A 71,169-nucleotide genomic window follows, 5' to 3' on the forward strand; every position below is an offset into this window, starting at 1 on the left:
TTCCTGTTAATGCTAAAGAGGGTTTAAACTATAACCACTTTGAAAAACAATATGGCAAAATCTAGTAAATTTCAACACATGGATACCCTCTAACCTAGCAATTAACTCCTTGAAATAAACTCTAACTCTTGATAAGTAAAAAAATGTTCATTACAACACTGTGTGTAGTGAAAGATTGAAGACAATAGAATAATGCATAAATAAATCATGCCAGTTTGTCTTAATTCTGTCCACCAGAGCCATCCCCCCAAAACAGCCACTCTGGACACCCCCTGGGCTTGGGGCGTGCATGGCTTCATGGTTAATCTCAGGACAAAAAGTAGCAAAATGACTGCTCTGGCCTTGGAAACACGTTCCGGGCCTTTGAGTCAAGGGAGTTCCAGGATCCTGTGTACCCAGACGTGGTTAGAAGAGCAAGCGAATGGTCCTGGGTGATCCTTGGCACTCTAACCCATAGAGGAGGGCATGAAGCTAAGGGAGGTGTTATGTGTTAACATCGACAAATCTCACCTATAATACTGAACATACAATGTAGAACTATATGTACCAAATGAAAACTTCATACGAAGCTTAAAAATAAACAAAACAGGGACCTCCCTGGTGGTCCAGTGGTTAAGAATCTGCCTTGCAATCCAGGAGGATGCAGGTTTGATCCCTGGTGTGAGGAGATCCCACATGCCACAGAGCAACTAAGCCCGTGAGCCACAACTAGAGAGCCCGCCTCCTGCAATGATGCAACAAAGATACTGAGTGCTGCAACTAAGATCCGACACAAACAAATAAATATTTTTTAGAATAAGCAAAACAATACTATCAACTGCTCAAGGATACAAGAAGAGGAGCAAAAGAATAAAAATTTGAATGGGAAGGACATCTACTTCTGGCAGTTTGGTGAATTCAGTTCAGTTCAGTCGCTCAGTTGTGTCCCACCCTTTGCGACCCCATGAACCGCAGCATGCCAGGCCTCCCTGTCATCACCAACTCCTGGAGTTTATTCAAACTCATGTCCATTGAGTCGGTGATGCCGTCCAACCATCTCATCCTCTGTCGTCCCCTTCTCCTCCCACCTTCAATCTTTCCCAGTATCAGGGTCTTTTCCAATGAGTCAGTTCTTCATATCAAGTGGCCAAAGTATTGGAGTTTCAGCTTCAGCATCAGTCCTTTAGGATTGACTGGTTGGATCTCCTTGCAGTCCAACGAACTCTCAAGAGTCTTCTCCAACACCACAGTTCAAAAGCATCAATTCTTTAGCGCTCAGCTTTCTTCGTAGTCCAACTCTCACATCCATACCTGACTACTGGAAAAACCATAGCTTTGACTAGATGAACCTTTGTTGGCAAAATAATGTCTCTGCTTTTTAATATGCTATCTAGATTGGTCATAACTTTCCTTCCAAGGAGTAAGCATTTTTTAATTTCATGGCTGCAATCACCATCTGCAGTGATTTTGGAGCCCAAAAACAGAAAGTCTGTCACCGTTTCCATTGTTTACCCATCTATTTCCCATGAAGTGATGGGATCAGATGCCATGATCTTAGTTTTCTGAATGCTGAGTTTTAAGACAGCTTTTTCACTCTCCTCTTTCACTTTTATCAAGAGGCTCTTTAGTTCTTCTTTACTTCCGACCTTAAGGTTGGTATCATCTGCGTATCTGAGGTTATTGATATTTCTCCCAGCAATCTTGATTCCAGCTTGTGCTTCACCCAGCCCAGCGTTTCTCATGATGTACTCTGCATAGAAGTTAAATAAGCAGGGTGACAATATATAGCCTTGACGTACTCCTTTCCCTATTTGGAACCAGTCTGTTGTTCCATGTCCAGTTCTAACTGTTGCTTCCTGACCTGCATACAGATTTCTCAAGAGGCAGGGCAGGTGGTCTGGTATTCCCATCTCTTTAAGCATTTTCCACAGTTTGTTGTGATCCACACAGTCAAAGGCTTTGGCATAGTCAATAAAGCAGAAATAGATGTTTTTCTGGAACTCTCTTGCTTTTTGATGATCTAGTGGATGTTGGCAATTTGATTTTTGGTTCCTCTGCCTTTTCTAAATCCAGCTTGAACATCTGGAAGTTCACGGTTCACGTATTGTTGAGGCCTGGCTTAGATAATTTTGAGCATTACTTTAATAGCATGTGAGATGAGTGCAATTGTGTGGTAGTTTGAGCATTCTTTGGCATTGCCTTTCTTTGGGATTGGAATGAAAACTTACCTTTTCCAGTCCTGTGACCACTGCTGAGTTTTCCAACTTTGCTGGCATATTGAGTGCAGCACTTTCACAACATCATCTTTTAGGATTTGAAATAGCTCAACTGGAATTCCATCACCTCCACTAGCTTTGTTTGTAGTGATGCTTCCTAAGGCCCGCTTGACTTCACATTCCAGGATGTCTGGCTCTAGGTGAGTGATCATACCATCATGATTATCTGGGTCATGAAGATCTTTTTTGTATAGTTCTTCTGTGTATTCTTGCCACCTCTTCTTAATATCTTGTTTCTATTAGGTCTGTACCATTTCTGTCCTTTATTGTACCCATCTTTGCATGAAATGTTCCCTTGATATCTCTAATTTTCTTGAAGAGATCTCTAGTCTTCCCCATTCTATTGTTTTCCTCTATTTCTTTGCATTGATCACTGAGGAAGTTTGGTGAATTAGGTACTCTGAAAGGTCTTCCCTCTCGAGAAGAACTAGATGTTGAAAAAAAAAACAACCCCAATAACTTTATATCTTATTACTGGTTTCCCAGGAAGTGAAATCTCTAAGGAGATGAAACAAAACACAATTGTGATCTATGAGGGGTGCATATTTAGGGAAGATGACGCATAAGAGTAAATGCCTACTTAGCACCATAGTTAGGAGCACAGATGAGGCCAGTAGCACCTGAGGATCTGAATCTGAGATTCCAGCTAGAACAGGGACCCAGAAGTATAGTAAAGTGATTACAGATCAGCAGCTCTCCCTAGCTCCCAGATATAATTATCTCACAATAAACAGCTTAAAAAAAATCATCACCAACAGACCTGCATTAAACATATGAATGCCCAAGTATGTACTTCTTTTTTTTGGCCATACTACATAGCTTGCAGGATCTTAGTTCCCCAACCAGGCATCAAACCTGGGTCCACAGCAGTGAAAGCACTGAGCCCTAACTACTGGACCACCAGGGAATTCCCTATGTATGTACTTTAGGAAAAAGAAAAATGATGGAAGAAGACAAACCTGAGACACAAGGAGGATTGTTGAGGGAAAAAATGATAAATGTAGATAAATGTAAACAAATATTGTATAATATAAAGAGTTTGACGGCAAATTCATGGGCTAAAAGAAAAAGAGGATAGAAATGAAACTTGATTGCTAGGAAGAAGGGTGAAGTCATTGGAATTAGAGTGTTCCAAGGTTCTTGCATTGTTTGGAAAGAGAGTTGGAATATTAAACTCAGGCTCTGTTAAATGTGCAAGGTAAAATTTTAAAAATAACTACTCTAAGAATAGAAATAGAGTCAATGACTTCAAAGAAATGAGTTAATTTTCAGGCCAGTAGACGGAAAATGTGGAGTAAGGAAACAGAAATTCAGGGCATGGCCAAGATGGTGGAGGAGGAAGACCCTGAGCTCACTTCCTTCCATGGGCACACCCAAATTGTAACTCTGTACAGAGCAACTGTCTATGAGAACAACCTGAAAACTAGCAGAAAAGATTTTCCACACCTAAGGATGTTAAGAAGGAGCAACAGGAAGGGTGGACACAACGTACAGTCAAGACCCTCCGCCCCACTTCTGGTTAGGCAACCCACAAACAGGAGGCCGATCACAACTGCAGAGGTTTTCCCAAGAAGCAAGTGGTTCAAGCCCCAGGTTGGGCTCCCTAGCCCAGTGTTCTCACCAGGAAGATGAGTCCCTAGAACATCTGACTTTGAAGGCTAGTGGGTCTTGTGTACAGGAGAGCTTATAGGAAATAGAAACTACCCTCTAAAAGTGTTAGTTGCTCAGTCTGACTCTTTGCAACCCTATGGACTGAGGCCCGCCAGGCTCCTCTGTCCATGGGATTTCCCAGGCAAGAATACTGTAGTGGATTGCCATTTCCTTCTCCAGGGGATCTTCCCAATCCAGGGATTGAACCTGGGTCTCCCATATTGTCTCAGCCACCAGGGAAGCACTCTTAAAGGGTTCACACAAAATCTCACATGCCTGAGACCCAGGACAGAGGCAGGAATTTGAAAGGAACCTGGATTGGACCCACTTGCTGATCTTGGAGAGCCTCCTGGAGAGACAGGAGGCAGCTAGGGCCCCCCTTGAGTACGTGGACACTGGCAGCAGTCATTTTGGGCAGCTTGTTGTACCACCAGGACACTGGTGCTGGCAAGCACCATTTTAGAATCCTCCCTCTAGTTTATTATCACCAGGATGCAACTCCGCCCGCTGGTGGACCAGCAACCTTCACACTAGGGCCTGGAAGCCAGCTGGGCCAGGGTCAACTACCAGTGTGCCCACAGTAATCCGTCCCACAGAAGTGCCCATTTAGAGCACATAGCTTGAATGACCAAGGGGAAATGTGTTACTGGGCCCCGTAGGATGCTTTCTACATAAGGCCATTTCTCCAAAATCAGGAAATGTAACTGAACTACTAAATACACAGAAATAAATATAGAGAATCAGGCAAAAAATTAGGCAACAGAGGAATATATTCCAAAGGAAAGAACAAGATAAAGCCCCAGAGAAGAACTAGGCAAAGGGATGATAAGCAATCTACCCAATAAAGAGTTCAAGATAATGATCATAAAGATGTTCAATAAATTCAGGGGAAGAATGGATGAACACAGTGAGAATTTTAACAAGAGTTTAAAGATATAGAAAAGAACTAAACAGAGCTGAAGAATACAATAACTGAAATGAAAACTACAATGGAAGGAATCAACTGTAGATTAGATGATGCAGAAGAATAGATCAATGAACTAAAGCACAGTAGTGGGAATCACTGAAGCCAAATGGAAAAAAGAAATCTTTGATGAGGATAATTTAAAGGAACTCGGAGACAACATCAAGTATGTGAATATTTGCATCGCAAGGGTCCCAGATGGAAAAGAGAAAGAGACAAGAACTTATCTGAAGAAATAATAGCTGAAAGTTTTCTAACCTGGAAAAGAGAACAGACGTCCAGGTCCAGGGAGCACAGAGTCACAAACAAGTTGAACCCAAAGAAATTCACACCAAGACACATTGTCATTAAAATGGAAGAAATTAAAGACAAAGGGAGAATTTTAAAAGCAGCGAGGGAACTCCCATAGGCTATCAGTTGACTTTTCAGCAGAAACTTTGCAGGGCAGAGGGAATGGAATGGTGAAATATTTAAAATGGTGAAAGCAAGAATATTATACCCAGAAAATCTTTCATTCAGATATGAAAGAGAGTTAAAGAGTTTTATAGACAAAGCAAAAGCTAAGAGTTCAACACCATGTGTAAAATTGGCTTTATAAGAAATGTTACAGGGACTTCTCTAAGTAAAAAAGAAAAGACCACAACTAGAAATATGAAAGTTACAAAAGGAAAAATTTCATTGGTAAAGGCAATCATACAGTAAAAGGTAGTAGATCAACTATTTTTAAAGCTGGTAGGAAAGTTAAAAGACAAAAATAGTAAAACTGTCTATATTCACAACAAGCAGTTAAGGGATATACAAGACAAAAAGATGTAAAATATGATGCCCAAAACAGTAAAGGGGTGAGTAGAGATGCAGAAAACAGAAATTCAGTCTACTCTTAAAAAGATAAGAACAGAGAACAAGCAAAAAACAAACACAAACAGAGCAAAAGTGGGGTAAATAAAAATCAAATGGTAAAATTGTAGAGACAAGTCAAATACGTTAGTAATAATAGTTAATTAACAGCACACAGTTCGAAGTGGGATAGTTCAAAACACTTTTCTCCATTATTGACTGACATTTCCAATCAGAAAAAAATTGGTAAAGTAATGGAAGATATAAGCAACACAACTAACTAGCTTGATTTATTGACCCAAAGTGACTCCAACACCCAAAACTTATTTTACCAAGCATGCATAAAACATTTGCAAACACTGACCACATACTAGGCCATAAAGCAAGTCTTATTGTCAAAAATCAGTCATACGCACCATATTCTCTGACCAAAATGCAATTAAGTTAATGATTGATAATGATAAACAATTCCCACATGCTTGGAAATTTTAAAACACATTTCTGGAAACAACCCAGATGTTCATCAACAGTTGAATAGACAAATAAGTTGTATTATATTCATACAATGGGATGCTGTACTGTGCTCAGTCACTCAGCCATGTCTGACTGTTTACAACCTCATGGACTGTAGCCTGCCAGGCCCCTCTGTCCATGGGAATTCACCAGGCAAGAATCCTGGAGTGGGTTGCCATGCCCTCCTCCATGGGATCTTTCCAACCCAAGGATCGAACCCAGGTCTCCCACATTTCAGGTGGATTCTTTACTATCTGAGCCACCATGGAAGCCCATGAATACTGGAGTGGATAGCCTACCCCTTCTCCAGGGGATCTTCCCAACCCAGGAATCCAACTGGGGTCTCCTGCACTGCAGGCAGATTCTTTACCAGCTGAGCTACCAGGGAAGCCCACAGTGGGATGCTGCTGCTGCTGCTAAGTCGCTTCAGCCATGTCCAACTCTGTGTGACCCCACAGACGGCAGCCCACCAGGCTCCCCTGTCCCTGGGATTCTCCAGGCAAGAACACTGGAGTGGGTTGCCATTTCCTTCTCCAATGCATGAGAGTGAAAAGGGAAAGTGAAGTCGCTCTGTTGTGCCCAACTCTTTGTGACCCCATGGACTGCAGCCTACCAGGCTCCTCCGTCCATGGGATTTTCCAGGCAAGAGTACTGGAGTGGGGTGCCATTGCCTTCTCCGAGTGGGATGCTACACCCCCAAATAAATCACACACAAATCACTATTTAACAGGCAATGACATGAACAAACCTCACAGAATGTTGAATGAAAGAGGTCAGAAAGAGTAAATACTCTGTAGTTCCATTTGCATGAAGTCCAAAAGCAAAATCAATTCTGGTAGAAGTTAGAATAGTTTTACCTCTAGGATGTTGGGGGTGATTACTGACTGAGATGTTGAAAATTCTATCTTGTTTTAGCTTAAGGAAAAAAAAACACAATAGAATAAACCCAGTGAAAGTAGGACAAAGGAAATAATGAATATAAGACCAAAACTTACTAAAATAGAAAAAAAAAAAAGACACAATTGAGAGGATTAACGAAACCCAACGTTGGTTTTTCTGAAAATATCGATAAAATAGTCAAACCTCTTAGGCTGATTTATGTTTTAAAAGGAAAGGCAAAAATAAATAAATATTAAGAATGGAAAGGATATGATAAACACACATGCAGGAGTGATTTAAAAGATAAAAAAAAAGCAATCTGAACAACCATTTCTTTAATGTTATCGTTTATTCCTCATTTCCATTTCTTAAATCAGTTTTGAAGTTATATTTTAAAGACACATCTATTATATCTACATTTTAAATTTTTTTGCAGAAAGTTGTTTATTATGGTTTAAAAAAATCTTTCTATAGTTAATTCCCTCTATTCATTATTTATTTGGGCCTTCTTTAATCAGCCTTGTGAGAAATGTATCTATTTTATAAGACACTTTTTAAACTGATCTGTATTGTTTCTTTCCATTCTTGATATTGATTTTTCTCTCATCTTTAGTGTTTTCTGCTATTTGAGAAGGGTGTTATCATGTTGTTGTTTTCTTTCTGATTTCTTAAGTTGGATGCTCAACTCATTAATATGAAATCTTTATTAATGTGAACTCCTTAATTAATTTATTTAAGAATAAGCATGCCCCTTAGGATTGCTTTAGTTGTATTCAAATTTCAAAATGTAATGCTTTGGGACTTCCCTGGTGGCTCAGTGGTAAAGAATCTGCCTGCCAATCCTGGAGACACGGGTTCAATTCCTGGTCAGGGAGGATCCCACATGCCACCGAGCAACTAAGTTTGTGCCCCACAACTACTGAGCCTGTGCTCTAGAGCCCAGGGACCACAAGTACCGGGTCCACGTGCCCAAGATCCTGTGCTCTGCACCTAGAGAAGCCACTGCAATGAGAAAAGCCTTCACACTGCAACGAGAGCCCCTGCTCACCATAGCTAGAGGAAAGCCCGCACAGCAGTGAAGACCCAGAACAGTTCAAAATAAAGACAAATTAATTAATTTAATTATTAAATTAAAAAAATGTAATGCTTTCATTGTCAGCCAATTCCTAATTTTGTATTTTTTCTTTATCCTGTTAAGTATTTGGAGGTAAGATCTTTCTTTTCAAACTTAGTGTTATCTTTTTGTAAAGGTTTTCTCATTTCATTTTATTGTAATCATAGAAGATGACCTAAACAATATCAGTTCTTCACTCTGTGGGCAGACTTGCTTCATGACCTAGTGTGTAATCAATTGTTATAAAATTTCCCTTATTGTATGAGAAGAATGTCAGTTTTCTGACTGTTTGAACAAGCTTCTTAATTATGTTATTCACATTTTCTGCATATCTATTAATCTTAGGGCTGCTCGATTTAGTCCTTCGGATGAATTGTGAATCCATTCATCTTCAAAACTGTCTCAACTTTTGCTTTATGTCAGGAGTCATCAAACTACGGTAAATGGACCACACTTGGCCCACTCCTTGTTTTAGTAAATGAAGTTTAGTTGGAACGTGGCCATGTTCTTTTTCTTATGTGTTATCTATAATTGTGTTATCATTACAACGGCTAAGATGAGCGGTTGAGATAGAGACTATATTACCTGCAAAGTCTAAAAGTTTTCACTATCCGTCCTTTTATGTTGCTGCTGTTGTTCAGTAGCCAAGTTGTGTCTGACACTTTGTGATCACATGTACTGCAGCATGCCAGGCCTCCCTGTCCCTCATCATCTCTCAGTTTGTGCAAGTTCATGTCCATTGAATTAGTGATGCCATCCAACCATCTCATCCTCTGTTGCCCTCTTCTCCTTTTATAGGAAAAATATAATATGAGGACTATGCTATTAGATTCAAACAAGTTCAGAATTATATCTCCCTGATAACAATTTCTTTGTTAACCATTATATAATGATTCTCTCATCCTCAAAAATCATGCCTTTTGACTTAAAGTGCATTTCATCTGATACTTCTAAAGCTACACCAGCTTCTTTTGGCTTAGTAGTCACCCAATGTGCCTGTTAGGAATGCATTTAGCTGTAAATAACAAATCCCAACTACGGTGGCTGAAACAATTTATCCAATAAAAATAGTGTTAGCCGTTCAGCTGCTCAGTTACATCCAACTCTTTGCGACCCCACAGACTGTAGCCCACCAGGCTCCTCCATCCATAGGATTTTCCAGGCAACAATACTGGAGCAGGTTGCCATTTCCTTCTCCAGGGGATCTTCCCAAGCCAGGGATCAAACCAGCGTCTCCCACGTTGCAGGCAGACTCTTCACCACCTGAGCCACCAGGGAAACCACCTATAAAAATACAAGGTACCCAGTTAAATGTAAATTTCAGATAATAATTTCAATATCTGCATGGGATGTACTTATACTAAAAATAATCATTCATGCTTATTCAAAATTCAGATTTGACCGGATTCCTGAATTTTATGTGGCAACCCTATTTATAATCTGACCTTGGAAGCAAAACTGGCTACGTAATTTGTGGGGCCCCTTATTTTAAAAATTGTTAGGAATTTCAAATCAGCAAGAGCAGATCATTAAACCAAGCATGGAGCTCTTCTGAGAAGGTTACCCTATGTGAGAGTACAGGCTGTATTCACAGAAAGCCAGCCCTGCTTGGAAGTGACATACCATCACTTTCACCACATTCTACTGAACAGAAACTAGTCATTAAGTCCAACCCACACATTATGGGAGAGAATTACACAAGGGTCCCAAGAGGCAGATATCACAAGGGTCATCTTGGAAACTGACAAACTTTGCTTCTCCTATTTGTCATTTCCTGCCTGGAGGTGGACTGACTGGACTGTCCGTATTCCCTTTGTCCTCTCTACTGGTTAGAATATGTTCTATTTCTGGTCTTTCATTAGTCATCCTTAAATTTTAAACATGCATACCTCAGTTAACAAAGTCTACAGTTAATCAATTCTTTTAGAACAATCAGGCCTTCCTTGGTCGCTCAGCTGGTAAAGAATCCACCCGCAGTGCAGGAGACCCTGGTTTGATTCCTGGATAGGGAAGATCCCCTGGAGAAGGGATAGGCTACCCACTCCAGTATTCATGGGCTTCCCTGGTGGCTCAGATGGTAAAAAATCTGCCTGCAATGTGGGAGACCTGGGTTTGATCCCTGGGTTGGGAAGATCCTCTGAAGGAGGGCATGGCAACCCTCCTTGGCAATACTCCAGTATTCTCGCCTGGAGAATCCCCATGGACAGAGGAGCCTGGTGGGCTACAGCGCATCAGGTTGCAAAGAGTCGGACACGACTGGGCGACTAAGCCAAAGGACCTTAGAATGCTTTAGAACTCTGATCTTAGCTCCCTGTCTATAATTTGATTGTTTTCCAGTTTTTAGCCTATCTTGTTTATTTTATCCCACAAATCAGCTAAAATTATTTTTGATTAATCAAAAATAAAATCATTTTTATTAAGTCCCTGCTTGTTTGTGTTTCCCACATTTAATCTTTTTTGGGCTTTTGCTCCCCATCTTTTGTAATCCACTTCATCCTTTTGAGTTTACTTCCTGGATTTTTCATATTATCTTGATGTGTTATCATGCCAGAACACTATGTCCTCATGGTGTTTTTTAGTGATTTTTTTTTTTTTAAACCTTCATTGCATCTCTGGTCATAGCCTTGTTTTCATTCCCAATATTGTGAATTTTGTGCTAATAATTTATTTTATTAAGGCTTTTAAAGAAATAGTTCAACTTTTTGTTGTTTTCCATATTATTAATTCCTGCTTTATTACACCCTTTTTTCCATTCTTTTTGACTTTTCTGATGGTCTGTCCTAAAATCTTGAGTTGGATGTTTAATTCATTTGTTGCCAATCTTTTCTGTTTTTAATAAATGAATTTAAAGCTATAATTTTCCTCCCAAGTTTCACTTTACTTATTGTTGCTCAGTTTTAAATATCTTGTAATTTTCATTATAATGTTATCATTGCATATAGAGATTATTATTTAAAATATGCTTTTAAGTTAACAAATATATTGTATTTCCTTGGTCAACATTTTGTTGTTGGTTTCTAATTTTATCATATTGGGGCTACAGAACGTGACTGATACCGATTCTTGAAAAGAAATTTTCGACTTCCTTTATGGCCACAAATGTGGTATTTTTAAAAATGTTCCATGTGAGCTTGAAAACAATGGGTATTCTTTGTGTAAGGAGGAGTAAAGTTTATGTTTATCCAGCAGATGAAGTTCTTAATTACATTGTCCTAATTTCTGTATCCTTCCTAAAGTTTTTCTATTTGATCTTCTGGTTTTAAGAAAGTTTAGAATTTCCCACTTTGAAACAGAAAATTTCCCACTTTGTTTATAGGTTCCTGGCTTTCTCCTTGTGGTTCTGCCAGATTTCTTTATATGTTTCACCAAAATAAATATAAGTTTATGATCCATGTAAGTTCATGATTATTAGATCTTCTTGGCAGATGTTTCCTTTTATGTGTATGTTGGTTAGGGCTAGACTGCTGCTACAGACGACCCTAAAAACAGTGGTTTAAATAAGACAGAAGTGTATTGCTTGTCCACGTGAAAGTCCACAGCCACAGTTCCTGTGGGGTTTGGTGAATGAGAAGCCAGCAGGAGAGGAGGGAGCAGAAAGCGTGAGGCTGACGTTTGTTCCCCTGCCTCCTCACTGTGAGGTCACCTCTGCTCTACATAACTCTCTATCAGAACCGGTCACTTCTTCCCTTTGACCCTGCTGACCTAGGGGAATGAAAACTATGCTATCGCTAGCCTCAGAGCCCTGCAATTTCTCTTATGACTCCCCTACACCCTACTTTGTCATGAGTCCTTTTGAAAATAAACTCTGCCCAAATTCTCTTAATTAGAGCATGCCATCTGTTTCCTGTTGGGACCCTGAGCAATGCAGACTGGCATCATGTGTTTAGAAGTCATTGATTCTGAATGCCTTTAGGCAAGCGTGAACTCTCAAATACATGCTGGACACAGGCCCCATGACTCCCTGTTCTGACACTCTTAGCTCACTCGTGTAACTGCTTAGACCCAAAGGCATTTGAGGCGGAGACCTTGGGTTACTGGCCCCTGTCTAAGACCACCCCTACATCCACATCTCCAAAGTACCACCATGTCTCTGGGGAAGGAACTACTCAAAACCCATCAATAACACCCTCCTTATCCGTCTTAACACAGGCTCAGTGTGGCCACTGGTTTGATGGCCAGAGTGGCCTCTTCTTGGACAGTCTCAGCATCTCAGAATCACAGGGACTCACCTTTGTCTGAGGATGCTTTTCTACTTTAGAGGGGTCAATACTTTGCCAAGTGACTGTCAGATTTTGCAGGACCCAGAGCCAGCCTGCCCCTTTATGGTGACTTTGTACATCTCTGCTCTGATTCATTCAGTTCAGTTAAGTTTAGTCACTCAATTGTGTCCGACTCTTTGTGACCCCCTGAACTGCAGCACGCCAGGCCTCCCTGTCTATCACCGACTCCCGGGGTTCACTGAGACTCACGTCCATCGAGTCAGTGATGCCATCCAGCCATCCTCATCCCTTGTCGTCCCCTTCTCCTCTTGCCTCCAATCCCTCCCAGCATCAGAGTCTTTTCCAATGAGTCAACTATTTGCATGAGGTGGCCAAAATATTGGAGTTTCAGCTTTAGCATCAGTCCTTCCAAAGAACACCCAGGACTGATCTCCTTCAGAATGGACTGGTTGGATCTCCTTGCAGTCCAAGGGACTCTCAAGAGTCTTCTCCAACACCAAAGCATCAATTCTTCAGCGCTCAGCTTTCTTCACAGTCCAACTTTCACATCTATACATGACCACTGGAAAAACCATAGCCTTGACTAGACGGACCTTTGTTGGCAAAGTAGTGTCTCTGCTTTTGAATATGCTATCTAGGTTGGTCATAAGTGTCTTTTAATTTCGTGGCTGCAATCACCATCTGCAGTGATTTTGGAGCCCCCCCAAAAAAAGTCTGATACTGTTTCCACTGTTTCCCTATCTATTTCCCATGAAGTGATGGGACCAGATGCCATGATATTAGTTTTCTGAATGTTGAGCTTTAAGCCAACTTTTTCACTCTCCTCTTTCACTTTCATCAAGAGGCTTTTTAGTTCCTCTTCACTTTCTGCCATAAGGGTGGTGTCATCTGCCTGGAAAATCCCATGGGCGGAGGGGCTTGGTGGGCTGTGGTCCATGGGGTTGCTAAGAGTGGGACATGACTGAGCGACTTCACTTTGACTTTTCACTTTCATGCATTGGAGAAGGAAATGGCAACCCACGCCAGTGTTCTTGCCTGGAGAATCCCAGGGACGGCAGAGCCTGGTGGGCTGCCGTCTATGGGGTTGCACAGAGTCGAACACGACTGAAACAATTTAGAAGCAGCAGCAGCAGCATCTGCATATCTGAGGTTATTGATATTTCTCCCGGCAATCTTGATTCCAGCTTGTGCTTCTTCCAGCCCAGCATTTCTCATGATGTACTCTGCACATAAGTACCAATTTCTCCAGTCTGACTCTCAGTGGGCCCAACTTGTTTCCCTCATTTCCTCATTTTCAGGGAAACATTCAGTCTTGGCCAGCTCCCACACCAAGACAGTAGAGATCACTGTTCCCATTTTACAGACTAGGAAACCAAGGTTCAGAGTGGAAAGCGATCTTTGACGAGTACAATGGAGCTGGGCTTTGAGCCTGGTTCTGTTGAGCTCTGGATTAGAGGTTTTCCAAGGGAAGTTGTTTGTATTGAGGTGAGGAAAGGGAACCTGAGTGGAGGACAGAGCCCCAGATGAACCTCAAAGCCTTATCCTGACCGGACTGGCTCATGACATCTGGGTGAGAGGCACAGACTGACGGGGCCCTGGATTCCAGCAGACTGAGACACATTCCCTCTTCTGCCCCCATCTGTTTGTCTCCTCAGGCTGGTCTCCAGGCTTCACAAAGTTATGAGGACTCACCCCGGGGAATGTCTGTGAAACGTGCAAGTGGGCCTGCTCGGTTCTGAGAGTCACCCAGATCCATGCTCTTCACTTTTCCAGGTTGTGGTGGGTGCGGATTCAGCCAGCAGGGGGCCCTGCTGTCAACTGACCATGCCCCTGGGCCCTGCCTGTGTGCATCCATTCATTCACTCATACCTCTGGTCTCCCAGCAAACAGCTCCCATTCAACCATCTCATCATATCCCATGATGGGGACCATGCTCTTCCCCTGGGATCAGAAAGCAGGATGCTCTCCTGGAAGCCCTGCTCAGACTTAGTCTTGCTTTACTTTGGGAAAACTACCCTGGGTGTTAGTGTCAGAGCCACAGAATTCTCATAAAATGGATGGAATTCTAGACAAGTTATCTCCCAGGGCTCAGGAATGAGTCCTCAGGGAGAAGCTGGGAAGGAATCTCTCACTCTTTGACCTACAAAGTCATCTCTTTGGGTTGATCTATAAATCGAGTGGTAGGCAATGTGGGTTGTATCCAGCGGCACCACTGAACAGCTAAGTGACCTGACTAATCCCACATTCCCCTGAGCCTCTATCTCCTTATCTGTCCAATGACGGTAACAGTAACCCCTGGCTGTTGTGGACTGTTTTGGTCATCTGGTCAGCATCTCTTCTTTCCCCTGGAACAGCAGTCTTCCCCTTCTTTAGGGTTTCCTCCTCCAAACACTGGTTCATCCAGGGTGGTCATGGCATCTATGATCCTGTCCTTTGGCTAAAGATTAGAGCTGGGCCAATCAGAAGGCTTCCCTGTTCCGTTCTGTTTCGAGTCAGAACTGAGAAGACAGCTGTGAAAATGTGAAAGGCTCAGGAGTTTTCAGTGGTCAAATGTCCTTCCTAATAGCAGAGTTAGTCTAGAGAGGGAGAGAGAGGATGTGAGTCCTGGCGAGGTTTAGATTCCTAGTTCTGGCTGTGCTTGGGCCCACTAGCCTTGCTCACAATCTGGAAGTTCACTCCTCTCTTAGATTCCCAGAGTTGCCTCACTGGTTGGCTTTGGTTTCTAAAGATATCTTTCTCACAGGGTTGTGTGTAGGATCAAATGAGCTGAAGTGTATGCAGCGCTCAGCCCGAGGTCTGGCGCACTGCAGGCTCAGGGGGCATGGATTCCTTTCCCTTAATGGGCACCAGGCAAGGATGGGGTTTGGCAAGATACCAGGAAGATGTGAGGCATCAGCACTAGTGAAGGGATGTAGCTCAGCAGGTCACAGAAAATGAAAGTCAGGTGCCTGGGGACCCCACGGAGCTCCACAGGAGACCAGAATGAGTTCCCAAGAGGAACATTTGGTGCTTAGGAAAGGTGGGACTAAGGAAAAAAAGCTCCTGCTGCAATGATTTGTGGGAGGAAAAATTGCCCCTCTGTACTAGGAATTTGGGCTTTCCAGGCAGCTCAGTGGTAAAGAATCCACCTGCTAATGCAGGAGACACAGGTGACATGGGCTCAATCCCTGGGTCAGGAAGATTCCCTGGAGGAGGAAATGGCAACACACTCTAGTATTCTTGCCCAGAAAATCCCACAGACAAAGGAGCTTGACGGGCTACAGTCCATGGGGTCGTGAAGAGTCAAACACGACTGAGCAACTGAGACACACACACGCACCAGGCATGTATGCTAGAGTCTCTGGAGGTGTAGAAGATGGGTACTACGAAAAGCTTTAAGAGGAGGGATGTTTGAGCTGGGTTTTGAAGGATGACTAAGAGTTTGTCATGCAGGGAAAGGACTTAGGGAAATGGGATTAACACTACCAAACAACCACTTTTAGTACAAAGCTGATTAGTATGAGAATTTAGACAGCCTGAGTTTAATCCTTCCTCAACTATCTGCAAAAAAAGGAAGTAGAAGTTTATTTTTAGTATTAAATGAGATGTTGTCATCATTATTGTTCAGTTGCTAAGTTGTATCCGACTCTTTGCAACCCCATGGACTGTAGCCTGTCAGGCTTTCCTGTCTTTTAAATGAGATAATACATGCAAAACACTCAGAACAACATGCTGTCAGAGGCTATGGTTAAGCACTAAAAAATGTTTAGCTCATTACAAAAAGCTTTTACATTATCAAGTCCAACCCCCTTTAAAAGATTAGAGCTGTTACCATTTAATACTTTCCAAGTATGCTGTTAAATGTTTAGCATGTTTTGTCTCTTTTAATCCTCCCAACAACTCCAGGAAGTGAGTACTATTATCCCCATTAAAGATAGAAACCAAGACAGCACATTAAAAAGCAGAGACATCACTCTGCCAACAAAGTTCCATATAGTCAAAGCTATGGATTTTCCAATAGTCATGTATGGTTATGAGAGTTGGACCATAAAGAAGGCTGAGCACTGAAGAATTGATGCTTTCGAACTGTGGTGCTGGAGAAGACTCTTGAGAGTCTCTTGGACAGCAAGGAGATCAAACCAATCAATCCTAAAGGAAATCAACCCTGAATATTCCTTGGGAGGACTGATGCTCAAGCTCCAACACTTTGGCCACCTGATGTGAAGAGCCAACTCATTGGAAAGACCCTGATACCGGAAAGACTGAAGGCAGGAGGAGAAAGGGGCAACAGAGGATGAGTTGGTTGGATGGCATCATCGACTCAGTGGACATGAGTTTGAGCAAACACCGGGAGATAGTGAAAGACAGGGAAGCCTGGCGTGCTGCAGTCCACGGGGTCACAAAGAGTCGGACACGACTAAGTGACTGAACAACAACAAAAGATAGAAAAACAGAGCCTGTGAAAGGTCAAGATTACACAGCCAGTGCAGAACAAGCAGAGCAGGGGTTCAAACCCAGGTTTGTCTAGGGACTCATGCCCGTGGCCCAGAGAGGGTAAGGGACTAGCCTCAGAACACAGAGCAGGGTGCTGGGCTGCCAGGATTTCTTTATGGACAGACTCAAGGGCAGTAATCTGGTTAAGTCCTTGGTTTGTCTCTTTCTTTACAACCACATGTCCATGGACTTCCCGGGTGGTCCGGTGGTTAAGGCTCCACACCTCCAATGTAGGCGCTGCAGGTGCTATCCCTGGTCAGGGAATTAAGATCCCACATGCATTGTGGTGCACCCAGATTAAAAAAATAAATACAAATATAAAATAAATACAAATCCAGTGTCTGAGTCCTGAGAGCTGCCAGTGGAGAAGATTTAAAACACAACACCTACAAGTCCATTGCCAATATCAGAGAACTAGAGGTGGCTGGTGGAGGTTACTAAGAGACCCACTAAGCCCTGCCCAGCCCCATTTGCACTCTTGGGGGGTGTTGGGGGGGAGGCTCTCAGGCCTGGGCTCCTTGGTCCATGAAGCTAGGGAAGGGCTGGGCTGACCCTACTTGGGCGCACAGAGTCAGGCCTCCCAGCCCGGCAGACAGAGCTAGAGCCTGGAGACTCAGCCACGCCCCTGCTCCCCTCCCTTTCCCAGCCCCACCGCTTCCGCCAAAGGTCCTTGTAGAAAAATTCCAGCCGCGCCCCTGGACCGGGGTTTTTCCAGTGGGGTGGGAGTTGTGAGGCGTGTCTGGCGGCCGCAGAGGGGGTAGTAATCGGGCAGCCCTGCTCAGGACTCCCTTCCCGTCGTTGTCCCCAGGGTTCTGGCTGTCCTTGGCTCCTTGGGGACAAGCAGGCCGGCCAGGGGAGCCGGGCTCGGGATGTCCTAGCAAACAGGAAATGAAACAAAGGCAGCCGCTTATCGGTCGCCCCACATTCCTTTCAGGTGATGCCCAGGCGGCCTGGGGGACGTGGCTGGCCCTGAGGGGCTGCCCTCCAGGGGATACACCTCCCTACTGCCTCCTCCAGTGACTAGCTGAGGGGCAAGGAAGACGGCTGCCAGGGGAGGACCATCCCCAGGCACAGCCTCCCTGAGCTTCTGGAAAGGCAGGGTTCCATACTGACTTCTGTGCCTAGGGGCTTGGGAAGGGAATGGAAAGGAAAGAATGGGTCGTGTTATTCAACCATCCCACAAACTGCAACGCCACTTTATCCAGGGTACAGGTATGGGTACCAGGACTCATTAGTGAACCAGACCCAGTCTCTGTTTCTCAAGGAACTTCCAGCATAAGGAAGATAGTGAAATACCAGTGAAAGGGCAGGATGCAGTTGAGTTCAGGGAGGGGGTGTCTAAGCTATGCTAAGGGGGTTGGGGTGGTTTGGGGAACCATGGCTCCCTTGCACAGCAGCTGGGACATCCATTACTCTCCCCTAGTACTGTCTGAGTGAAGAAACCTTGGAGCTGGGCTGGGAACAGCAGTGCGACAGGGGAAGGTGGAATGGAAGGGCATCTGCACTGAGAGAAAACAGCATGTGCAAATGCCCAGTGGTCTGCATGTGTGCTGGACATTAGGGAGCAGGGCGGACTCTGGAGCCACCTGGGCACTGGGTGAAGAAGCTGGTGAGGAAGCTGGTGGGGTGGGTCCTGATGGCCTTGAATGCGAGTGAGGCCTGGACTTAATTCCGCTGGCACTGAGAGCCTGGGGACATGGGCTAGAGAGAGGGCTTACAGAGGTAGGCCCAACCTGGCCTAGGGGTAGGGGTGCGGGGGGCTGTCCCTTCGCCTGGGTGGCTTGGAGAAGCTGATCTGCAGAGACAGAGGCTCCAGCTTCTATGGGGCTATGCCCCCCTTGCCTGCTGGGCACTGGCGCCAGCTCTGCTGATTGGTGGGTTGGACTGCCCCCCACCCCAGGCAGCGCTGACTCAGCGTCTGAGAGGTGATTCCCACGGGCCCACATCTCTCTGGGGGCCAAAGGCCACGCCATCCATGTCCCACCCCCAGTGGATCAGTGTCCAAGGTCACTGACAATTCAGGCTGAATGGGGGCTAAGATTGCTGGTCCCCTGACCCCCACCCCTGCCAACCAGCGAAGCCTCAGGCAGTCCTTTCTGCTGTCCCCCCATATGCCACTCCAACTCTGGCCTGGATTTCCATGCCCAGAAGTTTCAAGATACCATAGTTGTCAATACTTTGTATCTTTTATTTTAAAACAGTGAAAAGAAAAATAAATATCATTGAAGAATAAAAGTACAAGGGTGGGGTGAGGTCATGGGCTGGAGACTGGGGCGGGGGGTGGGAGGGGGCCGCTGTCCTGGCTTCATTGATCTTGCGTGGGGGTCTCCGTCCTCCCCGGCCAGCCCCGGCCAGCCCCTGCCCGCCCCGCTGGGAGGTCTGGGGGCTCCGGCCAGCCCGCGGCTCCCAGGCCCGGCGCTGCGTCAGCGGAACCGCGCAGGGATTAGACCTCTGGCGCCTGGAGTCCCGTCGGGCGGACGGGCGGGCGGGGCTGGGGGCTGCCGCCCCACGAGGGGGGCTCTTCCCGGTGTGGTGCCCGCGGCTTCAGTGGTGTCCCATGTCCTCCATTCCCACGCGGCCCCAGACGCCCAGCACGAAGCTCTCGATGTCGCACTCGTTGGCGCCGCGCACGATGCGAAAGTGGCCCCTCTCGCCCCAGGCCGGGCCCCACGAGTTGGCTGCCGTCTGGGAACGCAGAGGGGGCTGTGAGGAGGGGAATCGCGGTGGGGGAGAAGGGCAGGAGGGCCAGGGGAAGGTGATAGCAGCCGCAGGGCGCGCAGTGCCAGGACTCACCCAGTACTTGATGGTCTTCCCGTCAGGCAGCGTCTCCTCGCCCCACCTGCCGGGCAGAGCCAGAGCCACAAGGGCGCTGATTCACCTACTTTCAGGGGCTCCCGCCCCTCTGCGTCCTTCCCTAGCCAGGCCCCTGTTGCCTTTGGTGACTTGGTGCCCCCTCAGGACTTGGGCAGTTCTCTGTCCCTCTTTGCCCAAGCCCCACCAGGCTTCCCAGGTGGCGCGAGTGGTAAAGAATCCCTGGGTGGGGAAGACCCCCAGGAGAAGGGGATGGCTACCCACTCCAGTAGTCTTGCCTGGGGAATCTCAGGGACAGAGGAACCTAGTGGGCGACCGTCCATAGCGTCACAAAGAGTCGGAAAAGACTGAAGCGACTTAGGACGGCACACCGCTGTCCCTCTCTGCACCTCCCCCAGTCCCCACATCTCCAAGTCCCCCATGAGGCACAAAGGGATGTCTGCAAGGGGGAGCAGAAACGCCTACACCTTCCAGAGACCCACAGCGGGGAGAAGGGCACACATCTGCCTGCTCTCCATCCTTACCTGGCTGGTTGGGGGGGTGGAAGTGGGTACAAAGTACATCCTATGGGTTGAACTATTGAAATCAATGACTCTAGCATCTCTTGTTACATCAGTGGGGGAACTGAGGGCTGGAGGTATGAGTCAGTGAGTCAGGCAAAGCTGGGACAGGCGCTGAGCTGTGGAGAGCTGGAGCAACCCTTGAATCCTTGTCTGTATTTGATTTGGAGTGATTTCTCCTGTTGTGTAAGGAACTGTTCTAGAACACTTTGAAAGGCCCCTAACTCTTGGTGTGCCCTGAGGCAAGTACCTCCTCTTTCTGAGTCTCAGTTTCCTCCTCTTTGAAATGGAGCTTTGCAGAGAGGTGGCAAGGATTCAAGGGAGGTTTAGAGCCCCCAGCTGCCCCCAGCCCCCCTCCCCACCAAGCCCCTTACCCTGTGATCTTAACCGAATGGGTTCCATGCCGGCGGTATCGCTCTGGCCTCCCGAGGCTCACTGGTGTGTGGCTGTAGATACCGCTCTGATATAGGAAGAAGTCCTCATGCACCTCCATGAGGGCTGTGGGCAGAGGTCAGGGGAGGTAGCTCAGCCCATCAGCACAGGCACTGATGCCCAAGCCTGGAGATACATGCCTAGGTCCCAGAGCCTCTGGTACCAAGGCTCTAAGTGCCCCCTCCAGGTGCCACCCCTGAGGAGGGGACATAGTCCCCCACTCCTGGCCCCAGTGGACTCGCTGCTCAGGGCTGTAGGGACCACCTATGCCGCGGTGCCCAGTCTCAAGCAGGCACAAGCTTCTGGTATCACAGGGCAGGATGTGGGGCATTTACCTTGGACAGGGCCATTCTCCATCAGCTCCTTCATGATCTCCTTCTCCTGGAGGGTGAGAGGGTGGGGAGGAGAGGATGCATCAGGCATGAGGCTCCAGCCTTTGTTCAGGCTTCCAGCTCTCTCCTGCCTTTGCCCCTCACTCAAGTGCGACTTACATTGGAGCCGAGGCGGTAGGCAGGAGTGACCTGGTAGATGTCATTGGCATGGACATAGCTATTGGGGCAGCGCGCAGTGGCCTGGCGTTTGCCCCGACCCATGGCCCGACTGTGCATCATGCAGGGGGGTGCGGGGACAGCCTCGTCCTGCCCATGGCCGGAGAACGGGTAGCAGTGGTCAGACACAACCCTGCAGGGGCAGCAGGAGGGAGCAGGGACAGAGTGAGCATGGGGCAGCCTGGCCCAGGCCCTTCCTGCAGGCTTTTGCTTCCTGAGACCCCTGCTTATGCCCTCTTCCCTGTCCGTGCCCCCTGCTGCTCACCCTCGACGGCGCAGGAACCACCAGGCACCATCCAGTCGCCCACCACGGCAACCCTGCTGGTTGTGCGTATCACAGGACAGCAGGTTCTGGGGCGACAGGACAGGTGACATGTGCCCCAGAGAATGGATTGAGACTCGATCGGATGCCACAGCTGCAAAGGGAGGTAGAGGGCTGTCAGGGGGTCAGGCCTGGGCCCCCCTTTCCCACCTGGCCAGTCCCTGCCCTTGAACCTACCTGCCGTGGAGAAGGCCCAGGAGCCTGCACAGTTGCCCTGGTCTAGAGGGTCGTGGATCAGGTTGGGCCACTTCTCAGAGGCCTCGAAGGTTCTGGGCAGCACCTCCCCTGGACCCAGCACTGTCTGCAAGGCAAAGGCCACTCTTGTCTGTCTCCTGCCTCTGCCCCAGCCTGACCCTCCAGGACCCTAGGCATGGGAGGTCTCCCAAGAGTCCAGAACCTTCGGCAATTTGATCTTGAGCCCTCCAAGATTTGAGAGATTTGATTTGAGAGATTCCAGCAACCTCCACCTTGACCCAGAGGGAGAGGCAGGCACCATTTAGTGCCTCCCTAGCGTCAGCTGGGGAGTGTCTAGTCCTGTTTACAGGTGAGGCAGTTGAAGCCAGGAACAGGTAAGTGACTGGGCCACTTTCCATTCCAGCTTCTTTCCTGCTCTGCACCTTCTGATCCACTTACATCCTTCTTTCCACCAGAACCTTGGGATTCAGGCCCCAAAGGGCAGGGGAGGGAAGAAGCAGTAAGGTCCCGTGACTGGGCAGGCTGCCAAAGCAAACAGCAGGAGGCAGAAAATAGCCAGAGGCCCCAGGGAGTAAGGGCAGGGGCAGGGTCTGGTCACCCCAGCCTTGAGCTGAACTCCCTCTGCAGGGCCGGCCACTCCAGCCAGACACCAGCCCCTCCTTGCCCACCATTGACAGACAGAGCCTTCGGCATGTGGCCCAGCCCTGTCCTGCTGAAGCGCCCCTTCCTCACCCTTGGAACTGTCCTGGGTCTGGTTCCTATTTCTCCCTCTAGAGGGTCCCACTGGTGGGAAGGGAGAAACCCCCAACTCCCTTGAAGTTCTGCTGAGATGGCATTTGTTTCCGAGAATTGCTGCTCTCTGGCCAAAACTGGGGGAGTGCCTGTCCCTTCCTTCCCAAAATACCAAGGTGACCTCCTGGCCCTTTGGGGCCCTGACCCCGCCATACTGGGACCAATGACATTTTTTCCCAAGCTGCGGAGACTCAAGAAGCCAGGGAGGGTGAGATGCCGGGACCACAAAACTCTGAATCTGAGCACCAGTTCTTATAGCGCAGTTTATCAAGTTATAGGCAGAAACTTAAGGCCCAGAGAAGGCGAGTCACTTGGCCACAACACACAGCCTATCAGTGGGCCTGGGCCCTTGGAGAAATAGGGCACAAGATGCCAGGGTCCCTGGGGTCATAGGCCAAAGGGAGATGGCAGGATTGTAGGCAGGGGTGGACTTACGTGAATCTCATTCATATTGGTGACAGAGGAAGATGGGCGGACAGTGCCTAGGCGGTAGCGAATGCCCTCATCCAGGGTCATGCCCCAGAAGGCACTGTGGTTCCCAGCCCGCCAGCTGAAAGAAAGGGGGTGGAGGTCACAGGCCTGCCAAAGCTGGGGGCCCTGGAAGAATGTGCATGTGAGTGGGAGAGACGCCTACTGGCTGAGTGTACCCGTGAATAAGATCTGAGTGTGGGTGCCCCTGGCAGGACGCGCCTCTCGGGCAGAAAGTGCATCTGTATGTGCGTGCACGTGTGCCCACTGGGGTCATGCTGCGGGCCTCTCACCCATAGTCGCCTTGGTTGATGGCCTTGATCATGCCTTCGTCCACTAGGCATGGTTCCTGGTCACACTCCCACCGCTCTTTCTCATGGCAGGTACTGGAAAAACGGGAAGGAAGGAAGAAGTGAGGTAAGGCTGGGTATCCTTGGAAGGGAGGAGGCCTTGGAGGTCAACATGTGGACCTGAAATTCCACATCAGCAGCTGCGAAAGGACCCCCCAGGTGATCCCATGCAGCCTGGTGGCTTTAAACGTCAGTTTCAAGTTCATGATTCTCAAGTTTACATCTGCTTCTCAGATCTCTCTCTGAACTCCAGATTCCAGGATCTCAACTGCTACACAGCCTCACCTCCGGGGTGTCTAACAGGTTACACTCCTCACATCTCAAACTGAACTGCTCTCCCCTACTCCCAGGACTGCACCTGCCACAGTCCTCGAAAACAGCCACTCCATCCTTCCTGGAGCGCAGGCCAAAAGCCTGGGAGGCACCCTTGACTCTTTCTCTCACGTGCTGACCTGATTCATTGGCAGATCTGTTGACTTTACCTTAAAAACACATCCAGAATCCAAACCGCGTCTCATTCTCTCCTGCAGCCACAATAGTCCAATCACCTTTCACCTGGATTAGGCTGCAGCCTCCTAACTGTTCTCCGCTGTTCAGGCCCTGGGCCCCACCCCTTCGGTATATTTTTAACACAGTGATCCTGTTAAACCCAAATCATATCATGCTATTACCCTGCCCAAAACTCGCCATTGGCTTCACATGACAGGATAAGAGCCAAAGTCCTTCCATGCCAACAAGGCCCCCACACGATCTATCTTCTCTCTGGCCCCCTCCTCCAAGACCTGGTTCCTAAGGCCCCAGCCAGGCTGGTCCCCTGATGGTTAACACAAGTCATGCTCCTGCCTCTGGGCCTTTGAGCTCTTCTTCCTGGGAGGAAGCATCCTCATGGCCCCCTCTCACTTCTCCCAAGTCCTTATTCAAATGTCACCTTGTCAGGGTGGCTTGCCCTGAACACCCTGTCTCAGCATCCACCACCCTTCCCACCCTGCTTTCCTGCTTTATTTTCTCCTCAGCCTGTCATCACATCTGATGTATTATAGCTTCAGTTATTTATACTGTTTATACCTATTTCCTCATAGGATCGAATATCTTCAAGGGCAGGTATTGTTTGATATCATCAGTGCCCCCAAACAAAATCTAACACGTAGTAGGGACCTAATAAATATTTGTTGAATGAATGAATGAATGAACGGGGCAATATAGTGAAATGATTAAGACCACGGATTCCGAATTGAATCGAGGGTTCGATTTTAGCTGACTAGTGACCTTTCTGTTATCTGTTTAGTTGCTGCATCGTATCTGACTCTTTTGTGATCCCATACACTAGCCCGGAGCTTCCCTGATGGCTCAGTGGTAAAAAAAATATCCCCCTGCAATGTGGGAGACCTGGGTTCAATCCCTGGGTTGGGAAGATCCCCTGGGGGAGGACATGGCAACCTGCTCCAGGACCCTTGTCTGGAGAATCCCATGGACAGAGGAACCTGGTGGGCTACAGTCTATAGGGTCGCACAGAGTCAGAGATGACTGAAGCAGCTACGCAGCAGCAGACTGTAGTTCATCAGGCTCCTCTGTTCATGGGATTTCCAGGTAAGAATACTGGAGTGGGTTGCCATTTCCTTCTGTAGGGGATCTTCCTGACCCAGGGATTGAACCTGCATCTCCTGCATTGGCAGGCAGATTCTTTACCACTGAGTCACCAGGGAAGCCCGTGTGACCTTAGGTAAGTTTTTTAAAACTCTCCCTCAATGTCATCTGTAAAATGAGGATAATAATAGTGCCAACTTCCAGGGATTAAAAGGCAAGCTTGCAAAGCCCAAGGCCTGGCCCATGTTATGTGCTCAGAAATTGTCATCTTCTATTATTGTTCTCAGTGCAGGAACCCCGACTCCCCGCCCCCTTGAGTTTCAGACTCAGATCCAACTGGCCTCCGGACATCTCCTCTGGGTATGTGAATGGCGTCTCAAAATGGCTAAACTATCTCCCCCAAACCTGTTCCTCCCCCTAACAACATCCTCAACTCAGACAACAACACCTTATCTACTGTGCTGTTCAAGCCAGAACTCCGTGTGGTCCATGATGTCTCCACCGTTACTCACCCCTGTCCCCACCACCCACATCATGTTGAAGATTACTTTCTGCCACATGCCTCCCCTATTAGCAGACCCAGCATCATGAAAGACTCGGAATCCACTTGCTTCTTAACCCTCCACCACCATCACCCTACTCTGGTCCCTGGACCACGGCAGTGGCTTCCTTACCAGGCTCTCTAACACTTTATAATTCCCTTCCCCCAGTACACACATCTCGCTCTTAAAGCCAATGAGATCTTTGAGCAACACACATCAGTGTGTGCTCCCTAAGTGGCTTCCCACGACACTTAGAACAAAATGCAACATCCTAGGCACAGTTTATGAGACCCAGGGGATGTGGCCTGCACCTCCCCAGGCGTCTCTCCCCATTTCACAGCTCCAGCTGCAATGAGCTTGGTCCCACCTCCTGGCCTTTCCACCAGCCATCACCCCCCTTGTTCCCTCCTCCTGGGCCTGGGCCACTCATGCTCTCATCTCCCTGGTATCTGCATAAACGTCCCTTCCTGAGTGACCTTCCCTCACCCCCACCCCACTCAGAACTAGGATCCCCTGTTGGCCTCTGTCCCCCCATCACACCTGGAACAGGTTGTAATGACAGGTTTATGATTTGTGTCACCTAGGCTCCCGTGCAGGGACAAGGACTGTGTGCCGCATACTGGCTGCATCTCCTTGAACCAGCACCACGCTGGGCACATAGTAGGTCTCTAATAGGTGTCAACTGAACAGCTGAATCCTGTGAATTCTACAATGGTTTTCCAAGCTCATAACTCTGCTATGACAAGATGCTGAACTTTGTCCTTCTGAGCCTGCCCGAGGCTCCCGCCTCCAATGTTGCCTTTTAAGGAGCCTCAAGGGGACAAGACCCAGTATGGCTCGGCTCTCCAGCCCCAGGAGCTGTGGGCATGTTCAGGAAGGCTCTTGTCCTCCCCCTCCCCCTCTGGCTCTCAAAACATCCCTGGAGGGCTCCCAGAGTCTGGGAGGCCCCCAGATACTGCCCCACACCCTCCCTCAGGTGTCAAGTGCAGGGAACACAGCCAGAGCTGGACTGGGAGGGAAGTGGCTTGGTCAGTCCTCTCCTGCCGCCTCCCTCTTTGCCCCCAGGGCTGTCCGAGCAGGTCTAGGCAGGGCTGGTGGCAGCAGGTACCAGCATTCCAGAGGGGCCCCGGGTGGCCAGGCCGAGAAGGGACAGAGTGTGTTAACCCCTTCATGTCCATCCTATCAGTACCAGCAGAATCATGCAGGCGTGCTCCATCTTTTGAACACACACACAGGTCACATACCGTCAAAGTGTGCACACGTGAGTGCACGTACACTCTCACCCTGAGACATGCTGAAATCCTCACTCTCACTGTGACCCAGGCACCCCTCACACCAGTGAGGCAATGGAAATCACTTATACATCACGCATTCCCTCCTCCCAGAGGCCCTCTCAGTCCCAGAGCAGGCGGTGGAGTGGGTGCAGGGCCTCCTGCTCTAAGTCTTAGGGTCCCCCTTATTTTCATTAAAGCACTCAAGGCTTCTCCCCTCGCATCTCAGGCATTCGATTAGGGTACATACCCCAACCCCTTCATCCTTTTGCTGGGAAGTGTGGGGAGGGGTGGGAGAGGGAAGAGGGGCCACATTCCAGGGAAGGCCCTGCTACACTCTGGCTGGCTGCCAGTTCAGCCATCCCTGACCCTCATCCGGTCAGGGTCAGCGGATGCTGCAGTCAGAGGTTTCCTTCCTGGCGCCCCCTTCTTGGACTCTCCAGTGACAGCGAGAAAGGCTGGGAGGGGAAGTAGCCCGGCCCCAGGCAGGAGGAGCTGCACCTGAAGCCGGGCATCCAGGGTTGACTACTCCTGGGGACTGCTGTTGGAATGCTGGTGTAGAAGCTGATGTGGTCCGGGTAAAAATTCCCATGTTACAGATGAGGAAACTGAGGCCTTGCCACCAGCAAATGAGTGACAGGGATAGGATGCGAAACAAGTCTGTTGCCACAAAGCCCACCAGGCAAGCCCCCTCCAAGTCCCAAATACTCACCAACGGTTACAGTTGTCCCAGTATGTTCCCAAGACTGGATAGATGCGATCCTTGTGCATACATCCTAGTGGGAGGGAAGACAGGAAGAGAAGTGGAACCAAGACCAGGGACGATGGGCTGAGATGGCCAGATCCTCAGAGGTCTGGTGTCCTGAATCCTCCCAGACACACACACACCAGCCCTCACTGAAAGCAAAGCCAAGCTATAACGTAAGACATCTCCTGAGAATCACATATCAACTTCCCACTACTTGGAAGTTCTTTACTGACTGTAACCCAAATCCCTCTTGTTTCACTTGGATGCCAGCCACAACATTCCTTAGATCCTATGCCAGTTAAATGAGCTGGGGTTTGGAGATGGGGAGTGGGATGAATATGGGAAAGCCAAAGCCCAAAGAAGGTACATGACTGCCTTGAGATAACACGGCACTTTGGGATGACAACCCAGGCACACCTGCAGCCCTGTGGAATTGTAGGAAGGAAGTCAAGTGATTCTCCTCTTGGATTGGGATGGGTGGATGGTGGTAAGGGCTGAAGGTAGGAACAGACTTGACCCACTTCCCAGGTGTGACCAGCCATCTCAGGGATAAGGAATCCTGAGCAAAAGCAGAGGAACTGCTAAAATGACGCTGACCAAAGCTCGTGTGCTTTATCATCTGAGAGTGAGTCAGCAGGTGGGGCCAGCACCTTCTCAGTCCAGAATACGGAGACAGGAAGGACTGGGAGAAATGGCAGGTGGCTGCCCTTCTCCTGGGGCAAATGAAAATCCCACTGACCGAGGCGCTTTTTCAATCTTACAGGAAGAGATTCAAGTTAGACCAGAGTGAGTGCTTCACAGAAGTAAAGAGAGAGGGGCCGGGTCTCTTTCCAGATGCTACCCCAAAGCCGCCCCTGGAAACGTCAATGCATCAGCCTTGCTCCTGAGCCTTGCTGAGTTTTGGGCTTGACAACGTGACCCACCCCTGGCCGTCTGGTGCCCACCTTGGATGGGGGGGAAGGGGGGTGGCACGCCAAGGCAGAAGTCCCAGAAGTCAGGGCAGCAGTCGGAGACGGTGCGGTTGCAGAAGAGGTCACAGTAACAGGTCACACCCAGGTAGGGCAGGGCGCAGTCATCCGCGCGGCCGCGGCAGCAGAGGTCCTGCTCCTGGCAGTACCGGCCCCCCGCGTCCCGGATGCCACGCTGGTGCAGAGCGGGTGCTAGCTCCCGGCGCCTACGACCCCGCCTGGCGCCCACGCCCAACTCGCCGGCCAGCAGCAGCAACAGCAGCAGCAGCAGCCCCAGTGGACGGCGCCACATGGTGCCTCCTGGGCCCAGGGAGGGCAGAGGTCAGGGGTCAGAAGTGGTGGGCAGCAGAGTTTCCCTGGCACCCCCGGGAACCGCTCGCCCCTGCTTCCTGGGGCTGCAAGTCTGCGGGGATCCAACAGGGACCCTGACTTCTGAGTCCCCTGGCAGGACAGGGGCGAGGAGCCACAGTCTATGTGCCCTGGTTTACAGGACGGGGAGGGAGCTTGGGCAAGAAGTGGAGCCCCTCTCTGACCTGCCAGGGGACCTCAGAGAATGGGAGGTGGGGACGGTGGCATTCTTGGTGCCCCCCCAAGGCCACACCCAGGCCTCGAACCCCAGGTCTCCTTCAATCCTGGATCCCTGCCCAGCCTCGGTCCTTGATGGGGGCCCCTGACTTTGTGCCCTCGTGTGTCCCTCGCGCTGTGCCCCTCTGCCCCCCTCTACTTTCCCTCTCTGCCACCTGTCTCGGCCCCTCCGCCTGCCCCTCCTCCTCTCTGCTCCTTCTGTCTACAACTCTCTCTCCCCCTCCGAGCAGGGGAGAGGCCCTACCTGGTGAGGGGTGTGGGCTGAGCCCCGCTGCCTCTCTCGCCTCCGCCTCCCCGCTCCCCGCGACCGCCGCGGGACACTCAAAGTCAAGTGATGAAAGCTGGGCTGGGCGGGATCGCTTTTTGTACCGCCCCGCGGGGCGCGCCGCCCCGGCCGGCGGAGGAAGGGAGGGGCCCCAGCGGGTTCGCACCTGGAATCGCCCCGCCTTAACCCCCGAAGCCGGGACTTGGGGAAAGGGATCGTGAGCACGCGACTCACCTTGCCGGGTCTCGGGTGGAAGCCGTTCCCTTAGGGCACCAGCTCCAACCGAGGCAGAAACGTTTAGTGGTCTGCTGACCCTGGGAAGGACTGCCCGGTGGGCTTCGCGGTGGGGCCGAGGGGCTTGCGACAAAGGAAGATTAGGAGGCGGCGGAGTTCCGAGTTTGGGACCTAAGTAAGACAAATGATGCGGAGAGTGTGGGCGGCAAAAATGACTAAGCCCCCCTGCGACCCCTCAGTAATAAATACAGTCTTGCGCGCCCCTCTTCACTGGGCACCGCCCCCCTCCTCCCAAGCCTTGGAGCTGCCCCAAGCCGTCTTGGTTTCCAGGAATGACTGGAATCTGGAGGAGGATAGTTTAGGACCCTGCAGATGCCTTGGGAGACTCATCCTTCCCGCGGGGATTGCGGGGAGGATGGAGTGGGTGTGGTGGTGGGGGGGGGGGAGCTGCCTCCCTGCCTTAAGACCCCTCTTTGGGTCTGCCCTCCCCATCAGCCCAGGCATCTCACTCAACACAGCCCCTTCTATCAAATCCACCCCCTGGTGGGGTGGGGGTGATCCTGCTCGGCACCTGCGCCCCTCCAGGGTCCCAAGGCAAGAGCCCTGCCAGCTGGCACCCCCTGCAGAGCCCCCCTCCTTCCTGCCCCAGGCTTAAACCCTTCCTTTGCCCAGGCTGGCCTGGGCCCCAAACAATGGGGCTTCTGTCCCGCCAGGCCCGCCATCACCTTTTACCTCCCCATTGCGCAATCCCCTGTCTTCCAAAGGTTGGGCCGGGGGCCAGAGGACTCTTAACAGCGGGAGGATGAAAGAGACACCACCTGGACAGACCACCCCCCATCCTGGGCCTGAGCCTCACAGATGCCCCTGGATGGAAAATGCAAGCACTGGGAAATCCCTTTGCCCTTGCTCTGACCTCCCTGCAACCCTCCTCCAGACTTGGGGCATCTCAGCTGGCTGGCCCCTGGGGGAGGGGAGGGGCCCAGACTACAGGCATCTGTGATTGAGTTGACTGAGTTACCCCCTGCCAGGGGGTACTGGGCAGGGAGTCAAGAAGGGCATCCTGCCCTGAGTAGGGGTGTGGGGGTTAGAGGAGTAAGGTCCTGGAGCCCCAGCATTGGCGTGAACACTCACAGGAGCTGGCCATCTGCTCCTTGCAGGAATCTGGGAGGACAGAACCAGATGAGCCCCATAAGGCTCAGAACAGACTTACCCAAGGTCACACAGCCAAAAGGCAGGCTTGCTACCTGCCAACACTCCACTCCTTTCCTCCAGCCATCCTTAGTCACCCACTTAGCAGGTCTCAACACCCTCCCTGTAGGGAAGTCCCTTTCTATGTCCAACCTCCATTTGTCTTACTGCAAAGCGGGCCCCTCGTACTGGGAAGGAGGTAGAGGCTGCCTTCAGAAGAGCTCGGGCCCAGAGAATCCTCTTTCATGAATCCATTTCGGTGTGGTTCTGGGGCTGGGGCTGGCCCAGGGGCATCTGGCCTGTCCTTTGCCCCAGATCCCCCCCCTGCAGGCCTTCCATGTGAGTCTGTGTCATGTGCGTATCTGGGTTGTGAGGTGTTTCGGTCTGAGTGTGTCTGAGTCTGCCTGTATCTCTGTTACGCATCTGTCATGTGCCCGCATGTCTGGCTGTTGCCTCTGTGTGGTCATGGGTCTGTCCGCATGTCAGTGTACTGGTTGCTTGTATTTGTGTGCTTGTTGGCTTGTGTGTTGGTGTGTATAGTGTCTGCCTGTCTACGAGGTGTCTGTGTATCTGGGTAGGTGTCTGTTTGTGTCTGTTCAGGGGTTTTAGCTGTCTGCCTGTTCTTGCCTGCCTGTCTGCCCATGCACAGGAGACAGGAACGCAGAGCAAGGAAAGAGACCGGGGCCAAAAGCATGGCTCTGAGGTCCCTCGTCATCACCGAGCTTGGCACTGAGTCCGCCCCAGTGGAATCTTGTGACTCATTTGGTTCCTTGGCCAGGGAGGAGAGGAAAAGGGCAGGGCTCTGGGGGAGGGGCTGGAACCCCACTTTCCTTTTCCACAGCTCCTTTCCTTCCTGGTGACTCGCTCTCTGCCTTTATTCTTGTCCAAGGGCCTAGGGCAGAGCAACAGGTGAGGAGATGGCAGCAGGCTTTGCCCTCTGAGCCCTGTGGCCTCCCGGGAGGCAGGTGGCCTGGGGCTCCGCAGTGATTCTGTCCTTCCTCACTTCCCTGGCAGATCCTGCCCCTCTTGGGGTTTTGGTTTCCCATCTGTACCTTGATACTCCCTAGAGGCTCTTAGATGCTCTTTTCTTTCTACAAAGGGTGTGTGTGTGTGTGCATGCGCACTCATGTCCCACTCTTTTGTGACCCCATGAAACTTAAAGCCCACTAGGCTCCTCTGTCCATGGGATTTTGCAGGCAAGAATACTGGAGTGGGTTGCCATTTCCTACTCCAACCTAGGGATCAAACCTACATCTCTTGTGCCTCCTGCATTGGCAGGCAGATTCTTTACCACTACGCCACCTGGAAGCCCTTCTGCAAAGGGAGGTGAGGCTAAAAAGAGGCAGTGACCCACCTAAGGTCGCACAGCAGAGCAGAGGCCCGGGCCTCCTTTCCTCTCCCCAGAATCCACCACTACCCCCTCCCCTTTCCGGTTCCCCAGCTGCTCAGGGTGCTCAGCAGGGGCCATTCTCCTCTGGAGGTTGAGCGGGGCCTCCTGGGAAGACAACGACCCATCGTGCTGTGCTCAACCCAGGTCTGTGGCTGAGGGCCCAGTACTTGAGGCCTGGGAGCTCAGCTGTATGGATCCCAAATGGCACTGCATCTAGGGCTGGGAGGTCCCTTGGGAACCCCTATGGTCAGCTGGGCAGGCCCAGAGCCTGGAGCAGTGTCTGAGATGCAGGGCAGGCCTAATACGGTCCACGCTGGGTCTTGTCCTGAACGTGCTGGGCTTCTTGAGGCCTGCTGGAATGTGTTATTGGAGCATTGTTCACGGGCCTATGTGGCAGAAGGTTGTGCTGTCACGGCATGCTGAGGCTTGTGGGAGATAAGATTCGGGGCCACAAGGAAGTGTGTGGCGCTAAGCAGAGGAAGGCGTTCCTGTTTGATGTTCTCATTCATTCCACAAATGTTTGTTGAGTATCTACTATGTGCCAGGCTCTGTGCTAGATGCTGAGTGTTCAGGATTGAACCAAATGTTCTACTGTTGCGAAGTCTTCAAGCTAATGGGAAAAGAGAGAAACAAGCAAACACGCAGACACACACACAGACACACACACACACACACACATATATATATATATTCATTCTACCATGTAAAGGTCTATGAAATTGTGCCCATGACATGGGACCTTGAGTGTTGTGATTGTTGAGAGTGTCAGAAAGGAGATGGCATTTGATCTGAGACTGAAGGATGAGAAGGAGGCAGCGAGTCCTGGAACCCAGGGGAGGGTGTTCCAGGAAGCCAGACCAGCATGAGCAGCAGTCCTGAAGCTGGCACACGTGAGTCTGTTTGAGACACAGAAGGAAGCCCAGAGTGGCCGTGCTATAGTGAAGACTGGGGCAGAGGAACAAGATGAGGCTGGGAGGTGGTGTGCACGGCCGATGACCTAGGACCCTCAGGCTGCAGTAGGGAGCTTGAATTGTCTTCTGAGCACTAAAGAGATCTCAACGGGGCAGTGAAATAATCTGATTCACGCATGCAAAACCCCACTCCGCCTGCTCTTTAGAGAAGAGATGAGCACAAGGTAAGAGTGGAATCAGGGGGGCCAAAGAAGAGGCGATGGTGTGGCCCAGGCTAGAGATGCTAAGGCTTGAATGAGGCTGGTGGGTATGGAGATCCTGAGAAGAGGGCAAGTTGGAGACCTGGAGATGGGGGTGGCAGAACTTGCTGGAGGGTCAGATGAAATGGGTGAGAGAGGAGGAATTGAGAAGGACTTCTGGGTTCCTAGCCTAGTGGGCAGTTTCTCTACTGTTCCCGTCCTGGGAGTCTGGGAAGGCTGGGGGACGGCTTGGACCCACAGAGACTGCGTGACCTAGGCTGGTTTCCAGCTCAGACTGGAAAAGGGGAGGAAGACAGAGTCCAAGGATACTCCTAGGCAGAAGCTGGGCAGAGAAGAGGAGAGTGCAGTGGACTGAGCAGAAGCTGTCAGGGAGGAAGAGGAGGGCCAAGGTGAGGAAGCCGAGGGCAGAGGGTGTTTCAAGACCTAGGAGTGGGAGCTCCCCAGGAAGGTTGAGTAGGCTGAGGACAGAGATGTGTCCACAGCAAGGACGCCAGGGCGACCTTGATGGAGCAATCTCAGTGAAAGCCGACTGGCAGGAGTGGAACAGCAAATAGGAGTAAATGAACCGAAGAGAACCACCACTGGCAACTTTTGAGAATGTTTTACTGCAAAGGGAAGTTGAGAAATGGGGCTTTGGCTGGAAGAAAATAGGGAGGGTGAAGGGAGAGTTCTGTCCAAATATGGAGACTATAATACCGTGTCTCTGTGCTGATGGCAAGGAATTGGGGAGGAACTGGTGTTCCAGAGAGAGGGGATTACCCAGGATCAGAGTCCTTGCTAAAGTAAGAGAGAGGACACCCGGAGTCCAAGAGGACAGAACTTAGGAGCAGGGACAGTCGTCTGAGAGGCAGAAGAAGAGGAAGTGGATTTGTACAGTCAGCCATGCGAAGCCGAAGGACCCTCCTCTGATGGTTTGCCAAAGGGGTGCAAGCAAGTTGCAGCCAAAGCGAGACTGGAAAAGAGGCTGGGACGGTTAAGGATTAGATGTGAAATAGTTCTCACAATCAAGCCCACAAGACACATAGAGTAGGATTTCCGGCAGTGCGGAGTGACCATTCGAAGTTGCTGACCATGAATTTGTAATGACTCCAGCCAGCCAGTCTGTTTGCTAGCGTGTGTTCTGCCACACACGGCATGTGCCAAACGTGGGCCTTTTCCCAGGCAATCCTATTAAATCAACTGGCAGATGGGAAAATCAAGACTCAGAAAGCCTTTCTGGCTTGCCCAAGGTCACTCAGCTGGTAGGGGCAGAGCAGGACCTTGAGCCCAATCCCTGAAGCCTCTGCAGAGGCCAAAATGGTCTAAGGACTAAGCTGACCCTCACATCCGGTGGTGTTCATAGTCATCACTTGTGGGTGCAAGTGGGGAAATGCAGAAAAGACAAACAGCTTTCCCTTTTCTGTAATATTTCTGTGAATTGGCGCTTGCGGTCAGTTGAGTACAAAGGGCCCCGAGTGCTGCTTCCTGCTGAGTAAGGACACCATTTCGTCACCTCTCTCTCTATCTAAATGACAAGCTTCTTTCAACTCTGGGCCAGGAGTGCAGAGATATTTGGGGCTAACTGCTCCAACCCCTCATCTGCTAATCATCTGCCCTCCTTCAATTCAGCATTACTTTCACTAAAGAGAGCTCCCTGGAGAACGGTAAACTTGGTGTTATCACCAGCAAACATCTTAGAAAGCAGGTTCTGTCTTCCGGTGCCTATTTACGGAAACATTCCCACACCTTGCTTGGTGTTTCCAGGAATTCCTGATCTTCCCAGCCAGGAAGAGCAACAAAAGAGTCTTGAAAAGTACAAGAGGTTCTTCTGTGGCTGCAAGCACATTGAATACTTTTATCTTTTAATTCCTCAGCAGAAAGTAATAAAATCCTAAAGTCTGAGTTAAAAACCAATCTGTTAGAGTCCCTCTTAAGAGCTAGGTTCTCAGGGGGAAATACTGTGATGTGACCCTAGTGGTTGTAACGGGTTGAATGGAGCCCCCCACCCACAAAGATATGCCCAAATCCTAAACCCTGAAACCTGTGGCTGGAAACTTACTTGAAAAAAGTCTTTTCAGATAAATTAAAGATCTTGAGATAGATAATCCTGAATGTCTAGAGGGATTGGGGTGTGCTAAATCCACTGACAATTTCCTTATAAGAAACACACAGAAGAAGAGGAGGAAGTAATGTGACCATGGGTGCAGAAGTTGGAGTGATGGGGCCACAAGTCAAGAGACACCTGGAGCCCCCAGAAGCTCAGTTCAGTTCAGTCTCTCAGTTGTGTCCGACTCTTTGTGACCCCATGGACTGCAGCACGCCAAGTTTCCCTGTCCATCACTAACTAGTCTTCTCCAACACCACAGTTCAAAAGTATCCAGAAGCTGAAAGAGGCAAGAAGCATATTCTCCCCTTGAGCCTTCAGAGAGAGACTAGCTCAGCCAAAACCTTGATTTTGAACTTCTGGCCTCCAGACTGTGAGAAATTGCATTTCTGTTTTAAGCAGTCAAATCTGCGGCAGTTTGCGCCAGCAGCCTTAGGAAACTAATACAGTGGTCTAGGCTCTGTGAGGCCTGAGATGGTGTGTCAACCTGAACGTGCCAAATTCAGGGCTGTTTGCAGATGGAGCCAGCACCAAGCAGCTTGTGTTGGCAAAAGCAGAACAAACTGGCTCAGACGGCATCGACGTTTATCGAGAAATGGCTCAAACGCTCATCGGCAGTGATAGAACGTAACGTCAAGGTTCAGAGCACAGACTCAGCGGCCAGATGGAGTAGGTTCAAATCCTGAATCTGCCTCCCAGTGAGCTGGAAACCTGGGGCAGGTTTCTGAAGTTCTCTGTGCCTCAGTTTCTCCACGTGTGACATGAGGACACTGGGGACTTTCCTGGTGAACCAGAGGTTAAGAATTCCCCTTCAGTGCAGGGGACGTGAGTTTGATCCCTGGTTTGGGAACATGCCTCGGGGCAACTAAGCCCACACACCGCAACTAGAGAGCCTGGGTGCTACAACTAGAGAAAAAGCCTGCAGGCAGCAACGAAGACCCAGTGCAGCAAAAATAAAAATAAAGAAGCAAATGTGTTCCAGAAAAAGAAAGAAGAACACTAATGATAGTCCCCCACCTGCGCAGTAGTTGTGAGAATTACGACTTCATGTAAAGCCCTTTTAATTGACCGTGCTGACATATCACAAGTGTGAGAAGAGTGTCTGCTATTATTATGATAACCCAAATCAAAACAGCCACAGATGAGCTCAGAACAGACAAATAGATGCAAAGATGCTTATGCTGATGTAAAGTGAGTCAAACCAGCTAAAACTAGCTGAAACTACCGTAAACCTGCTCCGGCCTCTTGGGTCAAGCCATAGGAAAACTAGATAAAAGGAGTCAAACCGGATTAGAGTGGTCTGAAATCTGCACACGTGTTTGCGTACGTGAGGGGGTCTCTGTTCTCTGCGTCAGCTTAGACGGTGGCCAACAGCCCCACGCATGAGAGTGATGCTCAGGCAGAGACTATCTGAGAGACACCAAGACACAGTTCCCTGTCGGAAGCGCGACCAACATGTGCTGAAAGAAACACTCACGTGACTTCTCAGAGGCCAAGCCTCAGATGTTAGGAACCAACCTCATGCTATTTAGACAAAAGACCGGATAGCTTGCCCCCGGATCCCTAGGGAAACCCCAGGACAAGAAGTATAGTCAGAGTCCATGAGGATCTAGAAGGTTGTCAGAACCCAAGGCCTCTCTCTCCCTGGCTCAGGAAGGAGAGGTAACTCCCTCAAGGCCTAGTGAGCCGCAGGATGAGGGCGGGAGACCCTGGGGAGGAAGAGAGTTTCAGGTGAGAGATCAAAGATTCAAGGCCTTTGTGGTTCCTCACGCTGTGGTCACAGGGGCCTTTGCTGGCTCCACGCCACCCCAGGGGTGCTCTGTCTTGCTTGTCACTGTCTCCTGCTGGAGGGGGCAGATGTTGGGGAGACTCCTGGATGGGGATCTGGGGAGCTGGAGCCTCGAAACTCAAGGCTGGGTGAGCAGCAGCCCTTCTGTAGTAACAAGCAGAGGAGATAAGGAGAGACCCCAAGAAGGCTCCATGGGATGACATGGCTGCTTGGACACAGAAGGGCTGGGGCAGAGAGAGCTCAAGGGTGCGGGTGGGAGTCAGGGGCCTTCGGTCCCAGTCCTGGTTCTGCCTCTGACATATGCTCTGTGACCTTGAACAAGTCACCACTCTGTCTGGGACTTACTAACCCGTACCTAAAATGAGAGAGAACCCTCCATAGTGACTGAGGTCCCTAAACTCGTGCAAAAAAGAGAGAGGATGCATTCAGTCCAAACTTTCCACTTGCAACTGAATATATGGAGACTAGACGGAGGAATTGAGCCACAGCTACACGGTGAGTGAGCGGGTCTACTCACTATGTGCTCGATAAACTCCTTCTGCAAGGAATGCCCTTTCCAGCCAGCACGACTGCCAAGAGCACCTTCTAAGGGGCGGGAGTGCGGGGTGGGGGGTGAGGGTCACTTGACGTGGTTTATTTTATATAATCCTCCAACAACCCTCCGAGGTATGATCATCCCCACTTTACAGATGGGAAAACTGAATCCCAGAAACATGACTTGCTCAGACACAGTTATTTGAATCCCTGTCTCTAGTTCCCCTAGGGTAGAAGGGAGAATGAGGACCCTATGTCAGAGGTCAAGGGTGTTGTGGAGGACATGCCCCAGAATCAACTTTTGGGGGCAAAGCAAGGGAGCAGGCTCAGGCCCACAAAGAAGCTGGGGGGAGGGTAGCACCCTACTGACTCATTTTATTTATTTATTTGGCCACACTGTGCAGCTTGTGGGATCTTAATTCCCTGATCAGGGACTGAGCCTGGGCCCTCGGCAGTGAGTGCGTAGAGTTCTAACCACTGGACAGCCAGGTAATTCCCTCTCTGGCTCATTTTAAAGCAATTAGTTTTATTTGATTTTTCATTAATACATCCTCATGGTTCCAAAAATGTGTATAAAAAGCATACAGTAAAAAGTCTCACTTGGGGACTTCCCTGGTGATCCAATGGTTAGTACTTCACACTTCCAATGTGAGGTGGGCAACAGTTTGATCCCTGGTTGGGGACCTCAGATCCCACATGCTACTCGGTGCGGCCAAATATAAATAAATAAATAATTTTAAAATAAACAAATGTTTTATCACTAACAAAAGTCTCCCTTGGACACATGTGCCTCCTTTGCCCTGTTCTGATTCCTCGTCCCCACCCCTACAGATCACTACTTTTTATTAGTATCTGAGGTTTCCTTGCAGAGTTACTTTGTTGTGCTGTGTTAAGTCACTTTAGTCATGTCCAACTCTGCGACCCCATGGAACGTAGCTGGCCAGGCTCCTCTGTCCATGGGATTCTCCAGGCAAGAATACTGGAGTGGGGTTGCCATTTCCCACTCCAGCACAGTTACTTTATGCACCTACAAAAATGAATATTTGTTCATAACACCCTTTCTGCATAAAACATAACAAACTACATATGCTGGGAGATATTAATTTTAATCAGCCAGTAGAGCTCCCCTGTTCTTTTTATCACTGTCTGATACTCTACTGTAGATTGAAATAATCCATTTAATCAATTTGAGTCCTTTCTAATTTCTCTCTCTCTTTTTGGTATTACGATAATGCTGCAATAAATAATCATGTACATACTTTGTTCAATATATGTACAAGTATATTTGCAGAATTAATTCCCAGCAGTGGATGGCTAGGTTGAAGGTACTGTATTCATTTTCTGTGGCCATGTACCAAAGTATCACAAACTCAGCAGCTTAAAATAACACTCTGAGAATCTGTAGGGCAGTCCTGCATGATGTAGCTGGGTCTCCTGCTCAGGATGGAGTCAAGGTGTTGGCAAGGCTTAGTTCTCATTTGGAGCCTCAGGGGGCAGACCCGCTTCCACGCTCACCCCAGTCATTAGCAGAATGACTTGCTTCCTTGTGGTCTCTGGTTTATCGCCAGCAAACAGCTGAGGGTGCTCCTCAGCTCCTAGAGGACACCTACATACTCTGCCACGTGGCTTTCTCCGAATGGCACAGTGCATCCTTCTCATGCTTCAAATCTCGGACTTCTGCTTCTGAGACCAGCTGGAGAAAACTTTCTGCACTTAACAGGTTCAGCTGATCAGGTCCAGCCCCCTAGGGAGAAAGTTCTGCCAATGACAGGAGTGAGCGAGAAAGTTGATTTGCCCCCTGAGGCTCCAAATGAGAGCTAAGCCTTACCAATACCTTGATTCCATCCTGAGCCCCCTCCACTGACTTGGGACCTTACTTACATCTGCAAAATCTCTGTTTTAAAAAAATCTATATTTATTTTTTAAAGAGTTTTAAGAATGTGGACCATGTTTTTAAAGGTCTTTATTGAATTTGCTACAATATTGCTTCTGTTTTATGTTTTGGTTTTTGGGTAATCCGGCATGTGGGAGCTTGGCTCCCTGAACCCACCCCTCTCCACTGGAAGGCAAAGTCTTAACCACTGGATGTCAGGAAAGTCCCTGAAAAATCTCTTTTGCCATATAAAGGAACGTAATCATTGAGTCCATATTTTCATCATATTTACAGATTCTGCTCACATGCAAAGGATCACACAAAGTTGAAAGCCGAGAAGGATCACCTTAGAATCCAATCTAACACCAGGGTATTTGCAAAATTGGATAGATAATGCCATCTTGTCCCCCAAGGGATGTCCCCTCCCCCAGCAATGATGAGCATGCCTGCTTTTCCACAGTGTCACCTAAACAATGATATCAAACTTGGGGATTTCTGCCAATCTGACTGGTGAAAATGGAATCTCAGGGTATTTTTAATCTCTGGTAGACTTCGCATGAATAAGGTTGAGGATTTCTTCAAAAGCTTAAAAGTCATTTACGTTTCTTATTTGCTAATGGCTTCTGGTTTTGCGTCATATAAAGGTCTTTCAAACTCCAAAGTTAATCAGAAACCCTTCTATGTTTTCTTCTGCCGTTTTTATGGTTTCATAATGTATCCACTGGTTCATGGAACTGGAAGCTTTTCTTGTCATTTTCTCAGTGGTGAGCACCTAGCTGGATCCTGAAAGGCTTGGGGTCTGGGTAGAGACGAGCTGCCGATGGAGCCCTCTAGGTGCTGGGCTCCGATCCCCTTCAGCTCTGCCAGAAGTCTCAGCCAGCAGAGCCTCCGCCTTCCTCCCTCCAGCGCGCCTGTGTCCTGGGCTGGCACAGGGGGCCCAGAGTTGAGGCGGCCCCTGCCCTGTCTGAGAAGTGAGATGAGCACACGGCCAGACCAGGATTCAAGATACAGAACCAAGGCTGTGGGCTCAGGGGAGGGAGAGGGGGATTCTGGTGGGAGTGTTTAGGAGGCTCCAGGGAAGAGTTGGCATCTGAGTTGAGCATTAAAAATGAGGAGAAATGGCAGGATTGGGGAAAGGAGAACAGCAGGAGCCAAACAGGAAAGTGGAAAAATCAGCCTGAAATCCAGCCTGGAGAGGATGATTTAGTGAACCATGAAGTCCTCCAGGGTAGAGGCAGGGGATGACTTATCTCTGTGCACCAGCCAGAGTTTGTCAAATGAAACGAAGCAGAAGGGACACAGGGCTTTGGATCCCAAGCAAAATCATTTTCCCTTTTGATAGTGAGAAGCAAAGACCTCCAAGAAGAAACCCTTGGCCATGATGTCATCTCAGAACCTGAGCGCTCTCTGCACACAACTGCCCCCTTGTGGCTGATCTGGGAACTCTCCGTGACTAGCCTCCGGTGTCCGATCTACGCGGAGCCAATTCACTAACTGAGGGTGGAGAGGCGGCTGAGTGGGTCTCAGAGGATTGAAAAACTATGGGATTCTGTTCTGAGTCCAGTAGGCTCTCAGAGACCATCTGGTCTGACTTCTTCATTACATACAGAGAAACCAAGTATCCAAGAGAGTACTGCTAGGTCGTGGGTGGAGAGATTACCAGACTTGGTATAAGTCTGCAGGACCACTTCTAACTGGTTGTCAGGTCCCAGGAAAGTGGCCCTACCCCACTGACCCACAGTTTCCGTCTCTGTCAAATGGAGTCTGGGGCCTGGCAGAATTCCCTTTTATGGTCATGTCAGGCTAAGTCACTCAGGTCAACTCTTCCCTTGGAAATAATGAAAAATGCTGGTAAATTAGTGTAACCAGAGGGTTACAGAGTTACCAGAAAAAAATCATTGAAGGGAAAACAAAAACTTTGACAGAGAAACCAAACAGGAAAGTCTTTTTTCCTGATTCTGGCCAGTCTGGGCTGTTGTTTTGCCGACTCTCTTGGGCCAGGGGCACAAATAAAGTACATAGTGAAAGATCATATAGAAAACCTTCCCCACAACAAGCTGGGAATCCCCAAAGCCACGCTCCTAGAAGGAAGTCAGCCCTAGTGTGGCCTTTCAGCCGCAGCTTATATGTGTTGGATGATCTGACACCTCAAGTCTTGAACGTAGATTGAGGTATCCCCAGACTGTGATTCCAGCCCCCCGAAAAAACAAGTGAAGATCTTCTTTGGAGGGAGGGTTGATTAAATCTAGACTTGAAGGAGTTAAGTGTGTAGATTATAACCTCTAGGATAAACAGTAAAACAATAAAGACAGTACAATTTCCAGGTCAGTTTAGGGAAGTGGAAGTCCCCTCTGGGTGCAGGTCTACTAACCAAATACCTATGCAGATTAACAGCAGACAGAGTGTGGGCTTTAAGGCAAGAAGTACTATTAGGATACAACTCAATATCAAAACAAACAAACAAACAAACAACCCAATCAAAAAAAAAATGGGCAGAAGATATAAACAGACATTTCTCCAAAGAAGACACACAGGTGGCTAACAGGAACATGAAAAGATGCCCAACATCGCTAATTATTAGAGAAACGCAAATCAAAACTACAATGAGGTATCACTTCACATCAGTCAGAATGGCTTTCATCAGAAAGTCTACAAATAATGGGCTTCCCTGGTGGCTAAATTGTGAAGAGTATGCTTTCCAGTGCAGGAGACACAAGTTCAATCCCCGGCCCAGAAGGATCCCACATGTCACAGAGCAACTAAGCCTGTGTTCCACAACTACTGAGCCTGTGCTCTAGAGCCCGGGAGCCACAGCTATGGAAGCCCACAAGACCTAGATCCCAGGCTCCACAACAAGAGAAGCCATCACAATGAGCTGCCCATGTACCGCACCTAGAGAGTAGCCCTCGCTCACCACAACTAGAGAAAAGCCCGTGCAGCAACGAAGACGCAGCACAGCCAAAAATTAATAAAAAAGTAAATAAAATTATTTTTTAAATCTATAAATAATAAATGCTGGATAAGGTGTGGAGAGAAAGGAACTCTCCTACGCTATTGGTGGGAATGTAAATTGGTACAGCCATTATGGAAAACAGTATGGAATTTCCTTAAAAAACTAAAAATAAAGTTGCCGTGAAAGTTGCTCAGTCATGTTCAACTCTTTGTGACCCCATGGACTATACAGTCCATGCAATTCTCCAGGCCAGAATACTGGAATGCGTAGCTTTTCCCTTCTCCAGGGGATCTTCCCAACCTAGGGATCAAACCCAGGTCTCCCACATTGCAGGCAGAGTCTTTACCAGCTGAGCCACAAGGGAAGTTCAAGAATACTGGTGTGAGTAACTATCCCTTCTCCAGTGGATCTTCCTGACCCAGGAATCGAACTGGGGTCTCCTGCATTTCAGGAGGATCCTTTACCAGCTGAGCCACAAGGGAAGCCTAAGAGTTGCCATATGATCCTCCATTTCCACTCCTGGGCATATACCCAGAGAAAACTATAATTTGAAAAGATACATGCATCCTAATGTTCATTGCAGCACTACTTAAAATAGCCAAGACGTGGAGGCAACCAAAATGCCCATTGACAGATGAATGGATAAAGAAGATGTGGTAGATTCCATCTACAATGGAATATTACTCAGCCATAAAAAGAGTGAAATAATGCCATTTGCAGCAACACAGATGGACCTGGAGATTACCATATTAAGTGAAGTATGCCAGACAGAGAAAGACAAATATCATATGATATCACTTATTCATGAAATCTAAAAAATACAAATGAACTTATTTATAAAATAGAAATAGACCTACTGACATACAGATGCAATAGACATGAGTTTGATCCTTGGGCTGGGAAGATCCCCTGGAGTAGGAAATGGCAACCTACTCCAGTATTCTTGCCTGGAAAATTCCATGGACAGAGGAGCTACAGTCCATGGGGTTGCAAAGAGTCAGACACAGCTGAGCAACCGAGCATGCGTGCACTATTGTATATAAAATAGATAACCAATAAGGATCTACTGTACAGCACAGAGAACTATACTCGATGCTTTAAATAACCTATAAGGCATAAGAATCTGAAAAAAAGAATATATCTGAATATAAAAGAACATATCTGAATCATTGTGCTATACACCTGAAACTAACACATTGTAAATCAACTGTACTTCAATTAAAAAGAAAAAAAAGACATACTATTAAGAATAGAGGGGTCCACTGTACAAATAATAAATAATAAATTGAACAGGCATTCCACAAAAGAGGAAAACCAAATCATTGATAATATTAAAAAGTGCTCATCCTTACACATAATTTTAAAATGCAAATTAAGACCACAATAAGATGCTACTACACACTTATCATAATGGGATAATATCATATTGGGATAAGTTACAATTTGAACAATATCATCTATTGGAGATTACTAGATATACAGAGGCAGGAAAATATGACTGGTAGTCAAGAGAAAAAATAGAAAATAGTGTCAGAACCACAATGATCCATATACCAGAGTTAATAAACAAAAACTTTAAAATAACTTTGATAATATGCTAGATAACATGAAGAAAAAAAGATTGAAAAAGTGAATATACAATAAAGATTGTCAATAGAGAAGTAGAATGTATTTTTAAAAACTAAATATTCTAAAACAGATACACAACACATGAAGTTAAGAATTTATTTGATATATTTAACAACAACAAAAAAGAGTACAGCTTAAGGATAAAAGACAAGATTAGAAAACTTGAAAACAATTCAATAGAAAACATCCAAGCTGAAACAGAAAAACAAAAACAGGAACACAGCATAACAAATTCTAATATTTGTATAATTAGAATCCCAGAACAGAAGAAAAGAGATTTGGGACAGAAGCAATATTTGAAGATACTTCAAATGACTTATTATTTTTCCAAAACTGTTGAAAGACATCAACCCACAAATCCAAGAAGCTTAGTAAAACCCTTTCTTTCACTAAAGAAAGCCACACTTAGACGTGTTCAACAGCTAAAAACTGAGACAAAGAAACATTGCAAAAGCAGCTAAATAGAAGACAGTATTGGTGCCTACATTTCAACAGAAACTATAAATCTAGAAGAAAGTGGAATGACATTTTAAAAGGTCAGAAATGGAATAATAATAATAAAACCAACACTGCTAATCTAGAATTCTATACCAAGGAGGGATAATTTTTTTTTAAGAATTAACAGGAACCAAAGACATTTGTACAAAGAAAAGTTGAGAAAATGTGCTGCTGACCAAATTGTACCACAAGAAATATTAAAAGAAAAATTTCAGGCTGAAGTAAAATGACTCCAGATGAAAGAGCAGACCTTCAGAAAGTAATGCAGAGCACTGGCAAGGAGAAATGTGTGGGTAAACATTCACAAATCGACGAAACAGTGATAGAAATGTCTTGGAGAGCTTGTAGTGTTTACAGAGGCAAAATATACAACATAGCACAAAAGCTGGAAGGGAGTTAAAGGAGCTGAGCTGTTGTAAGTTTCTTGCATTGTTAAAACAGCGGTAAATATATTAATTTAATACTCCAATGTGCCAGCAATATTGTGATATGGGCTGAATGTTTGTGTCTCTCCCTCCCCACCTCCTCCCATTCATACAATGAAACTTTAATCTCTTTAAACTTTAATTGGAGATGTGGCCTTTAGGAAGTAGTTGGGTTATGAGGATAGAGTCCTCGTGGGATTAGTGCCCTTATGAGAAGAGGGTGAGAGAGCTTGCTTCCTCTCTCTGCCGTGTTAAGACAAAGCAGGAAGACTGCCATGTGCAAACCCGGAAAAGGACTCTCACCAGACCCTAATCATCTGGGGTCCTGACCCTGGACTTTCCAGCCACCCGAACTGTGAGAAATACATTTCTATTGTTTACGTCCATCTGTTTATGGTATTTTGTTACAGTAGCTTGAACTAAGGCATATAATAATATGTCAAAGATGCATATTTAAATCTCTAAAGTAACCACTGCAAGGATTTTGTAAAACTGTGTAGCTAGAACCTAATAAAGGAAAAGCATGAAATAATAAAAGCTAGATGATTATCCAAAAGAAGAAAATAGTGGGTGAGTACATGAACAAGGAACAGATGAGATAGAAAATGAACAGCAAATGGTTGACCTAAATCCAACTATATCAGTAATTACATTAAATATACAGGGTTAAAACAAACTGACTAAAAGACATGTAACACTAGAGTGGATTTTTTAAAAGCCCAATTGTGTTTCATTTATAAGAGACACTTTTAAAATATAAAAACACAGAAACAAGAGGGTCAAAAAAGATATACCATTCAAACACTGCTGCTGCTAAGTCGCTTCAGTCGTGTCCGACTCTGTGTGACCCCATAGACGGCAGCCCACCAGGCTCCCCCGTCCCTGGGATTCTCCAGGCAAGAACACTGGAGGGGGTTGCCATTTCCTTCTCCAATGCATGCAAGTGAAAAGTCAAAGTGAAGTCGCTCAGTCGTGTCCGACTCTTCGCGACCCCATGGACTGCAGTCTACCAGGCTCCTCCGTCCGTGGGATTTTCCAGGCAAGAGTACTGGACTGGGGTGCTATCGCCTTCTCTGATTCAAACACTACTTTTTAAAAAAGTAGTATCACTATATTAATACCAGATAAAATAAGCTTAAGACAAAAGGTATTACTAGAGATAAAGACAGATGTTTTATAACAATAAAAGTCCAATTAGAGGCTTCCCTGGTGGTTCAGTGGTAAAGAATTCGCCTGCCAATACACCACAGCTATTCAGCCTGGGCTCTGGAGCTGCAGCTACTGAGTCCTTGTGCTGCAACTGCTGAAGCCCACACTTCCTAGAGCCTGTGCTCCACAACAAAAGCCACTGCAATGAGAAGACTGTGCACTGCAGCTAAGGAGTAGCCCCCGCTAGCTGCAGCTAGAGGAAAGCCTGCATGAGCAGCAGCAAAGACCCAGCACAGCCATAAGTAAATAGATAAATAAAGAAAATTATTTTTAAAAGTCCAATTCAATAGGAAGATATAACAATTCTAAATTTGTATGCACCAAATAACACAGGTTAAAAATATATAAAGCAGAGACTTCCCTGGTGGTCCAGTGGCTAAGACTCTGAGCTCCGAATGCAGGGGGCCTGGATTCTATCCCTGGTCAGGGAACTAGATCCCCCAGGCTGCAACTAGAAGATTCCGCATGCCGCAATGAAGATCAGAGATCCCAAACGCTGTAACTAAGACCTGGTGCAGCCAAATTAATTAGTTAGAAAAATACATAAAAATTGTTGAGACTAAAAGAGAACTAGACAAACATACAACCACAGCTGGAGATTTCAAAATACTTTTTTCAGAAGCTCAATCAAAAAAAAAAAAAATCAGCAATGGTACAGATGATTCAAAGTAGTTCACCAGTTTGATTCAGTTGAGACATAGAATATATATGTAGAACACATTTCATGAAAGAAGATATACCAATGGCCAAAGAGCATATGAAAATGTGTTCAACATCATTGATTGTTAGGAAACTCCAAATTGAAACCACAGTGAAACAGCATTTTATACCACTTGAAGAGCTAAAATAAGATCAACATACTAAATCCTGCTGAGGATTCAGAGCAACTAGAACTTTCATACATTGCTGAGGAGAGTATAAATAAGTTCACCACTTCAGAAGACTGCTTAATAGCTTCTTAGAAAATCCCAGCTATTAATAGTTTCCCAAGATATCGGGGCTGATTTCAGATCTAGGGTGGGAAATGTACAAGATGAGAGAAACATAGTCATGAGCCCCTGATGATGAACACACATTCCCTGTAAAAGCAGGCTTGTCAGAAATAGAAATGCAAATCTGATTAGTTTCTGGACCCAATGACCAATTAACAGGAAATTCCAAGAAAAGAGGAATGTGCTACCTCCACCATGGAGATGTAATTAGCAATGATAGCGGGAAACTCTATAAGACAAATACTCTGGTTTCATTAGTAAATGAATCGCAAGAAGAAGAAAAAGATGGAAAGAGAACCAAGGATTAAAAAAATTAATGACACATTAACATAAAAACCAGGCAAAGTGAAAGGCTGCTGGGGGTGGAGATGGGAAGTGATAGGGAGGGGATGTATGGAGAGTTCTGGGGTGGGGGGCAAAATTTTGCCTTCAGACAGGTGTGGTGGTCATACAGGAATTTGTCTAATTATGGTTCATTAATCTGTACATTTGTTTTATGTGGTTTTTTGTATTCATGTTGTATTTTGCCATTAAAAAAAGGTTTAAGAAAATCATTCAGGAGATGTGGGTGCAGGTTTTTAGGCTTCAGCTCCCAGAGATTCTGAATCTCTGAATGAAGCTTCCTAAACCACCACCTATTAGAAAGCTTCAGATGTTTTTATGTAACCAACATTCCAAGATGCATTTTAAGGAACATTGGTGAAGGAACTGGGGAGCCAGGGACAGATTTCACAGCAGAATAGGCTGAGTTTTTGCTTTAGAAAGATCCCTCCACCACATGGAGTATGGGCTGGAGGAGTCTGGAGTCTGACTCACAAGGTCGGAAGTGATGGCAAAGTTCTGGCAATCAGAGCAATGGCCTTTGGAGATGGGACTGGATGTAGAGTTGAGAAATGTTACAGAGGCAGAACTTCAAAAAGCATTTCCAAATTCTTCAGTTCAGCCACTCAGTCGTGTCCCACTCTTTGAGACCCCATGAACCGCAGCACACCAGGCCTCCCTGTCCATCACCAACTCCCAGAGCTTGCTCAAATTCATGTCCACTGAGTTGGTGATGCCATCCAACCATCTCATCCTCTGTTCTCCCCTTCTCCTCCTGTCTTCAATCTTTCCCAGCATCAGGATCTTTTCCAATGAACCAGCTCTTCACATCAGGTGGCCAAAGCATTGGAGTTTCAGCTTCAACATCTTCCAATGGATATTCAGGACTGATCTTCTTTAGGATTGACTGGTTGGATCTCCTTGCTGCCCAAGAGTCTCTCAAGAGTCTTCTCCAGCACCACAGTTCAAAAGCATCAATTCTTTGGTGCTCAGCTTTCTTAATGGTCCAACTCTCACATACATGACTACTGGAAAAACCATAGCTTTGACTATACGGACCTTTGATGGCAAAGTGATGTCTCTGCTTTTTAATCTCTGCTGTCTAGCTTTGTCATAGCTTTTCTTCCAAGGAGCAAACGTCTTCTAACTTCATGGCTGCAGTCACCATCTGCAGTGATTTGGGAGCCCAAGAAAATTAAATCTGCCACTGTTTCCATTTTTTCCCCATCTATTTGTCATGAAGTGATAGGATCAGATGCTATAATCTTAGTTTTTTGAATGTTGAGTTTTAAGCCAGCTTTTTCATTCTCCTCTATCACTTTCATCAAGAGGCTCATCAAGAGGTTCCTCTTTGCTTTCTGCTATGAGGGTGGTATCATCTGCATATCTGAGGCTGTTGATAGTTCTTCTGGCAGTCTTGATTCCAGCTTGTAATTCATCCAGCCTGGCATTTCACATGATGTACTCTGCATAAAAGTTAAATAAGCAGGGTGACAATATATAGCCTTGATGTATATGGTTCCCAATTTTGAACTATTTTGTTGTTCCATGTCTGGTTCTGTTTCTTCTTGACCTGCATACAGATTTCTCAGAAGGTGTGGTATCTAAGGTGGTCTGGTATTCCCATCTCTTTAAGAATTTTCCACAGTTTGTTGTGATCCACAGTCAAAGGCTTTAGAGTAGTCAGTGAAGCAGAAGTAGACATTTTTCTGGAATTCTCTTGCTATTTCTATGATTTAACAGATGTTGACAATTTGGTTCCTGGTTCCTTTGCCCTTTCTGAATCCAGCTTGAACATCTGGAAGTTCTTGGTTCAGGTACTGCTGAAACCTGGCTTGGAGAATTTTGAGTATTACTTTGCTAGCATGGAATGATTGCAGTTGTGTGGTAGTGTGACTATTCTTTGGCACTGTCCTTCTTTGGGATTGGAATGAAACTGACTTTTTCTAGAATCCCAGGTAATTCTCAGGAATTCCAGGAGTCATACATTATTCTGTATTTTCCTCAACACTTCATGTGTTTTGGAAGAATAATGATTGACCATAATAAAAAATAGTGAAAATTTTCTTGAGAGCTTGTTATACTAAACATTTCAGGAAAATCCCTGGCAGTGCAGTGGTTAGGACATTGTGCCTTAACTGCTGAGGGCTGAGGGCTGGGGGCTGAGGGTTTGGGTTCAACCCCTGGTCAAAGAACTAAGATTCCCACAAGCCTGGCATAGCAGCCAAAAATTAAAATTCAGAGATTTTCTGTTTAAAAAATCATGATTACAGATGCATGGCTTATTATTATTATGAGCCAGTGTATGACAGGATGGTATATAGTAATCCCCCTCCTCCCTTATCTATGGTTTTGCTTTCCACAGTCTCAGTTACCCATAGTCAACCATGGTCCAAAAATATTAAATGGAAAATATCAGAAACAGTTCATAAGTTTCTAAACTATTACATGCATTTATGTATTTAATTAATTTTTGGCTTCACCACATGGCATGTAGGACCTTAGTTCCCTGGCCAGGATCAAACCCATGTCCCCTGTATTGGCAGCATAGACTCTTAAGCACTGGGCCACCAGGGAAGTCCAATGTTTTATGTTTTAAATTGAGTGCCAGTCTGAGAAGTGTGATGAAATCTCTAGCCATCCAACTCCATCCCAACAGAGACATGAATCATCCCTCTGTCAGCATAATCTGCCTGTGAGTCATTCAGTAGCCATCAGTTACCAGACTGACGGTCTTGGTATCTGGGTGTTTGTGTTCAGATAACCTTTATTTTGTTTAATAAGGGCCACAAAGCCCAAGAGTAGTGATGCTGGCAATTCAAATATACCAAACAGAAGCCATCAAGTGCTTCCTTTAAGTTCTAAACTTATAGAAAAAATGCGGAGGCTGCTAAGATCTATGGTAAGAACAAATTCTCTCTTCATGAAATGATGAGGAAGAAAAAAGAAATTCACGCTAGTATTGCTGTCTTGCCTCCAAGTGCAAAAGTTACAGCCACAGTGCAAGGTAAGTTAAGATGGAAAAGGCATTAAATTTGAGCAATAAGATGTTTTGAGAAAGAGAGACCACATTCACATAACTTTCATTACAGTATGTAATTATAATTGTTTTATTTAGTTGGTGTTAATCTACTGCGCTTATTTTATAAAATAAACTTTAGCATAGGTAGGTATGTATATGGAAAAACACAGTACCCTCTGTAGTTTCAGGCATCCACTGGGGGTCTTCAAACCTATCACCCCCTTGGATAAGGGAGACTACTGTATTCAAAAACATGTAACAATGACCTCTACCACATATAGACACTTGATCATTTAAAAAAATATTAAAAGGGGGAAACATTAACCCAACATAAATGCCAAATAAAGGTCATTTTAAAAATTGAGTGATATCACAAATGTTTATGTTGATTTATGGCAAAAACCATCACAGTATTGTAATTATCCCCCAATAAAGTAAGTAAATTAATTAAAAAAAATAATAAATAGATAAACAATAAGGTCCTACTGCATAGCACAGGGAACTGTATTCAATATAATATAATGAAAAATAATATATATATGTACAACTGAATCACTTTGCTGTACACCAGAACATTGTAAATACTCTGTACTTAAATAAATAAGTAAAAATAAATAAAAGACAAAAAATAGAAGAGTCTTAAAAATTTTAAATGCAGTATTAATTGCCCTTGATCTTTGTTTTTATGATAAATATTTCTGGTATGGAAGAACTGATTTTATTTGCACTGATGTTGGTTGAATTGAGTGTCTTGCCTCATGTTGGGTATTAGGTACACGTTGCTTCCTATAACTTTCCTCTTTTTAAGGATGCACTATTTTGCTTTACAAAGAACTATAACCTAGAGCAAATATTCAAACACTGGAAAATACCAGCTGACATAATTGGGTTCAGTTCAGTTCAGTTGGTCACTCTTGTCCGACTCTTTGTAACCCCATAATTGCGTAGTATTAGAGTAACATGTAATGGCACCCCACTCCAGTACTCTTGCCTGGAAAATCCCATGGATGGAGGAGCCTGGTGGGCTACAGTCCATGGGGTCGCTAAGAGTCGGACACGACTGAGCAACTTCACTTTCACTTTTCACTCTCATGCATTGGAGAAGGAAATAGCAACCCATTCCAGTGTTCTTGCCTTGAGAATCCCGGGGACGGGGAGCCTGGTGGGCTTCCATCTATGGGGTCGCACAGAGTCGGACACGACTGAAGCGACTTAGCAGCAGAGTAACATGGCGAAATTACCAAATTAGGGACTTGTTCCCAGATAGCTCAGTAGGTAAAGAATCAGCTTGCAATTCAGGAGACCCCAGTTTGATTCCTGGGTTGGGAAGATCTGCTGGAGAAGAGATAGGCTACCCACTCCAGTACTCTGGCCTGGAGATAAAGTCCATGGGGTCGCAAAGAGTTGGACACGACTGAATAACTTTCACTTCATTTTACTTCCAAAACTTATTATTTCTTGGAACACTAATCATAGGATTTGAATAAGGCTTACTCATATAATATATTTAAAAACATAAATATTCATTTTATTTGCAAGAATGGCTCACAGATTAGCAGCAGACAGGTCCACAAACACATACTTATAACATGGCAAAAGCTACTCGCAAAACTGATGACATCTCCAATTCTCTCCCACGTGCTCCTGTTCCAGATCCCAGAAATGTTGATCTTGACCTTTGACTCTGAGTGTCAATATTCCCTGCTCTAACTTTTAACATGTTAGTGAACGTGAGGTCGCTCAGTCATGTCCGACTCTTTGCAACCCCATGGACTATAGCCTACCAGGCTCCTCCATCCATGGGATTTTCTAGGCAAGAATATTGGAGTGGGTGGCCATTTCCTTCTCCAGGAGATCTTCCCAACCCAGAGATTGAACCCGGGTCTCCCGCATTGGAGGCAGATGCTTTACCCTTTGAGCCACCAAGGAAGTCTGACATGTCAGTGGGTTCCTTCAAACCAGAAACTTCTGTATGTTGATTGCTAAGCTTTGATTTCCACAGGAGAATATTCATAGCTTTTCCTACCACCAGAGATTAGTATCATACAATCCAAGAGAGGAGAGAGTTTCCAGGAGGGAGGGGACAGCCGTGTGAGTTGGATGGGTGCTGATCAAGGCTGTGAACTGCCTGAGAGAAGGTCAGTGGCATGCACCTCCCTGCTAGAAAGTCCTGCTATGACCTCTAGACTTTCTACACAGATAGCTGTGGGCTGGGGCGTTGGTGAGCTCCACCTGTTCTGGACCGCCCACACCTTTCACAGCCTCCGAGCCTTTGTAGAGCTGTTCCTTCTTCCTGGAGCTGAACCACCCCAGTCAACAGGTCTCTCTTCAAACGTCACCCCCCACCACCCTCTCCAGTCACTGTCCTTTAATTCCTTCTCACCATCCTCCAGAGTCTAGCATTGGTTTATTTATTTGGTTGGTTCCTGTCCTCCCCCTTCCTCACCTCCACCCTCCATGGAATGTCAGGTCTACAAGAGCAATGATGTCTGCTCAATTCCCAGAATCTAGAACAGTGCCTGGCACAGAGGAGGTGTTCAGTGAATACTTATTGACTCCATGGAGTAGGCAGGTTCAGACAGCTTTTTAAAGCCACCTCTTTGGACTTCTCTCTCCTTGTTTGTCAAAGGGGGAAGGGAACTCCTCTGCAGCCCTTTTCAAAAAGGCATTGTTATTCCCATAAACTGAATCCTTAGCTGAGCAAACCCCTTGCATGTTTCTGGTTGGATGCAACACTGACTGTGGCCAGTGGGTGGAAGCAAATCACTATGGCTGAACCACGACGAAGCCTGGGCCACTCGGTGCTCACAACACCTGACATTTAATCTCCCAACAGCCAAGCTTATTATATATATAATACATATATATATGTATGTGTGTATATTTGAGAAGCATATATATATACATATACATACATATATATATATATAGATATGTATATTTGAGAAGCAAGACTTTCTTAAACATAGTGTGCTCACCCCTGTAGCCCTAAAGGAAAAACACTGAACCGCTTTTGAAGTCAAATCCCAGTTCTGTCATTTACCAGCTAGGTGGCCCCAGGGTTCACTTCTCTAAAGAGGGGGTATTATTTGCTCACTGGGTCATTATGAGTCTCCAGCAGGTAAAGGCTGTGGAAGGCAGCACGTGGGCTCAGGAAAAGGCTTTGAAGACTGCAGGTGGAGCCTGGACCTGCAGAGACCGCCCCCCCCCCAACAAGGAGCACCTCATTCTCTAAGCTGTCTCTACCTGCCTAGCTCTCTTCCTCCCCAATGACCCCCACTCATTCTGCACCCACAGAGCAGGTACCCACGTGCTGAAGACAAAACACACTGCACGGCGGGCCTCACTCTACATGGACCCCCACAAACCTCGAGTGGGCACCTGCGCTGGCACTGCCACCCATTTCACAGGTCCATTCATCCTTCCACGCTTCTGGTTCCTTTTCCACTCCGCCCCTCTCCTGAGAACACCAGGACCCTCTCCTGCCTCCTTGCTCCCACCATGTTCTTGCTTCTTATTCCGCTAAGAAAGAAACCACCAGTAGAGTTCCATGTTCTCCCAGTGACCTGCCTGTCCCCGTGGAGGCACTGAAGGAGTTCCCATCTAGGCGCACCCCGTCTCAGTTCCCCCACCCTGCCCCAGAGCACAGGACACTAATCCCTCCCACCCACCCAAGGATGTTGCTTTGCCACTGTCGCCTCTCTTTCTGCGTCTTAATTATCTTGCCTTCTGTCAGTCATCCCTGTGAGCCTACAAACAAGCTGTAATATCTCTCATCTTAAACCTTCCTTGACCTACAGGCACGTCTTCCAGCAACCCTCCCATTTCCTGCTCCTCTTACAGCACAACTAACTTCCTGGAAGAGGTGCCCACACCCCATCCTCTCCGGACCCCACTTCCACCAACCTTCCTAGGCGTTAAAACCCGCTGGTTAAGATCAGCAATGACCTCCGTCTCTCCGATGTCGTTCTCAGCCCTCACCTCACCCACTCTGGGGAGTCCTGGGCACAGAGCTGAGGGCTGCCGTCTGGGAACGTTTCTCCTCTCAGTTCCCAGGACTTGTGTCATCTCTCTGCATATTTACTTCCTGGCTGAGCTGGCAAGCCCCAGGGATGGAAAGTCCAACCAGTGTGGACCACGCCCCATGGACAGTCATATCTGCCCTCTCGACCTCTGCCCTGAAACCTGATGCTTGTATCTGGAAGTTGAATCGGCTTCTCATACGTAACTTTTCCAAAAGGGAACTCTCCATTTTAATCCCTCCTAACCCGCTTCTCAAAGAAAGGCAATGCCAAAGAATGCTCAAACTACCGCACAATTGCACTCATCTCACACGCTAGTAAAGTAATGCTCAAAATTCTCCAAGCCAGGCTTCAGCAATACGTGAACGGTGAACTTCCAAATGTTCAAGCTGGTTTTAGAAAAGGCAGAGGAACCAGAGATCAAATTGCCAACATCCGCTGGATCATCAAAAAAACAAGAGAGTTCTTGTATTTCTTCCTTATTGACTATGCCAAAGTCTTTGACTGTGTGGATCACAATAAACTGTGGAAAATTCTGAAAGAGATGGGAATACCAGACCACCTGACCTGCCTCTTGAGAAATTTGTATGCAGGTCAGGAAGCAACAGTTAGAACTGGACATGGAATAACAGACTGGTTCCAAATAGGAAAAGGAGTTCGTCAAGGCTGTATATTGTCACCCTGCTTATTTAACTTCTATGCAGAGTACATCATGAGAAACGCTGGACTGGAAGAAACACAAGCTGGAATCAAGATTGCCAGGAGAAATATCAATAACCTCAGATATGCAGATGACACCACCCTTATGGCAGAAAGTGAAGAGGAACTCGAAAGCCTCTTGATGAAAGTGAAAGTGGAGAGTGAAAAAGTTGGCTTAAAGCTCAACATTCAGAAAACGAAGATCATGGTATCCGATCCCATCACTTCATGGGAAATAGATGGGGAAACAGTGGAAACAGTGGAAACAGTGTCAGAGTTTATTTTTTGGGGCTCCAAAATCACTACAGATGGTGACTGCAGCCGTGAAATTAAAAGACGCTTACTCCTTGGAAGGAAAGTTATGACCAACCTAGATAGCATATTCAAAAGCAGAGACATTACTTTGCCAAGAAAGGTCCGTCTAGTCAAGGCTATGGTTTTTCCTGTGGTCATGTATGGATGTCAGAGTTGGACTGTGAAGAAGGCTGAGCGCCGAAGAATTGATGCTTTTGAACTGTGGTGTTGGAGAAGACTCTTGAGAGTCCCTTGGACTGCAAGGAGATCCAACCAGTCCATTCTGAAGGAGATCAGCCCTAGGATTTCTTTGGAAGGAATGATGCTAAAGCTGAAACTCCAGTACTTTGGCCACCTCATGCGAAGAGTTGACTCATTGGAAAAGACTCTGATGCTGGGAGGGATTGGGGGCAGGAGGAGAAGGGGACGACAGAGGATGAGATGGCTGGATGGCATCACTGACTCTATGGACATGAGTCTGAGTGAACTCCGGGAGTTGGTGATGGACAGGGAGGCCTGGCGTGCTGCGATTCATGGAGTCGCAAGGAGTCGGACATGACTGAGTGACTGAACTGAACTGAACCTGCTTCTCCTCCCTCCCTGCATCCCCATCTGTGTACCGCAGCCACAGCCCAAAGCCCTGGAGTTGTCCTGGACTCCTCTCTTTGCCTCTTACCCCACCTCTGACCCCTTCAGAAAGTTCTCCCCTCTTGACCTTTGCAGTCCGCGCTGAACCTGGTGCAGCTCACCACCTGTACTGTGACCACTGTCACTTCCCAGGACTGGCAGGCGCCCCTCAACTTCTCTCTGCATCCTGTCACACTATTCACCTGCCCAAACCTGCCAGGGCCTCCCCAGCCCCTTCCCCACCTTCTCCACCTCAGAGCAAAGTCAGATCCCTGACTCACCTGAAGCTTGAGATCAGCCCCCAATCCTCCTCCTGCCTCAACTGCCAACACCTCCTCTCACTCACTCTGCTCACCCACACGGACTTCTTGCCTGTGAGGGAACACTGTCCGTCCCTGGCCTTGGACTTTCTGTCTCCAGTGCCTGGAACTCTCTGACTCAGGTAAGCACAAGCTCCCTTCAGATCTCTGCTCACCTGCTATGTCCTCAGAGAAGCCTCCCCAGACCCCACTATCTAAAACAGCACTGTCTTCTATCACTCATTGGCCCCTTGCTTGCTTTATTTTTCTTCACAGCCCTTATTGCTTCCACTTCATTTTATTAGATTTAGGGCTTTGTTTATGCTGTTTTTCCAACTAGAAAGTTAGTTCCATGAGCTTAGATTCTTGTCCATCTTGTTCATCATGTGTCACCTGTACCTAGAACAGTGCCAGGAACAATCTAGGCTCTTACATTTTATCTTATGGATGGATGAATGAGTAGATAGATCAATGGGTGAATGGATGGATGGATAGATGGATTGGTGGAAGGGTGGATAGAGAGATGGATGGATGGATGGGTAGATGGATGGATAGATAGGTGGATGGATAGATGGGTGGATAGGTGGATGGATAGATGGGTGGATGGATGGGTGGAAGGATGAATAGATAGGTGGATGGATGGATGGATAGATGAATGGATAGATGGGTGGATGGAAGGATGCATGGATGGATGGAGAGATGGGTGGATGGATGGATGGATAGATGGGTGGGTGGATGGATAGATGAATGAATGATGAGTGGATGGATAGATGGATGGATGGGTGGATGGATGGATAGATGGGTAGATGGGTGGCTAGATGGGTGGATGGATGGATAGATGGATGGATATCCACAATCACACGTAAAATGCCCAAAGGGCAAAACACAGAACACATCAAAATCTCTTGCATCTGAGTAAAACTTTATTTTTACCCTAAAGCCCATTCACATTTGTACTTCCAGACACCACTGGGGAGGTAAGGATAGATGTTTCCACTCAGAATTTCAGTCTCTGGGAGGAGACACACTATCCAAAGGCTGTCTGAACGTGCTACCTTCCTTGGGTGACATCCGCAGATTCATTCCCTCCACCTGAGATGTTTGCAGGAGAAATCTCTGTAGCCCAAGGGTTCTAGGGGATTCCTCTGGTCTTGGTTGAGCTGGGGAGGCTGCAGCAAGATTGATAAGGCTGATTCTGGCGGGTGGGGAGGACCCTCTGCAGAAGCTGGAGATCAGAGACTGTCTTGTTTTATCAGGCGAAGCTTTAAAAGGACACAGGACATGAGTGACTTTGGCTTCTGGGGTCTTCTCTCCCTTCCCTTCCTGCAGGAATGTGACCAGTAATTCTGAAGTGACTCTCTCTATCATCTTCCTTCCCTGCAGGATGCATTATTTTTTTGAGCTCAAAACTCCTCAAATGTTGTTTTCCAAGTGTTAGCCTGCCCAGGGAACATGCAGTAGCATTTGCTCTGTTTCTGAGTTGGCTGTATTCACACCTGGTCCATTCAAGCTCCAAACCTGGGTGTTTCTTAAGGCCAAAGCCAGGTCTGAGGCACCCACACGGTCCATTAGCTATGTGGCTAGATGCTGTACATATTCGCTGAGGATACCCAGACCGTGGGGGCAAGGGTGATCAGACTCAGGATCAGGCCCAGCCAGAAGCAGGTGGGCGTGAACTGGCCTTGAACGAGAATTTGCATTATCTCACTTAATCCTCTCAACAATCCTGCAAGGGGAATACTAAGAGCACCCTCACTTCACAGATGAGAAAACTGAAGCTCTGACCACACTGCCAGGATGTGGCGGAGCCTGGATCCCCTCCAGGCGTGTCTGACTACAATACCAGCGCTCTCTCCATCAGGCGCCTGTGGTTCACACATATGTTTCTGGAACAACGGGCAGGGATCGCTAACAGATTGAAAGGAAGGACAAAATCATCTCAAGGTTCTGGTCAATGCACGTTGCTGCATATTCCAGGGCATGACCTCCAGGGGGCTCTCTTGTAATGGTGCAGGTTCCTTATACTGCCTCACTCCAGGGTCAAGAGGGGGCAGGGTAGGCTGCCAGGAAGAGCTAATTGAGGCTTCAGGCCCACTGGAGACAAAGGACAGTTTTGTTTGCTTTGTTTTTTTAATTACTCAGAAAGAGTGTTTGTTTATAGATTTTAGAAAACCAGGAGCAGAACGCTTTAGAGTTCTGGGCAGTCATGTTTTATCTTCATTTGTTCAGTCATTGGCAGAGTAGCAGAGAAAACGGTGTTAAACCTAGCTCGTGATTGCTGTTGTTTAGTCGCTAAGTCGTATCGGGCTCTTTTGAGACCCCATGAACGGAAGCCCACCAGGCTTCTCTGTCCATGTGATTTTACAGGCAACAGTACTGGAGTGGGTTGCCATTTCCTTCTCCACAGAGGACAGTTTTGAACCTTAGATGTTGCCTCATTTCAGAGGCACCCTAACCCGGCAGTCCCCCAACATTTTTGGCACTAAGGACTGGTTTCCTGGAAGACAATTCTTCCTCGGACCGGGAGTGGGGAGAATGGTTTCAGATGATTCAAGCACATTACGTTGATCGCATCACCACCTCAGTCAGCTGCATCTCGGAACAGCAGGCGTTAGAATCGTAAAAGGAGAGTGCATGCGCGGTTCATGGTCAGCACACGGTTCCAGCTATGAGAATCTAATCCCACCGCTGATCTGACAGGAGGCGGGGCTGAGGCAGTAACGTGAGCGATGGGAATTGGCTGTAAATATAGTTAAAGTTTCTCTCACTCGCCCCCCTCTCACCTCCTCTTCTGCGGCCAGGGTCCTAACAGGCCACGGACTGGTACTGGTCCATGGCCGGGGTTGGGGGCCCCTGCCCTAACCTCTGTTTCCTCCACGCTACTCCTCCCCACCAATCCCTGCCCCCAAGCATCCCTCACGAGCGCATCAAGGTGACGAAGCCCCTCCATTCTGACCACGTCTGGCCTACGGTGTGGTCTCCAGCAGGCTCCTGTGGAAGGAATGCGCCAGTAAAGGGGTGTTCCAGAGCCCCCTCCACTACCTCAGGAGGCAAACCCCAGGTTGGACCCAGAGGAGATCCTGGGTCAGGAGCTGTGAGGGAGCCTGGAGTTGATAGGGAAGGGATATCTGAGGAAGGAACTGGGAGGCAGCTGCAAATGGTCAGAGAAGAGTGGGGCCTGATGGGGGGGGGGACCTTGGCCATGGAGCTGAGGGTCAGCTGGAGCCACAGGGCTGCCTGATTCTGCCCACAATGGCACATGTCCGGGCTCTCAGAGCTGCCCAGGTGGGCTACCTTGGACTTACCTGAGGAGAGGTTGTAACAGGGTCAACCCCATAGGCAGAGGCCAGTGTCAAAGGTCAGCCAGACATCTTGGGCTTTGCTGGGGCCAGTGGGGGGACTAGGGTATTTCCAGGGCCTGGGACCCCAGGGCTCAGCCACCAACTCCCCTTAACAAGTTCAGATCTTGGTGAGACCTGCTCATTGCCCACCCCCTTTCCTCCTCCCCCAGACACATGAGCTCAGGTCCCATGGCATAGCAGATGGAGGTGGGAGAGAAGCCATTGAAGGTGGAGCTCATGACTGACGTGTAGGCGCCCATGAACGGGAAGACCAGCCAGTCACCCACATCCAGCTCTGGCAGCTGCACCTCCTTCAAGAAGAGCTTGTCAAAGGCATCACACGTGGGGCCAAAGAGGGTGCAGGGGAAGAGGGGCAGCTTGGGGCTGAGCTCCTGCAGGGACATGGGGATAGGAAATCAGAGAAGACCCCCCACACACACCCCTACCCACTCCTCATCAAGCAGGGCATGCCCCAGGGCACCAGCAGAAAGGACTCTGTCATCCACCCACACTGACCAATTCCTGAATGGTCCCTGTGTGCCAGGCATTGCTCTTAACCCGGCCTCATGGAGCTTATGTTCTAGAGACTGACTTCAGCCTTGCCAATTCACAAGTGCAGACACAGATGGGACCTCAGCTTTCCCATCTATAAAGTGGGAAGATTTTATTTAGTAATCACTCAAAATACTGGGCCTCAAACCTAGCTTCATTGAAAGTGCTTGAGGAGTTTTCACGAAGGATCATGCCAGGGTCCCAACCCATGAGAAATTCCAATATCAGTGGTCTGGGGCCTGGTCCGGGCAGAGAAGTATTAAAACTTCCCAGGTGATTCTAATGTGAAGCAAAGTTTGAGAATCTCTACTTCCTAAGTCTCCTGCATCTCCAAGATTCAAGGACTCCAGAACAACAGACAGACAGAAAGACAGACAGCCAAAGAGAAGCATATACCCCCCCCACAGACCCATGGACCTAGACACCTGTCTTCCCGCATAGGTGTGAATCGCCAGGCCCACACAGACGTGCACATGCCAATACGCACAGACACACTTGCACATCCTAGCACATGCAGAAGGTGTGACAATCCACTAAGGCCCCAATAATCTGAGATCCTTCGCCTCTCCCACTGGTAGCAGGGAATCCTGCCCAAGGTGGGCTGGACCAGGTAGTCTTAAGGTCTAGGAGGTGCCAGAGCCATGAAACCTTCTCCTTACCTTCACCACAATGGGCATCCTGGGTTCAGACTCCCTGGGAAAGATGCGGAATGTGCCATAGTGGCCATCATTGAGATAGTACAGCAGCTTCCGGCGGCCTCCTGAGGGCGGACAGAGGGCAGTACTGAGCTCAGCACCTGTGGGGGAGCCCTCACCCTCTGCCCAGCACTGGATAACCCCTGTTCCCTGCTCCAGGAGTCTTCTCTGAGCCCATGTACAGTTGGGGCCTGCCCTCTGCACTCCCATTGCCCCTCCGCCTCTGCCCCCCACCTTTCAGTGTTCCTCCCTTCTCCTCTTCATCTTCCTCTTCCAAATAAGAATAATCTAACTAGACTTCCTTAGTGGTCCAATGGTTAAGAATCCACCTGCCGATTCAGGGAATACAGGTTCGATCCCTGGTCTGGGAAGAACCCACGTGCCGTGGAGCAACTAGGCCTGTGCGCCATGACTACTGAGCCCGGGCTAGGGCCTGTGAGCCGCAGCAACAGAAGCCCTTGCCTACAGCCCGTGCTCCGGAGCTAGAGAGGTCCCCGCAGTGAGAAGCTGGTGCACCACAACTAAAGAACAGCCCCCACACGCCAAAACTAGAGAAAGCCTGCATGCAGCAACGAAGACCCAGCACAGCCAGTAAATAAACAAAAGAATAATCTAACTAACACACCATATAACTCAGGCATTGTTGTAAGTTCCCTACATGTATTCAACTATTTAATCCTCCTAACTACACTCTGAGTGGGTTCAGTGAGCCCTACTTTACGGTTGAGAAAACAGTCTTGTCAGCAGTCATGTAGGAGACTGTGGCGGGGCTGGGATTCGCCCCCAGCTCGCAGGTCTCATGTTCTCTGCCCTCCCCTTAGACCAGGTGCCCTGAGCACCTGCTGTATGAGTCAAACTGGGAGCAAACGGTCTTTTCATGACTTGATTCCATCATGGTTGGTCCTTAGTGATGTGCTAATTTATCAATTTCCTTCCTCAAAGGGGTGCCTGTCTAAACTACATTTTCTTATTTTCTATATTCTTTTTTTTCCCCTATATTCTTGATGCTCCAGCATCTGGGGCCTTGCTGACCCTAGCGAGACTGCTCCTCCCCAGGCTGGTTAATTTCTAGAGACAGCAAATGACTGCCTTGCAAGTATGCCTTGCCCGTGCAAGCCAACCGATCCAGTGTCCATACTGCAAACCACCTCCTGGATGGAACTCACGGAACCTGAAGCACTACCTCTGGCCTAATCCTCCTAGGGCAGTCCTTACCCCCCACAACCCAGTGAAATTACTCAAACTAGCCAATCCCAAACCTGCCAGTCCAACTCACCCTGCTTCACCCATTCTGTTCCTCGAAAACCACAACAGAGGCTCTGACCAGTCTTCCCTCGTGTCCTTCTGCTTCCTGACCCATCCTGTCCTTCCCCTTGTGGCCCTGAGTGGCCTGCCTCACCTCTGAGTTCTCCAGAGGAAGCTTTATGGCAGTTATTTCCAGGTCTTACACGAACTGATTAAAACACATTCCAGGTATTATCACCCTGCTTATTTAACTTATATGCAGAGTACATCATGTGAGATGCTGGGCTAAATGAAGGTCAAGCTGGAATCAACATTACTAGGAGAAATATCAACAACCTCAGATATATAGATGATACCACTCTAATGGCAGAAAATGAAGAGGAACTAAAGAGCCTCTTGATGAGGGTGAGAGAGGAAAGTGAAAAAGCTGTCTTGGAACTCAACATTCTAGGGAGGGAGGTGATAGGCAGGTTCAAGAGGGAGGGGACATATACTTCACTACTGGCTTCCTTGGTAGCTCAATCAGTAAAGAATCTGCCTGTAGTGCAAGAGACCAGGGTTCAATCCCTGGGCTGGGAAGATCCCCTGGAGAAGGAAATGGCGATCCACTCCAGTATCCTTGCTTGAAAAATCCCATGGACAGAGGAGCCTGGTGGGCTACAGTCCAGGGGGTTGTAAAGAGTCAGTCGGGCACAACTGAGCGACTAACACAACATGACTGATTCGTGTTGATGTTTGGCAGAAACAAATACAATTCTATAAAGCAGTTATCCTTCAATTTAAAAAATAAAGCTCAACATTCAAAAAATAAAGATGGTCCCATCTCTTCATGGCAAATAGATGGGGGAAAAGTGGAAACAGTGACAGATTTTATTTTCTCAGGGCTCCAAAATCACTGCGGATGGTGACTGCAGCCATGAAATTATAAGATGCTTGCTCCCTGGAAGAAAAGCTATGACAAACCTAGACAGCGTACTAAAAAGAAGAGACATCACTTTGCCAACCAAGGTCCATAGAGTCAAAGCTGTGGTTTTTCCAGTAGTCATGTGCAGATGTGAGAGTGGGACCATAAAGAAGGCTGACCACCAACGAATTGATGCTTTCCAACTGTGGTGCTGGAGAAGACTCTTTTTTTTTTTTTTTTTTTTGATTTTATTTTATTTTTAAACTTTACATAACTGTATTAGTTTTGCCAAATATCAAAATGAATCCGCCACAGGTATACATGTGTTCCCCATCCTGAACCCTCCTCCCTCCTCCCTCCCTATTCCATCCCTCTGGGTCGTCCCAGTGCACCAGCCCCAAGCATCCAGTATCGTGCATTGAACCTGGACTGGCAACTCATTTCAAAGAGACACTGATGTATAGAACAGTCTTATGGACTCTGTGGGAGAGGGAGAGGGTGGGAAGATTTGGGAGAATGGCATTGAAACATGTAAAATATCATGTATGGAGAAGACTCTTGAGAGTCTCTTGGACGGCAAGGAGATCAAACCAGTCAATCCTAAAGGCGATCAACCCTGAATATTCATTGGAAGGACTGAAGCTGAAGCTGCAATACTTTGGCCACCTGATGGGAAGAGCCAACTCCTTGGAAAAGACCCTGATGCTGGGAAAAACTGAGGGCAGGAGGAGAAAAGGCAGCGACAGAGAATCAGATAGTTGAATAGCATCATTGACTCAATGAACATAAGTTTGAGCAAGCTCTGGGAGATAGTGAAGGACAGGAAAGCCTGGTGTGCTGCGATCCATGGGATCGCAAAATCAGACACACCTTAGCAACTAAACAACAACAAAGTACATTTAAAAACATTGCCCTACTCTGAGAAGCATGGGGTACAGCATGTAAACGCTCTGCCTCTATTGATGTTGCCAGTGTAAGCGTGTGATACTTTCTCTCCAGCACCGTCATACTTCTGATGCATATTGAACTAGTGGTCATCTATGACCCCCCAGATCCTTTGGACAGGACCTACTACCAAGGCAGTGTCTTCACAACCACTCTTCATCTGTTCTTAGAATATTGCTTTCTGGAATCGAAACTCAAGATTTTGTGCTGATTTCTGTTAGCATTTGAAGCATTTCATAATATTTGGGCATTTAGATGCCCAGATCCTTCTGAATACTGATTTTCTGCCCTCCCCGCTGACCCCGATATACTTCCTACCATCCTCCCCCCTCTTTCTTAGTTGCCATCACTGAAGCCATAGCCCCAGTTGTCCCTAAACTACTTAGTTGTGAGAGGTAGTCAAGACACCCCTAAGGTCAAGAGCTCAGGTCTGCCTGGCACGTGGTATTTGAGACAGGCAGACCAGGTCCAGTGTATCACTGATGAGCTGCGATGCCTCAGACAAGTCCCTTCCTCTTTCTGAGCCTCACTATCTCTGCCTGTAAAATGGGAATGACCCCAAATTACTTCATAGGGTTGTTGAGCAGAAATGAGAGAAAATACATATTTCACACATGATAGATATTTAATAATTGGCAACTCTTGTTTTTATGGAAATAAAAATGAGTCCCTAGGGACTTCCCTGGTGGTCCAAAGATTAATACTGTGCTGCTTCCACTGAAGGGGGCATGGGTTCAACCCCTGGTCAGAGAACTGAAATACCACATGCCCCGTGGGGTGGCCAAAAAAAAAATACACATACAAAAATTACCCCTTGCCATAATAAAGATACAAATTTTAAAAAGAAGCCCTTAATACTTAGAGTTTTGTTAAATGATGACTTGAAATCATAGGCTTCCTATCACAATATCCTTTAATCAGACGTTTTGTGAATAAATGCCATCAGCTGACACAAGTGCTTTGGGATTACAAACCTGTGGGCCAATCATTTGTCAAAAGGATAAGGGAGGAGATTAAAGCAGCTTATAAATATTTATATGTCGGTTATCATAAAGCAGCAAAGAATAAGAGCACTAAGCCAGTGGGGAAAATCTATTCATGTTCTCCATCTTATCATGCAATGGAGTTTCTGGTTAGCTCACTTTGTGTGAAAACCAAATGCTGCAAAAATAACAATGTAAAAGAGCTCCTGCGGTGGTTGACCTCGACTGTCGAAGGTTTACCATTACCCTACAGATGTCACCCTTAACCTTCAGGCCATGATGACAAGGGTGCCTTCTTATATGTATTGTAAGAATTTGCATTTACTCACTGTATTTTTGGCATCGGAATCAGCCCCTGTTAGATAATGCTTGCTGAATGAATTTAAAGTGCACAGCAGCACGATTTTGTCCATGAACCACATGGGCTATAAACGCCATATAAATCCATTGGCTACTTAGGAAAAATGAAGACTCTTCATCTTGCTTCTCACCTCCCAGTCTGAGAATAATAAAATAGTGATACTAACAGGTTCATCCTCATACCCAATTCAAAGCTTGTTTCCTGCTAATTAGGCATTTGGGGGTGGAGCCCAGACCCCCTATCCATCCTCTGCTCCTGGACAGTGGCCTGCCCACCCACCGGGCTCCAGCACAGCCTTCTTGGCAATGATGTTGACAGCGGTCGTGCAGACAGATGTTGCATAGAAGCGTCCAGGCTCTGCGATGACCTCGATGCCACTCCCCTTGGGGAAGTCCTGGGCCAGGGCAGCATTGATCACTCCTGCCACCTGCAGGGACAGACCCAGACTTTAACATGGCCAGTCCATCTGAGGGGGCTTTACCTGCACACTCTCCCTTCATTCCCTTGACAGCTATGTGGGGAGTCGTTATCTCCATTTTACTAGGGAGGAAACAGGTAGATGCTGTGGCCCACGGTGGGGAAGTAACTTGTCCAAGGGCACATAGCACCCTGAGATGTCTGAATTTGGGACCACTTAAATTAATACACAGTCAGCAAAGACAAAATGTTCCCCAGGTCACAAGAATAACAAACTTCTACCTGACTGTAGCTTAAGGGGGGATAGCAACTAACACCTCTAAAGAAAGACACGGAGCCAGATACACACATGCTCATATATGCACACAGGCCATGCAACTGTAGTCAGACAAAGACTCTCAACAAAGACAAATCTCATGTGACTCACAGTTCATATGACCTCCTCGTACACAATCTCATATGACCTCCTCGTACACAAACAAACACACTTGGTCCCCTGAACCCAAGCTGGAGCACCCGGCTCCCTCTCATCCTCCCCATCACCTCCTCAAACTCAGGGTTGGAGCCTTCCTCTCCGGGGAAGCCCCCTCCGATGTCCAGGAGGCTCATGTCATGCCCAATCCTGCTGCCCATCTCAAACACGTGCCAGCAGTCGACGATGACCTTCATGAAGTTATGGGGTGTCTGGCATCTTGAGCCCACATGGAAGCTGAACACACATCAAGTGACATGTAGAGAAGCACCCGTGAAAAAGCAAAGGTCAGTAGGAGGACAGACATGGCCAGAAATACCGAAGCATGGTCATGCTTGAGTTGGAGCACTCAAGACTGTGTGGTGGTCACCTCTCTTAACAGCCCCTTCCAAGTGCCTCATTGCAGGGGCTTCCCTTTTTCTCCCCCTTGGAAGGCGTGTGCTCAGAACCCGAATCCCCATGCCTGTGAGGAGGGCCAGGTTGGGTGAGGCCAGTGCAAAAGTTCAAGGGGGTGCCACAGTACTAAATTATCAAGATAAAGAACATTTAATGTAATCGTTGTAAAGAGCAAAACTGATTTAGAAACATCTACAATGACGAAAATACTAAAATGTAAATAAAGACAAGATTAGTAACAGTAGGGACTTCCCTGGTGGTCCGGTGGTTAAGAATCCACCTTGCAATACAAGGGATACAGGTTCGATCCCTGATGGGGAACTAAGATTCCACATGCCATGGAGCAACTAAGCCCGTGTGCTGCAACCACTGAGTCCACACGCCACAGCTAGAGAGTCTGCGCTCTGAAACCAAAGATCCCACGTGACACAACTAAGGCCCAACAAAGCCAAATTACATAAACACTTAAAAATAATAAAGGCACTTTATATATACAAAAGTGGTAACAGTAGTTGAACCCTGAAGCAAAAGGAAAAATGAGAAATGCCAATCCTGTCTTTAGTTAAAGTTTTAATATTTTTCTCATCATGATTGTTTTGCATTATTTTTCATTTTTTCAAATATTGTATTCAGTTCAGTTCAGTCGCTAAAATATTATTTAGCTAGAGTACTAACTTTTTTAACATCCCCTTAAATTTTGCACCCAAGGCCTTTGCCTCCTTTGCCCCACCCTAATCCCAGATAACATCCAGCTTCTTCGCTGAGAACAGAGAAGCATCTTGAGGCCCAGAGGGGCTTCAGCTGACCAGAGCATACCCAGGAAGCCAAAGGCTGGAGGTAGACAGTGGAAATTTTGTCAAGAGAACACACTGGTCATAGCAAACACTCTCTTCCAACAACATGAGATGATGCTACACATGGATATCACCAGATAGTCAATACTGAAATCAGATTGATTACATTTTCTGCAGCTGAAAATGGAGAAGCTCTATATGTTCAGCAAAAGCAAGACCTGGACCTGGCTGTGGCTCAGATCATGAGCTTATAGAAAAATTCAGGCTTAAACTGAAGAAAGTAGGGAAAACCACTAGGCCATTCAGGTATGACCTAAATCAAATCCTTGATGATTATACGTAGAAGTGACAAATAGATTCAAGGGATTAGATCTGATAGACAGAGTGCCTGAAGAACTATGGACGGAGGTTTGTGACAACATACAGGAGGCAGTAAGAAGACTGCCTCTTCTTAGAAAACAAGAAAAAGAAATACAAAAAGGCAAAGTGATTGTCTGAGGAGGCCTTGCAAATAGTTGAGGTAAAAAGAGAAGCGAAAAGCAAGGCAGAAAAGGAAAGATGTACCCAACTGAATGCAGAGTTCCAGAGTGTAGCAAGGAAAGAAAAGAAAGCCTTTCTAAGTGAACAATGCAAGGAAACAGAGGAAAACAATAGAATGGGAAACACTAGAAATCTCTTCAAGAAAATTGGAGACATCAAGGGAACATTTCGTACAAGGATGGGCATGATAAAGGACAGAAATAGTTAGGACCTAACAGAAGCAGAAGAGATTAAGAGGTGGCAAGAACACACAGAAGAGCTATACCAAAAATGTCTTAGTGCCCCAGATAGCCACGATGGTGTGGTCACTTATCCAGAGCCAGACATCCTGGAAGGTGAAGTTAAGCGGGCCTTAAGAAGCATTACTATGAACAAAGCTAGTGGAGTTGATGGAATTCCAGCTGAGCTATTTCAAATCATAAAAGATGATGTTATTAAAGTTCTGCACTCAATATGCCAGTAAATTTGGAAAATTCAGCAGTGGCCACAGGACTGCAAAAGGTCTGTTTTCATTTCAATCGCAAAGAAGGGCAATGCCAAAGAATGTTCAAACTACTGCACAATTGCACTCATTTCACATGCTAGCAAGGCTGTGCTCAAAATCCTTCAAGGTAGGCTTCAGCAGTACGTGAGCCAAGAACTTCCAGATGTACAAGCTGGGTTTAGAAAAGGCATAGGAATAAGAGATCAAATTGTCGACATCCGTTGGATCATAGAGAAAGCAAGGGAATTCAAGGAAAGCATCTACATCTGCTTCATTGACTTTTTTAAAGCCTTTGGCTGTGTGGATCACAACAAACTGGAAAATTCTGAAAGAGATGAGAATACCAGACCACCTCACCTGCCTCCTGAGAAACCTGTATGCAGGTTAAGAAGCAACAGTTAGAACAGGACATGGAAAATTTGACTGGTTCAAAATTGGGAAAGGAGTATGACAAGGTTGTATATTGTCACACTGTTTATTTAACTTATATGCAGAATACATCATTTGAAATGTTGGACTGGATGTATCACAAGCTGAAATCAAGATTGCCAGGAGAAATATCAGCAACCTCAGATATGTAGATGATACCATTTATTGGCAGTAAGGGAAGAGGAACTAAAGAGCCTCTTGATGAGGGTGAAAAGGGAGAGTGAAAAAGCTGGCTTAAAATTCAACTTTCAAAAAACTAAGATCATGGTATCCAGTCCCATCATTTCATGGCAAATAGAAGGGGAAAAAGTGGAAGCAGTGACAGACATTATTTTCTTGGGCTCCAAAATCACTTCAAATGGTGACTGCAGCCTTGAAATTAAAAGGCGCTTGCTCCTGGGAAGAAAAGCTATGACAAACCTAGACAGTGTATTAAAAAGCAGAGACATCACTTTGCCGACAAAGGTCTGTATGACTAGTCAAAGCTATGGTTTTTCCAGTAGTCATGTGTGGATGTGAGAGCTGGACCATAAAGAAAGCTAAAGAATTGATGCTTTCAAATTGTGGTGCTTGAGAAGACTCTTAAGAGTCCCTTGGACTACAAGGATATCAAACCAGTCAATCCTAAAGAAAATAAACCCTGAATTTTCATTGGAAGGACTGATGCTGAGCTGAAACGCCAATACTTTGGCCACCAGATGTGAAGAGCTGACTCCTTAGAAAAGACACTGATACTGGGAAAGATCAAAGGCAGGAGAAGGAGGCGACCTGATGAAACGGTTGGATGACAACTGGCTCAATGGACATGAATTTGAGCAAACTCCAGGAGATAGCGATGGGCAGGGAAGCCTGGTGTGCTCAGTCCACGGGGTCACAAAGAGTCAGACATGACTTAGCGACTGAATAACAACAACGACGGACAGTGGAAACCAAGACTCCTGGCTCCTCCTTTCCAAGCAGGGAAAGGCAGTGCACTCACCTGGTTCCAACCACAGCCAACCCCAGGTCCCTGGCAGACTCGAGCAGATGTTCACACACCTCCAGCCTGGCCCCAAACTTAGAGCTCAGGGGGAAGATGCTGTCACTGTCCTGGGTCCACCGGAGGACCAGCCTGGGAGAGGGGTGCAAAGGGTATCAGAATTTCTTAGGCACATGAGCCCCGAGGCCCCCCAACCTACCTCCCTCCAGCTTCCCACCCACTTCTGCCTAGCTCCTCTGGACTGTCCAGCTATGGAGACCCAAAGAGTGAACACACTCACTACCTACAGGCAAGAAAAAGCAGGAAAAGGATAAAATTATAAATACACCTTCCATAGGCCTCCACATTACAGGATCAGAGATGTTAAATAACTTTCCTAAGATCACACAGCATGTGACAAATGAATCTGAAATGTGATCCCTGGCCTCCCTGACTCCGATACGAGTGTCTTTTCCATAAGGTCAGCTAACGCCATACCACCTAGTGCTAAGCTCTTCCCAGTGTCTATGAGGACACAGGCATTGTTTATTTGGCATCAATGGGCACCAGCGAAGGCATCAGGCCACCGACCCAAATTCTTGTACTTTGCTGCTTTGGCCTGTGCCAGTGACCACATGAGTCTTCCTTCATCTGATTCCTGCAGCCAGTTCCAACAGCCAGGGTCCCAGGTTTAAGGTCTCTTTTTCCACCTGTCTCTACTTGTTCGCACCCACTCCCTGCTGGTCTCACCTGGCCCCAGGATGATGTTGGGCCACCTTGATTAGCTCCTCCTCGCTGCCGAACACCAGGAGCTTCACCCCATGGGGGGCAGCAAAGCGGATGTGAGAGACAGGCTTGCAGGGGTTGGCGTAGATGATGCATGAGGGAGCCACGCCCAGGTCCAGCACCTGCTCCAGCTCGCCCTGGCATGGGTGAGAGCCAGAGTGGGGAGCTGCCCTGATGCCCCTCTATTCTTTGGGGATGGGAACCCTGGGCATGAGCAAAAGGGACTGCCCTTGACTGAACCCCTATTGTGCAGTGTGCTGAACATGACT

The 71,169-nt window shown here is 47.4% G+C and overlaps 2 protein-coding genes across 2 annotated transcripts in view; both read right to left on the bottom strand.

Annotated features, from left to right (window-relative positions):
• Window positions 1-19,078: 19,078 nt before the first annotated feature.
• TINAGL1 (tubulointerstitial nephritis antigen like 1) lies at window positions 19,079-29,407 on the bottom strand. The gene is made up of 12 exons (XM_055573858.1): window positions 29,326-29,407; window positions 28,473-28,796; window positions 27,493-27,556; window positions 23,327-23,419; window positions 23,001-23,115; window positions 21,756-21,879; window positions 21,522-21,672; window positions 21,200-21,389; window positions 21,044-21,089; window positions 20,651-20,774; window positions 19,699-19,744; window positions 19,079-19,590 (listed from the first exon to the last, which is right to left on the bottom strand). Exons 2-12 carry the CDS (start codon window positions 28,786-28,788, stop codon window positions 19,450-19,452), a joined length of 1,410 nt encoding a protein of 469 aa, XP_055429833.1. The 5' UTR covers window positions 28,789-28,796; window positions 29,326-29,407; the 3' UTR covers window positions 19,079-19,449.
• Window positions 29,408-59,514: 30,107 nt separating this feature from the next.
• Window positions 59,515-71,169, bottom strand: part of LOC129647353 (antizyme inhibitor 2-like) — a 13,238-nt gene continuing 1,583 nt past the window's right edge. Inside the window, exons 3-10 of the mRNA XM_055574487.1 lie at window positions 70,865-71,037; window positions 70,136-70,267; window positions 66,585-66,750; window positions 65,904-66,051; window positions 61,151-61,251; window positions 60,112-60,331; window positions 59,794-59,903; window positions 59,515-59,589 (exon numbers count right to left, since the gene is read on the bottom strand). Coding sequence (XP_055430462.1) covers window positions 59,515-59,589; window positions 59,794-59,903; window positions 60,112-60,331; window positions 61,151-61,251; window positions 65,904-66,051; window positions 66,585-66,750; window positions 70,136-70,267; window positions 70,865-71,037 — 1,125 coding nt within the window. The remainder of the gene's footprint in view (window positions 59,590-59,793; window positions 59,904-60,111; window positions 60,332-61,150; window positions 61,252-65,903; window positions 66,052-66,584; window positions 66,751-70,135; window positions 70,268-70,864; window positions 71,038-71,169) is intronic.

The sequence above is a fragment of the Bubalus kerabau genome, chromosome 3, assembly GCF_029407905.1.
Source record: "Bubalus kerabau isolate K-KA32 ecotype Philippines breed swamp buffalo chromosome 3, PCC_UOA_SB_1v2, whole genome shotgun sequence".
In the NCBI taxonomy this organism is placed as follows: domain Eukaryota; kingdom Metazoa; phylum Chordata; class Mammalia; order Artiodactyla; family Bovidae; genus Bubalus; species Bubalus kerabau.

What these genes read in the sequence shown, in the direction of transcription:
- TINAGL1 (XM_055573858.1), bottom strand. Translation starts at nt 28,788, where the DNA reads ATGTGGCGCCGTCCACTGGGGCTGCTGCTGCTGCTGTTGCTGCTGCTG. An exon ending in GGAGAATGGCCCTGTCCAAG is followed by an intron (nt 20,775 to 21,043) that starts GTAAATGCCCCA and finishes CTCTGCCCACAG; the next exon opens with CCCTCATGGAGGTGCATGAG. An exon ending in CATTCGGTTAAGATCACAGG is followed by an intron (nt 19,745 to 20,650) that starts GTAAGGGGCTTG and finishes TCTGCCCGGCAG; the next exon opens with GTGGGGCGAGGAGACGCTGC.